The sequence below is a fragment of the Protopterus annectens genome, chromosome 15.part0, assembly GCF_019279795.1.
Source record: "Protopterus annectens isolate FY-2018-M chromosome 15.part0, PAN1.0, whole genome shotgun sequence".
Taxonomy (NCBI): domain Eukaryota; kingdom Metazoa; phylum Chordata; order Ceratodontiformes; family Protopteridae; genus Protopterus; species Protopterus annectens.
Window position 1 is genome coordinate 805634234 of NC_056749.1, and position 72089 is coordinate 805706322.

Below are 72089 nucleotides of genomic sequence, written 5' to 3' on the forward strand. Positions count from 1 at the left end.
AGAAGGCAGATTGAGTTAGAGACTTGAGTTCAGTTTGGTTGGAGGCATAGCAGATCGGAGTGGAGTCTGCATATTGGACAATTTTGGTGTTTGGAATGGCTTTGTGGAAACCATTAATGAAGATGTTAACTAGCAGAGGGCCAAGAATGGAACTTTGGGGAACTCCTGTGGGGGTTGGAAGGAAGGTGGAGGAGGATTGGCCCCATTTCACTGCTTGGGACCTGTCTGAAAGATAGCTGAAGAACCAGGAAAGAGTTTTTGGGGAGATGTTAAGGTTAGATAGATGGTTTAGTAGATGGGTGTGGGAGATTGTATCGAAAGCTTTTGATAAATCTAATAGAACAGATGAAAATAAGTTACCAGAATCTTGAGCTGAATTGATAAAGTGGAAAAAGGAGACAAGGGCTGTGTTGGTATTGTGTCCAGGGCGGAAGCCGTGTTGGGTAAGAGAGAGCAGTTGGTGTTTAGTTAGGAATGGCATGAGCTGCATGTGTATGCATTTTTTGAGAAGTTTAGAGATGGGAGAGAGGATGGCTACGGGGTGGAAGTTGGAAAAGTTACAGTTTTTGCCACCCTTGGGGAGTGGAAGAATAAAAGCAGAATGCCATAGTTTCGGTACGTATGCTTCGAGTAGTGATCTATTAATCAGGATGCTGATAGGGAGGGCAATACTGTCAGAGGCAATTTTTAAGGAGGAGGGAATGTTGTCAGGATCATTGGTGCAAGGTTTAGGTTTAGAGAAGTTTCTTTATGAGGTAGGTGGATACAGGTTTAAATTCAAAAATAGAGGGAGTGGGAGGAGAGGGGATGGAAGCTTGGGAATAGGGGGTAGGGGATGTTATTGGGGAAGATTTTGGTTAATTCAGCGATAGAAGAGGTGAAGAAGGTGTTAAAAAGTTTGGCAATTTCTTGGTCAGATTTGCTAGTGTCAGGACAAGAGTTATTTGTGGTACCAGGCTTGAGAAGGGAGTTAATAGAGTTCCAGAATTGTTTGGCGTTCTTTTTGTAATTTATTTGTAAGTGGGTGTAGTAGGATTTTTCGTCTATAATGACTTGTTTTTTGGCTAGGTTTCACAGCTGTTTATATTTTAGTAAGAGTTCAGGCTGTTTATGATGGAGATAGCTTTTCCAAGATTTGTCTCATTGTTGCATAATTTTCTTGGTTTCTTTTGTAAGCCAAGGGGCTGTTTTGGCTTTAACTCTTTTGGTTCATGTTGGAGCTAGGGAGTTAACGACAGAAAGGAATGAAGAGTTGAAGAAGTCAACGGCTTCGTCTAGAGGCAGTGTTTTTAGTGGGTTTCAGTAAGTGAGCTTAAGGGAGTCAGAGAAGGTAGAGGGGTTAAAGTTAGTTAGGTTACGAGTATGTAGGAGCTGGTGGGAGTATGGGGAATAGTTAATGGAAGGATGGATCATATAGGTTTCATGGTAGGACTGCACAGTTAGTTAATGGTAACATGGACAGGTAGAGGTTTCATGGTAGGACAGTTCAGTTAGGTAATGGTAGTATTGAACATATTGGTTTCATAGTAGGGCAGTGCTGTTAGTTAATGGTAGAGAGAATAGGTAGAGATTTCATGGTAGGACAGTGCAGTCAGCTAATGGTAGCATGGATAGGTAGAGGTTTCCTGGTAGGGCAGTACAGTTAGTTAATGGTAGTATGAATAGGTACAAGTTTCATGGTTGGACAGAACAGTTAGTTAATGGTAGTATGGATAGGTAGAGGTTTCATGGTAGGACAGCACAGTTAGTTAATGGTAGTATGAATTGGTAGAAGTTTCATGGTTGGACATTACAGTTAGTTAATGGTAGTATGGATAGGTAGAGGTTTCATGATAGGACAGTACAGTTAGTTAATGGCAGCAAGGATACGTAGAGGTTTTATGCTTGCACACTGCAGTTATTTAATGGTAGTATGATTCATAGAGTTTTCATGGTAGGACAGTACACTCAGTTAATGATAGCATGGATAGGTAGAGGCTTCATGGTAGGACAGTGCAGTTAATGGTAGTATGGATCATAGAGGTTTCATGGTAGGACAGTGCAGTTGGTTAATGGTAGCATTAATAGGTAGAGGATTCATTGTAGGACAGCACAGTTAGTTAATGGTAGCATGGATACATAGAGGTTTCATGGTAGGACAGTACTGTTAGTTAATGGTAGCATGGATAGGTAGAGCTTTCATGGTAGGACAGCACAGTTAGTTAACTTTAGTATGAATAGTTACAGGTTTCATGGTAGGACAGCACAATTAGCTAATGTTAGCATGGATAGGTAGAGGTTTCATGGTAGGACAGCACAGTCAGTTAATGGTAGCATGGATAGGTAGAGGTTTTATGGCAGAACAGTGCAGTTAGTTAATGGTAGTATGGAACATAGAGGTTTCATGCTAGGACAGCAGAGTTAGTTAATGGTAGTATGGATAGTTAGAGGTTTTATGGTAGGAGTGCAGTTAGTTAACGGCAGTATGGATAGGTAGATTTTTCAAGATAGGACAGTACAGTTAGTTAATGGCAGTATGGATAGGTAAATTTTTCAAGATAGGACAGTACAGTTAGTTAATGGCAGTATGAATAGGCAGAGGTTTCATGGTAGGACAGCACAGTTAGTTAATGGTAGCATGGATACGTAGAGTTTTTCTGGTAGGACACTACAGTTATTTAATGGTAGTATGATTTGTAGAGGTTTCATGGTAGGACAGTACACTCAGTTAATGATAGCATGGAAAGATAGAGGTTTCATGGTGGGACAGCACAGTCAGTTAATGGTAGTATGCACAGGTAGAGGTATGGTAGGACAGTGCAGTTAGTTAGTAGTATGGATCTCAAAGGTTTCATGGTAGGACAGTGCAGTTAGTTAATGGTAGTATGGATCGGTAGAGGTTTCATGATAGAACAGTACCCTCAGTTAATGGTAGCATGAATAGGTAGAGGTTTCATGATAGGACAGCACAGTTAGTTAATGGTAGCATGGATACGTAGAGTTTTTCTGGTAGGACACTACAGTTATTTAATGGTAGTATGATTCATAGAGGTTTCATGGTAGGACAGTACACTCAGTTAATGATAGCATGGAAAGATAGAGGTTTCATGGTGGGACAGCACAGTCAGTTAATGGTAGAGGTATGGTAGGACAGTGCAGTTAGTTAATAGTAGTATGGATCTCACAGGTTTCATGGTAGGACAGTATAGTTAGTTAATGGTAGTATGGTTCGTAGAGGTTTCTTGCTAGGACAACACAGTTAGTTAATGATTTATGGGTAGGTAGAGGTTTCATTTCAGGACAGCACAGTTAGTTCATTTTAGTATGAATAGTTAGACGTTTCATGGTAGGATAGCACTGTTAGTGAATGGTAGCATGGATAGGTAGAGGTTTCATGGTAGGACAGTGCAGTTAGTTAATGGTAGTATGGATAGGTAGAGCTTTTGTGATAGGATAGTACAGTTAGTTAATGGTAGCATGGATACGTAGAGGTTTTGTGATAGGACACTACAGTTAGTGGTAATATGAATAGGTAGAGGTTTTATGGAAGGAATTTTCAGTTATTTAATATTAGTATGGATAGGGAGAGGTTTCATGATAGGACAGTACAGTTAATAAATTGTAGTATGGATAGGTAGATGTTTTATGGTAGGAAATTGAAGTTTGTTAATGGTAGAATGAATAGGTAGAGGTTTCATGGTAGGACAGTACAGTCAACTAATGGTAGCATGGATAGATAGAGGTTTCATGGCAGGACAGTACAGTTAATTAATGGTAGTGTGGAAAGTTAGAAGTTTAATGGTAGGACAGCACAGTTAGTTAATGGTGGTATGAATAGGTAGAGGTTTCATGGTAGGACAGCACAGTTAGTTAATGCTATTATGAATAGGTAGAGGTTTCATGGTTGGACAGTGCAGTTAGGTAATGGTAGTATGGATAGGTAGAGGTTTCATGATAAGACAGTATAGTTAATGGTAGCTTGGATACATAGAGGTTTTATGGTTGGACACTACAGTTAGTTAATGGTAGTATGATTCATAGTGGTTTCATTGTAGTTAATGGTGACATGGATAGGTAGAGGTTTCATGTAGGACAGTACAGTTATTTAATGGTAGTATGGATTGTAGAGGTTTCATGGTAAGACAGCACATTTAGTTTATGGTAGCATGGATAGGTAGAGATTTCATGGTAGGACAGTACCCTCCATTAATGGTAGCATGTATAGGTAGAGGTTTTATGGTAGGGCAGTAAAGTCAGTTAATGATAGCATGGATAGATAGATGTTTCATGATAGTACAGTACAGTTAGTTAATGGCAGCATGGATCGGTATAGGTTTTATGGTAGGACAGTACCGTTAGTTAATGGATGATATGAATAGGTACTGGTTTCATGGTAGGACAGCACAGTTAGTTAAAGGAAGCATGGATAGTTAGAGGTTTTATGGTAAGAAAGTGCAGTTATTTAACAGTAGTATTGATAGGTAGAGGTTTTATGGTAGGACAGTGCAGTTAGCTAGTAGTATGGATAGGTAGACATTTCATGATAAGACAGTACAGTTAGTTAATGGCAGTATGGATAGGTAGAGGTTTTATGGTAGGGCAATGCAGTTAGATAATGGTAGTATGGATAGGTTGAGGTTTCATGATATGACAGTACAGTTAGTTAATGGTAGTATGGACTGTAGAGGTTTCATGGTAGGACAGCACAGTTAGTTATTGGTAGCATGGATAGGTAGAGGATTCATGGTTGGACTGTGCAGCTAGTTAATGGTAGTATGGATAGGTAGAGGTTTCATGGTAGAACAGCACAGTTAGTTAATATTACGGACAGTAGAGATTTCATCGTAGGACTCAGTTAATGGTAGCATGGATGCCTAGAGGTTTCATGCTCGGGCAGTGCAGTTAGTTAATGCTAGTATGGATAGGTAAAGGTTTCATGGTAGGACAGTACACTCAGTTAATAATAGCATGGATAGGTAGAGGTCTCATTTTTGGCAGTTAGTCAATGGTAGTATGGATCGTAGTAGTTTCAGGGTAGGACAGTGCAGTTAGTTAATGATAGTATGGATAGGTTTAGGATTTATGATAGGACAGTACAGTTAGTTAATGGTAGTATGGATAGGTAAAGGTTTTATGGTAGGGCAGTGTATTTAGTTAATGGCAGTATGGATAGGTAGACGTTTCATGATAGGACAGTACAGTTAGGTAATGGTAGTATGGATAGGTAGATGTTTTATGGTAGGACAGTGAAGTTTGTTAATGGTGGAATGATTAGGTAGAGATTTCATGGAAGGACAGTGCAGTCAACTAATGGAAGCATGGATATGTAGAGGTTTCATGGCAGGACAGTACAGTTAGTTAATGGTAGTGTGGATTGGTAGAAGTTTAATGGTAGGACAGCACAGTTAGTTAATGCTGATATGAATAGGTAGAGGTTTTGTGGTAGGACAACACAGTTAGTTAATGCTATTATGAATAGGTAGAGGTTTCATGGTAGGACAGTGCAGTTAGGTAATGGTAGTATGGATAGGTAGAGATTTCATGATAGGACAGTATAGTTAATGGTAGATTGGATATGTAGAGGTTTTATGGTAGGACACTACAGTTAGTTAATGGTAGTAAAATTTGTAGAGGTTTCATGGTAGGACAGTACACTCAGTTTATAATAGCATGGATAGGTAGAGGTCTCATTTGTTGGCAGTTAGTTAATGGTAGTATGGATCATAGTAGTTTCATGGTAGGACAGTGCAGTTAGTTAATGGTAGTATGGATAGGTTTAGGATTCATGATAGGATGGTACAGTTAGTTAATGGTAGTATGGATAGGTAGAGGTTTCATGGTAGGACAATACAGTCAGTTAATGTTAGCATGGATAGGTAGAGGTTTGATGGTAGGACAGAACAGTCAGTTAATGGTAATATGAATAGGTAGAGGTTTCATGGTAGGACAGAACAGTCATTTAATGGTAGCATGAATAGGTAGAGGTTTCATGGTAGTACAGAACAGTCAGTTAATGGTAGTATGAATAGGTAGAGGTTTCATGATTGGACAGTACAGTTAGTTGATGGTAGCATGGATAGGTAGAGGTTTCATAGTAGGACAGTACAGTTAGTTGATGGTAGCATGGCCAGGTAGAGGTTTCATGGTAGGACAGAACAGTTAGTTAATGGTAGTATGGAACATAGAGGTTTCATGGTAGGACATCACAGTTAGTTATTGGTAGCATGGATAGGTAGAGGTTTCATGGTTTGACAGTGCAGCTAGTTAATGGTAGTATGAATAGGTAGAGGTATCATTGTAAGACAGTGCAGTTAGATAATGGTAGTATGGATAGGTAGAGGTTTTATGGTAGGACAGCACAGTTAGTTAATATTACGGACAGTAGAGGTTTCATGGTAGGACAGTACACTCAGTTAATGGTAGCAATGATGCCTAGAGGTTTCATGCTCGGCCAGTGTAGTTAGTTAATGGTAGTATGGATCGGTAAAGGTTTCATGGTAGGACAGTACACTAAGTTAATAATAGCATGGATAGGTAGAGGTCTCATTTTTGGCAGTTAGTTAATGGTAGTATGGATCGTAGTAGTTTCAGGGTAGGACAGTGCAGTTAGTTAATGATAGTATGGATAGGTTTAGGATTCATGATAGGACAGTACAGTTAGTTAATGGTAGTATGGATAGGTAGAGGTTTTATGGTAGGGCAGTGTATTTAGTTAATGGTAGTATGGATAGGTTGACGTTTCATGATAGGACACTGGAGTTTGTTAAAGGTAGTATGGCCAGGTAGACATTTCATGATAGGACAGTACAGTTAGGTAATGGTAGTATGGATAGGTAGATGTTTGTCTTATGGTAGGACAATTAAGTTTGTTAATGGTAGAATGATTAGGTAGAGATTTAATGGAAGGACAGTGCAGTCAACTAATGGAAGCATGGATAGGTAGAGGTTTCATGGCAGGACAGTACAGTTAGTTAATGGTAGTGTGGATTGGTAGAAGTTTAATGGTAGGACAGCACAGTTTGTTAATGCTGATATGAATAGGTAGAGGTTTTGTGGTAGGACAACACAGTTAGTTAATGCTATTATGAATAGGTAGAGGTTTCATGGTAGGACAGTGCAGTTAGGTAATGGTAGTATGGATAGGTAGAGGTTTCATGATAGGACAGTATAGTTAATGGTAGCATGGATACGTAGAGGTTTTATAGTAGGACACTATAGTTAATTAATGCTAGTATAATTTGTAGAGGTTTCATGGTAGGAAAGTACACTCAGTTAATAATACTATGGATAGGTAGAGGTCTCATTTTAGGACAGTGCAGTTAGCTAATGGTAGTATAGATCATAGTGGTTTCATGGTAGGACAGTGCAGTTAATGGTAGTATGGATAGGTAGAGGTTTCATGGTAGGACAGTACAGTCAGTTAATGGTAGCATGGATAGGTAGAGGTTTCATGGTAGGACAGAACAGTCAGTTAATGGTAATATGAATAGGTAGAGGTTTCATGGTAGGACAGAACAGTCATTTAATGGTAGCATGAATAGGTAGAGGTTTCATGATAGTACAGATCAGTCAGTTAGTAGTATGAATAGGTAGAGGTTTTGTGACTGGATAGTACAGTTAGTTGATGGAAGCATGGATAGGTAGAGGTTTCTTAGTAGGACAGTACAGTTAGTTGATGGCAGCATGGCCAAGTAGAGGTTTCACGGTAGGACAGAACAGTTAGTTAATGGTAGCATTAATCGGTAGAGGTTTCATTGTAGGACAGCACAGTTAAATAATGGTAGAATGATAAGGTAGAGGTTTCATTGTAGGACAGTGCAGTTAGTTAATGGTAGTATGGATAAGTAGAGGTTTTAGGATAGGCAGCACAGTTAATTTTAGTATGGATAGGAAGAGGTTTCCATGTAGGACAGCACAGTTAGTTAATAGTAGCATGGCTAGGTAGATGTTTCCTGGTAGGACAGTTCAGTTATCTAATGGTAGCATGGATAGGTAGAGGTTTCATGGTAGGACAGCACAGTTAGTTAATGGTAGCATGGATAGGTAGAGGTTTCATGGTAGAACAGTGCAGTTAGTTAATGGTAGTATGGATAGGTAGAGGTTTCATGGTAGGACAGTACAGTTAGTTAATGGTAGTATGGATAGGTAGAGGTTTCATGGTAGGACAGCACAGTTAGTTAATGGTAGTTTGAATAGGTACAGGTTTCATGGTTGGACAGTACAGTTAGTTAATGGTAGTATGGGTAGGTAAAGGTTTTATGATAGGACAGTACAGTTAGTTAATTGCAACAAAGATACGTAGAGGTTTTATGCTTGCACACTGCAGTTATTTAATAGTAGTATGACTCACAGAGTTTTTATGGTAGGGCAGTACACTCAGTTAATGATAGCATGGATAGGTAGAGGCTTCATGGTAGGACAGTGCAGTTAATGGTAGTATGGATCATAGAGGTCTCATGGTAGGACAGTGCAGCTGGTTAATGGTAGCATTAATAGGTAGAGGTTTCATGGTAGGACAACACAGTTAGTTAATTTTAGTATGAATAGTTACAGGTTTCATGGCTGGACAGCACAATTAGATAATGGTAGCATGGATAGGTAGAGGTTTCATGATAGGACAGTACAGTTAGTTAATGGTAGCATGGATACGTAGAGTTTTTATGGTAGGACACTACAGTTAGTTAATGGTAGTATGATTCATAGAGGTTTCATGGTAGGACAGTACACTCAGTTAATGATAGCATGGAAAGGTAGAGGTTTCATGGTGGTACAGCACAGTCAAGTTAATGGTAGTATGCATAGGTAGAGGTATGGTAGGACAGTGCAGTTAGTTAATAGTAATATGGATTATAGAATTTTCATGGTAGGACAATGCAGTTGCTTAATGGTTGTATGGATAGGCAGAGGTTTCATGGTAGGACAGTGCACTCAGTTAATTGTAGCATGGATAGGTAGAGGTTTCATGATAGGACAGCACAGTCAGTTAATGGTAGCATGGATACGTAGAGGTTTGATGGTAGGACACTATAGTTAATTAATGGTAGTATGATTCGTAGAAATTTCATGGTAGGACAGTACACTCAGTTAATGATAGCATTGACAGGTAGAGGTTTCATGATAGGACAGCAGAGTCAGTTAATGGTAGAGGTATGGTAGGACAGTGCAGTTAGTTAATAGTAGTATGGATCATACAGGTTTCATGGTAGGGCAGTACTGTTAGTTTATGGTAGTATGGATCAAAGAGGTTTCTTGCTAGGACAGCACAGTTAGTTAATGGTTGTATGGGCAGGTAGAGGTTTCATGGTAGGACAGCACAGTTAGTTTATTTTAATATGAATAGTTAGAGGTTTCATGGTAGGACAGCACAGTTAGTTAATGGTAGCATGGATAGGTAGAGGTTTCATGGTAGGACAGTGCAGTTAGTTAATGGTAGTATGGATAGGTAGAGCTTTCATGATAGGACAGTACAGTTAGTTAATGGTAGCATGGATACATAGAGGTCTTATGAAAGGACACTACAGTTAATGGTAATATGGATAGGTAGAGGTTTTATGGTAGGACTTTGCAGTTAGTTAATATTAGTATGGATAGGTAGAGGTTTCATGATAGGACAGTACAGTTAGTTAATGGTAGTATGGATAGGTAGATGTTTTATGGTAGGACAGTGAAGTTTGTTAATGGTAGAATGAATAGGTAGAGGTTTCATGGTAGGACAGTACAGTCAACTAATGGTAGCATGGATAGATAGAGGTTTCATGGCAGGACAGTACAGTTTGTTAATGGTAGAGTGGATAGGTAAAGGGTTTAATGGTAGGACAGCACAGTTAGTTAATGGTGGTATGAATAGGTAGAGGTTTCATGGTAGGACAGTGCAGTTAGTTAATGGTAGTATGGATAGGTAGAGGTTTCATGGTAGGACAGTACAGTTAGTTAATGGTAGTATGGATAGGTAGAGGTTTCATGGTAGGACAGTACAGTTAGTTAATGGTAGTATGGATAGGTAGAGGTTTCATGGTAGGACAGCACAGTTAATGGTAGTATGGATAGGTAGAGGTTTCATGGTAGGACAGTACAGTTAGTTAATGGTAGTATGGATAGGTAGAGGTTTCATGGTAGGACAGCACAGTTAGTTAATGGTAGCATGGATAGGTAGAGGTTTCATGGTAGGACAGTACAGTTAGTTAATGGTAGTATGGATAGGTAGAGGTTTCATGGTAGGACAGTACAGTCAGTTAATGGTAGCATGGATAGATAGAGGTTTCATGGTAGGACAGTACAGTTAATGGCAGCATGGATAGGTAGAGGTTTCATGGTAGGACAGTACAGTTAGTTAATGGTAGTATGGATAGGTAGAGGTTTCATGGTAGGACAGCACAGTTAGTTAATGGTAGCATGGATAGGTAGAGGTTTCATGGTAGGACAGTGCAGTTAGTTAATGGTAGTATGGATAGGTAGAGGTTTCATGGTAGGACAGTGCAGTTAGTTAATGGTAGTATGGATAGGTAGAGGTTTCATGGTAGGACAGTACAGTTAGTTAATGGTAGCATGGATAGGTAGAGGTTTTATGGTAGGACAGTGCAGTTAGTTAATGGTAGTATGGATAGGTAGAGGTTTCATGATAGGACAGTACAGTTAGTTAATGGTAGTATGGATAGGTAGAGGTTTCATGGTAGGACAGCACAGTTAGTTAATGGTAGCATGGATAGGTAGAGGTTTCATGGTAGGACAGTGCAGTTAGTTAATGGTAGTATGGATAGGTAGAGGTTTCATGGTAGGACAGCACAGTTAGTTAATGGTAGTATGGATAGGTAGAGGTTTCATGGTAGGACAGCACAGTTAATGGTAGCATGGATAGGTAGAGGTTTCATGGTAGGACAGTGCAGTTAGTTAATGGTAGTATGGATAGGTAGAGGTTTCATGGTAGGACAGTACAGTTAGTTAATGGTAGCATGGATAGGTAGAGGTTTCATGGTAGGACAGCACAGTTAGTTAATGGTAGTATGGAACATAGAGGTTTCATGGTAGGACAGTACAGTTAGTTAATGGCTGTATGGATAGGTACAGGTTTCATCATAGGACAGGACAGCACAGTTAGTTAATGGAAGGATGGATTGTATAGGTTTCATGGTAGGACAGTGCAGTTAGTTAATGGTAGTATGGATAGGTAGAGGTTTCATGGTAGGACAGTACAGTTAGTTAATGGTAGTATGGATAGGTAGAGGTTTCATGGTAGGACAGTACAGTTAGTTAATGGTAGTATGGATAGGTAGAGGTTTCATGGTAGGACAGTGCAGTTAGTTAATGGTAGCATGGATAGGTAGAGGTTTCATGGTAGGACAATGCAGTCAGTTAATGGTAGCATGGATAGGTAGAGGTTTCATGGTAGGACAGTACAGTTAGTTAATGGTAGTATGGATAGGTAGAGGTTTCATGGTAGGACAGCACAGTTAGTTAATGGTAGTATGGATAGGTAGAGGTTTCATGGTAGGACAGCACAGTTAGTTAATGGTAGCATGGATAGGTAGAGGTTTCATGGTAGGACAGTGCAGTTAGTTAATGGTAGTATGGATAGGTAGAGGTTTCATGGTAGGACAGTGCAGTTAGTTAATGGTAGTATGGATAGGTAGAGGTTTCATGGTAGGACAGTACAGTTAGTTAATGGTAGTATGGATAGGTAGAGGTTTCATGGTAGGACAGTACAGTTAGTTAATAATAGCATGGATAGGTAGAGGTTTTGTTGGCAGTTAGTTAATGGTAGTATAGGTAGAGGTTTCATGGTAGGACAGTGCAGTTAGTTAATGGTAGTATGGATAGGTAGAGGTTTCATGATAGGACAGTACAGTTAGTTAATGGTAGTATGGATAGGTAGAGGTTTCATGGTAGGACAGAACAGTCAGTTAATGGTAGCATGAATAGGTAGAGGTTTCATGGTAGTACAGAACAGTCAGTTAATGGTAGTATGAATAGGTAGAGGTTTCATGATAGGACAGTACAGTTAGTTAATGGTAGCATGGATAGGTAGAGGTTTCATGGTAGGACAGTGCAGTTAATGGTAGTATGAATAGGTAGAGGTTTCATGGTAGGACAGTACAGTCAGTTAATGGTAGCATGGATAGGTAGAGGTTTCATGGTAGGACAGTACAGTTAGTTAATGGTAGCATGGATAGGTAGAGGTTTCATGGTAGGACAGTGCAGTTAGTTAATGGTAGTATGGAACATAGAGGTTTCATGGTAGGACAGTACAGTTAGTTAATGGTAGCATGGATAGGTAGAGGTTTCATGGTAGGACAGTGCAGTTAGTTAATGGTAGTATGAATAGGTAGAGGTTTCATGGTAGGACAGTGCAGTTAGTTAATGGTAGTATGGATAGGTAGAGGTTTCATGGTAGGACAGTGCAGTTAGTTAATGGTATGGATAGGTAGAGGTTTCATGGTAGGACAGTACAGTTAGTTAATGGTAGCATGGATAGGTAGAGGTTTCATGGTAGGACAGTGCAGTTAGTTAATGGTAGTATGGATAGGTAGAGGTTTCATGGTAGGACAGTACAGTCAGTTAATGGTAGCATGGATAGGTAGAGGTTTCATGGTAGGACAGTACAGTTAGTTAATGGTAGTATGGATAGGTAGAGGTTTCATGGTAGGACAGTGCAGTTAGTTAATGGTAGTATGGATAGGTAGAGGTTTCATGGTAGGACAGCACAGTTAGTTAATGGTAGTATGGATAGGTAGAGGTTTCATGGTAGGACAGTGCAGTTAGTTAATGGTAGTATGGATAGGTAGAGGTTTCATGGTAGGACAGTGCAGTTAGTTAATGGTAGTATGGATAGGTAGAGGTTTCATGATAGGACAGTACAATTAGTTAATGGTAGTATGGATAGGTAGAGGTTTTATGGTAGGACAGTGCAGTTAGTTAATGGTAGAATGAATCGGTAGAGATTTTATGGTAGGACAGTGCAGTCAGCTGATGGTAGCATGGATAGGTAGAGGTTTCATGGCAGGACAGTACAGTTAGTTAATGGTAGTGTGGATAGGTAGACGTTTCATAGTAGGACAGCACAGTTAGTTAATGGTAGTATGAATAGGTAGAGGTTTCATGGTAGGACAGCACAGTTAGTTAATGGTAGTATGGATAGGTAGAGGTTTCATGGTAGGACAGTGCAGTTAGTTAATGGTAGTATGGATAGGTAGAGGTTTCATGATAGGACAGTACAGTTAGTTAATGGTAGCATGGATAGGTAGAGGTTTCATGGTAGGACAGCAGTTAGTTAATGGTAGTATGGATAGGTAGAGGTTTCATGGTAGGACAGTACAGTTAGTTAATGGTAGCATGGATAGGTAGAGGTTTCATGGTAGGACAGCTTAGTTAATGGTAGTATGGATAGGTAGAGGTTTCATGGTAGGACAGTACAGTTAGTTAATGGTAGTATGGATAGGTAGAGGTTTCATGGTAGGACAGTACAGTCAGTTAATGGTAGCATGGATAGGTAGAGGTTTCATGATAGGACAGTACAGTTAGTTAATGGTAGCATGGATAGGTAGAGGTTTCATGGTAGGACAGTACAGTTAGTTAATGGTAGCATGGATAGGTAGAGGTTTTATGGTAGGACAGTGCAGTTAATGGTAGTATGGATAGGTAGAGGTTTCATGGTAGGACAGTACAGTCAGTTAATGGTAGCATGGATAGGTAGAGGTTTCATGGTAGGACAGTGCAGTTAGTTAATGGTAGTATGGATAGGTAGAGGTTTCATGGTAGGACAGTACAGTTAGTTAATGGTAGCATGGATAGGTAGAGGTTTCATGGTAGGACAGTGCAGTTAGTTAATGGTAGTATGGATAGGTAGAGGTTTCATGGTAGGACAGTACAGTTAGTTAATGGTAGCATGGATAGGTAGAGGTTTCATGGTAGGACAGTACAGTTAGTTAATGGTAGCATGGATAGGTAGAGGTTTCATGGTAGGACAGTGCAGTTAGTTAATGGTAGTATGGATAGGTAGAGGTTTCATGGTAGGACAGCACAGTTAGTTAATGGTAGTATGGATAGGTAGAGGTTTCATGGTAGGACAGTGCAGTTAGTTAATGGTAGTATGGATAGGTAGAGGTTTCATGGTAGGACAGTACAGTTAGTTAATGGTAGCATGGATAGGTAGAGGTTTCATGGTAGGACAGTGCAGTTAGTTAATGGTAGTATGGATAGGTAGAGGTTTCATGGTAGGACAGTACAGTTAGTTAATGGTAGCATGGATAGGTAGAGGTTTCATGGTAGGACAGTGCAGTTAGTTAATGGTAGTATGGATAGGTAGAGGTTTCATGGTAGGACAGTGCAGTTAGTTAATGGTAGCATGGATAGGTAGAGGTTTCATGGTAGGACAGCACAGTTAGTTAATGGTAGTATGGATAGGTAGAGGTTTCATGATAGGACAGTATAGTTAATGGTAGCATGGATAGGTAGAGGTTTCATGGTAGGACAGTACAGTTAGTTAATGGTAGTATGGATAGGTAGAGGTTTCATGGTAGGACAGTGCAGTTAGTTAATGGTAGTATGGATAGGTAGAGGTTTCATGGTAGGACAGCACAGTTAGTTAATGGTAGTATGGATATATAGAGGTTTCATGGTAGGACAGCACAGTTAGTTAATGGTAGCATGGATAGGTAGAGGTTTCATGGTAGGACAGCACAGTTAGTTAATGGTAGCATGGATAGGTAGAGGTTTCATGGTAGGACAGCAGTTAGTTAATGGTAGTATGGATAGGTAGAGGTTTCATGATAGGACAGTACAGTTAGTTAATGGTAGTATGGATAGGTAGAGGTTTCATGGTAGGACAGTGCAGTTAGTTAATGGTAGTATGGATAGGTAGAGGTTTCATGGTAGGACAGTACAGTTAGTTAATGGTAGCATGGATAGGTAGAGGTTTCATGGTAGGACAGTACAGTTAGTTAATGGTAGTATGGATAGGTAGAGGTTTCATGGTAGGACAGCACAGTTAGTTAATGGTAGTATGGATAGGTAGAGGTTTCATGGTAGGACAGTGCAGTTAGTTAATGGTAGTATGGATAGGTAGAGGTTTCATGGTAGGACAGTACAGTTAGTTAATGGTAGCATGGATAGGTAGAGGTTTCATGGTAGGACAGTGCAGTTAGTTAATGGTAGTATGGATAGGTAGAGGTTTCATGGTAGGACAGTACCATTAGTTAATGGTAGCATGGATAGGTAGAGGTTTCATGGTAGGACAGCACAGTTAGTTAATGGTAGTATGGATAGGTAGAGGTTTCATGGTAGGACAGTGCAGTTAGTTAATGGTAGTATGGATAGGTAGAGGTTTCATGGTAGGACAGTGCAGTTAGTTAATGGTAGTATGGATAGGTAGAGGTTTCATGGTAGGACAGCACAGTTAGTTAATGGTAGTATGGATAGGTAGAGGTTTCATGGTAGGACAGCACAGTTAGTTAATGGTAGTATGGATAGGTAGAGGTTTCATGGTAGGACAGTGCAGTTAGTTAATGGTAGTATGGATAGGTAGAGGTTTCATGGTAGGACAGTACAGTTAGTTAATGGTAGCATGGATAGGTAGAGGTTTCATGGTAGGACAGTACAGTTAGTTAATGGTAGTATGGATAGGTAGAGGTTTCATGGTAGGACAGTACCGTTAGTTAATGGTAGCATGGATAGGTAGAGGTTTCATGATAGGACAGCACAGTCAGTTAATTGTATGCAAAGGTAGAGGTTTCATGGTAGGACAGTGCAGTTAGTTAATGGTATCATGGATAGGTAGAGGTTTCATGATAGGACAGCACAGTTAGTTAATGGTAGTATGCATAGGTAGAGGTTTCATTGTAGGACAGTGCAGTTAGTTAATGGTAGTATGGATAGGTAGAGGTTTCATGGTAGGACAGCACAGTTAGTTAATGGTAGCATGGATAGGTAGAGGTTTCATGGTAGGACAGCACAGTTAGTTAATGGTAGTATGAATAGGTAGAGGTTTCATGGTAGGACAGTGCAGTTAGTTAATGGTAGTATGGATAGGTAGAGGTTTCATGGTAGGACAGTACAGTTAGTTAATGGTAGTATGGATAGGTAGAGGTTTCATGGTAGGACAGTGCAGTTAGTTAATGGTAGTATGGATAGGTAGAGGTTTCATGGTAGGACAGTGCAGTTAGTTAATGGTAGTATGGATAGGTAGAGGTTTCATGGTAGGACAGTGCAGTTAGTTAATGGTAGTATGGATAGGTAGAGGTTTCATGGTAGGACAGTACAGTTAGTTAATGGTAGTATGGATAGGTAGAGGTTTCATGGTAGGACAGTGCAGTTAGTTAATGGTAGTATGGATAGGTAGAGGTTTCATGGTAGGACAGTTAGTTAATGGTAGTATGGATAGGTAGAGGTTTCATGGTAGGACAGCACAGTTAGTTAATGGTAGTATGGATAGGTAGAGGTTTCATGGTAGGACAGTGCAGTTAGTTAATGGTAGTATGGATAGGTAGAGGTTTCATGATAGGACAGCAGAGTCAGTTAATGGTATGTATAGGAAGAGGTTTCATGGTAGGACTGCAGTTAATAGCATGGATAGGTAGAGGTTTCATGGTAGGACAGTACAGTTAGTTAATGGTAGTATGGATAGGTAGAGGTTTCATGGTAGGACACCACAGTTAGTTAATGGTAGCATGGATAGGTAGAGGTTTCATGGTAGGACAGTGCAGTTAGTTAATGGTAGTATGGATAGGTAGAGGTTTCATGGTAGGACAGCACAGTTAGTTAATGGTAGTATGAATAGGTAGAGGTTTCATGGTAGGACAGTGCAGTTTGTTAATGGTAGTATGGATAGGTAGAGGTTTCATGGTAGGACAGTACAGTTAGTTAATGGTAGCATGGATAGGTAGAGGTTTCATGGTAGGACAGTACAGTTAGTTAATGGTAGCATGGATAGGTAGAGGTTTTATGGTAGGACATTTCAGTTAGTTAATGGTAGAATGAATAGGTAGAGGTTTCATGGCAGGACAGTACAGTTAGTTAATGGTAGTATGGATAGGTAGAGGTTTCATGGTAGGACAGCACAGTTAGTTAATGGTAGTATGGATAGGTAGAGGTTTCATGGTAGGACAGTGCAGTTAGTTAATGGTAGTATGGATAGGTAGAGGTTTCATGGTAGGACAGCACAGTTAGTTAATGGTAGTATGGATAGGTAGAGGTTTCATGGTAGGACAGTACAGTCAGTTAATGGTAGCATGGATAGGTAGAGGTTTCATGGTAGGACAGCACAGTCAGTTAATGGTAGCATGGATAGGTAGAGGTTTCATGGTAGGACAGCACAGTTAGTTAATGGTAGTATGAATAGGTAGAGGTTTCATGGTAGAACAGTGCAGTTAGTTAATGGTAGTATGGATAGGTAGAGGTTTCATGATAGGACAGTACAGTTAGTTAATGGTAGCATGGATACATAGAGGTTTCATGGTAGGACAGTACACTCAGTTAATGATAGCATGGATAGGTAGAGGTTTCATGGTAGGACAGTGCAGTTAGTTAATGGTAGTATGGATCATAGAGGTTTCATGGTAGGACAGTGCAGTTAGTTAATGGTAGTATGGATAGGTAGAGGTTTCATGGTAGGACAGCACAGTTAGTTAATGGTAGTATGGATAGGTAGAGGTTTTATGGAAGGACACTGCAGTTAATGGTAGCATTGATAGGTATAGGTTTCATGGTAGGACAGCACAGTTAGTTAATGGTAGTATGGATAGGTAGAGGTTTCATGGTAGGACAGTACAGTCAGTTAATGGTAGCATGGATAGGTAGAGGTTTCATGGTAGGACAGCACAGTCAGTTAATGGTAGCATGGATAGGTAGAGGTTTCATGGTAGGACAGTGCAGTTAGTTAATGGTAGTATGAATAGGTAGAGGTTTCATGGTAGGACAGTGCAGTTAGTTAATGGTAGTATGGATAGGTAGAGGTTTCATGGTAGGACAGTACAGTTAGTTAATGGTAGTATGGATAGGTAGAGGTTTCATGGTAGGACAGCACAGTTAGTTAATGGTAGTATGAATAGGTAGAGGTTTCATGGTAGGACAGTACAGTTAGTTAATGGTAGCATGGATATGTAGAGGTTTCATGGTAGGACAGCACAGTTAGTTAATGGTAGTATGGATAGGTAGAGGTTTCATGGTAGGACAGTACAGTTAGTTAATGGTAGTATGGATAGGTAGAGGTTTCATGGTGGGACAGTGCAGTTAGTTAATGGTAGTATGGATAGGTAGAGGTTTCATGGTAGGACAGTGCAGTTAGTTAATGGTAGTATGGATAGGTAGAGGTTTCATGGTAGGACAGCACAGTTAGTTAATGGTAGCATGGATAGTTAGAGGTTTCATGGTAGGACAGTACAGTTAGTTAATGGTAGCATGGATAGGTAGAGGTTTCATGGTAGGACAGCACAGTCAGTTAATGGTAGCATGGATAGGTAGAGGTTTCATGGTAGGACAGTGCAGTTAGTTAATGGTAGTATGGAACATAGAGGTTTCATGGTAGGACAGCACAGTTAGTTAATGGTAGTATGGATAGGTAGAGGTTTTATGGTAGGACAGTGCAGTTAGTTAATGGTAGTATGGATAGGTAGAGGTTTCATGATAGGACAGTACAGTTAGTTAATGGTAGTATGAATAGGTAGAGGTTTCATGGTAGGACAGCACAGTTAGTTAATGGTAGTATGAATAGGTAGAGGTTTCATGGTAGGACAGTGCAGTTAGTTAATGGTAGTATGGATAGGTAGAGGTTTCATGATAGGACAGTACAGTTAGTTAATGGTAGTATGGATAGGTAGAGGTTTCATGGTAGGACAGCACAGTTAATTTTAGTATGAATAGTTAGAGGTTTCATGGTAGGACAGCACAGTTAGTTAATGGTAGCATGGATAGGTAGAGGTTTCATGGTAGAACAGTGCAGTTAGTTAATGTTAGTATGGACATAGAGGTTTCATGGTAGGACATCACAGTTAGTTAATGGTAGTATGGATAGGTAGAGGTTTTATGGTAGGACAGTGCAGTTAGTTAATGGTAGTATGGATAGGTTGAGATTTCATGGCAGGACAGCACAGTTAGTTAAAGGTAATATGAATAGGTAGAGGTTTTATGGTAGGACAGTGCAGTTAGTTAATGTTAGTATGGCTAGGTAGAGGTTTCATGATAGGAGAGTACATTTAGTTAATGGTAGCATGGATACATAAAGGTATCATGGTAGGACAGTGCAGTTAGTTAATGGTAGTATGGATAGGTAGGTGGTTCCTGATAGGACAGTACACTCAGTTAATGATAGCATGGACAGGTAGAGGTTTCATGGTAATACAGTGCAGTTATTTATTAGTAGTATGGATCGTAGAGGTTTCATGGTAGGACAGTGCAGTTAGTTAATGGTGGTATGGAGCACAGAGGGTTCATGGTAGGACAGCACAGCTATTTAATGGTAGTATGAATAGGTAGAGATTTCATGGTAGGAGAGTGCAGTTATTTAATGGTAGTATGGATAGGTAGAGGTTTTATTATAGGATAGTACAGTTAGTTAATGGTATCATGGATACGTAGAGGTTTTATGGTGGGTCAATACAGTTAGTTAATAGCATGGATATGTAGAGGTTTCATGGTAGGACAGTTCAGTCAGTTAATGGAAGCATGGATAGTTAGAGATTTCATGGTAGGACAGCACAGTCAGTTAATGGCATGGATAGGTACAGGTTTCTTGGTTGAACAGTGCAGTTAGTTAATGGTAGTATGAATAGGTAATAGTTTCATGCTAGGACTGTGCATTTAATGGTAGTATGGATAGGTAGAGGTTTCATGGTAGGACAGCACAGTTAGTTAATGGTAGTATGAATAGGTAGAGGTTTCCTGGTAGGCAGCACAGTTAGTTAATGCTAGTATGAATAGGTGGAGGTTTCATTGTAGGACAGTGCAGTTAGTTAATGGTAGTATGGATGGTGGGTAGATGTTTCATGATAAGACAGTACAGTTAGTTACTGGTAGCATGGATACATATAGGTTTTATGGTAGGACACTACAGTTAGTTAATGGTAGTATGATACATAGAGGTTTCATGGTAGGACAGTGCACTCAGTTAATGATAGTATGGGTAGGTAGAGGTTTCATGGTTGGACAGTGCAGTTAGTTAATGGTAGTATGGATCATAGAAGTTTCATGGTAGGACAGTGCAGTTAGTTAATGGTAGTATGGATAGGGAGAGGTTTCTTGGTAGGACAGAACAGTTAGTTAATGATAGCATGGATGGGTAGAGGTTTCCTGGTAGAACAGTACAGTTAGTTAATGGTAGTATGGATAGTTAGAGGTTTAATGGTAGGACAGAACAGTTAATGTTAGCATGGATAGGTTGAGGGTTTGTGGTAGGACAGCACAGTTAGTTAATGTTAGCATGGATAAGTAGAGGTTTCCTGGTAGGACAGCACTGGTAGCTAATGGTAGCATGGATAGGTTGAGGGTTTGTGGTAGGACAGCACAGTTAGTTAATGGTAGCATGGATAAGTAGAGGTTTCCTGGTAGGACAGCACAGTTAGTTAGTGGTAGTATGGATAGGTAGAGGTTTCATGGTAGGACAGCACTGGTAGCTAATGGTAGCATGGATAGGTAGAGGTTTCCTGGTATGACAGCACAGTTAGTTAATGGTAGTGTGGATAGGTAGAGGTTTCATGTTAGGACAGAACATTTAGAAGTATAAAGGGAGGTGGTCATTGCAGGAGGGTTAGTTAAGTTGCAGTTTTGCGGAGTTCTTTTTTTTCTATTTAAAATAGTTTGTGTTTTTGTGGGCCTAGGTTAGAATAGGTGTCACCATGCTGACTGATTTTTGAGAGGTAAAGCCAAAAAGACAAACATCAAGTGTGTCAATTTACTGGGGGAATTGTATGTGTTTTAGTTTTTGAGTAGAGGGGCGGTATAAGTGTTTTGCGTTTAAAATGAAGGCATGGTTTGAGCTTAAAAAGGCAAGTAGATATATTGGCATCATTACTGATGCGTTCATAGTATGCTGAGTAAATTGCAGTAGGAGATTTGTATAGATGCAAACATATACATGCAAAAGTATAAGTGTCTCTACAGGACATTAGCAGCAGAAAGATTCAGCTGTTAGGAAAAACATGTTTGAAATTTCAGTGGTTAGGAATAAGAGAAGGTACCATGAAGTGAAGGGAATCAGAAGTGAAGTTAATGCAAGGAAATAAGTGGAAAAGATCAGAGTTATATTTTCTAACTGAGTAGTTCTAATTATATCTGATAGGAAATGGAAGACTATCTATGATCTTTGAAGTCAGCAATATGCGGTATAATTTTCCATCAGCTATTAATTAGAGATGTAGTAAATTTTGAGATTTCTTTGCATACCAAACCCTTTGCTTAAGGCCGTGCATATACAGACTTATGTTCTACCAGTCATTTCATTTCAGTTTCTTCTCACAGAGCTCACTCAAGGATAGTGTCTTATTCAAGGTCCTTTGTCAGAAGTTGAGACTCTACAGTGTGAGTCTCAAAACTCTAAAACACTGAGATGGGGGTTCTACATATGTGCCAATGTGCCAATGAAGTACAAACTCATTGTTGCACAGTAAAAGCATTTTTGCAAGATCATGCAACTTCTCATCTGTGTATATGTGTGTGGGGGGGCTGCATCCCCTTCACCCACACAATTTATATAGGTTAACCCCAAGATCATTATACCTGGGACAATGGGGAATACTCTCATATACAGCACTTTTAGACTTCATATATATTTATATGGATCCCTATCAGATTCTCAAAGTTTTAAAATTTCAAAATTCATATGGTCGGGACCACATGATCAAAGTTTTGAAACTTTGAATGTTTTGAATGGAGATCATGGTACAGTGCAGAACTGGCAGTTGGCGTGTGGGGGTGAAGCCACCAATGTGAGGTGTGCAGGGGGGCTTGCCCCCTTTAGAAATGTTAAAAATAGAATTTATTGTTTATATATATATATATATATATATATATATATATATATATTTATATTATACACACACACACACACACACACACATATATATATGTATATATATATATATATATATATATATATGTAGAGATATGTAAAAATACATAAATATATGTATACATATGTATGTATGGGTCTACTTCATATGATCTAAAGCTCATATGATCGACAAACTTTTCAGAGAGACCAAAACACCTAAAGCTCAAAACACTGAAAACTCATTTGATCGAAACTCATAACATCGACACATGAAATTCAAAACATTATGCCCTTTCCCCACTGTAGCGCAATCCTGGAGTTAGAATAGATAGGGAGGTCCACATATATAATACATTTTAAACATACATGTGAATAGTTATAACAGAAATGACAATATTTATCTAAATAATGTGGTGGGCTCCGCCCCACACCCCCCCCAATGTGGGGGGTTGTGGCGGGCACAACTCCCCTATCTATTTATTCTAACTGCAGGGTCATGCTACAGTGGGGAAAGGGCATAATGCATATGACATAGACCCATATGTATATATGTGTTTCCCCAGTCAGACTTAATGTCTTATAGTTTTGGGGTTTGCAGAATTGAATCTTGAAGATATAGTGGGAACACTTGTTTAGTGCAGAAATGTCCAGGTTAGTCTAACTCTATCTCCTTTTTGATCACTCAGGGTAAACACTCCTCCCTTATTGTCAGGCAGTTGACCTCTCTTTATTTTGCAAGTCTCATTCCTCATAGCTCTCTTCCTCTCTACAGTTATTCCTTCTTTTAAGTATAGATAGCTGGTTTACACTTTATATTATCATTATGCTATATCATACTGAATATTATTTCATCCTACTGTTAGTTGATGCACAGTTTAAAGTATTATTATCCTATTTTTTTCAATGTTAAATGTATAGTGTTATGCTTCTGTAACTGTGAATTTATACTTTATTAATCTGTGTTATATGAGAAGCTTTTCTCCCCAGGCCTCCGCTGAAAAAGGATTTGTGTCCAGTCAGACTTTTCCAGAAACCAAATAAATAAATGTAACCCAGTCAGCTGAGGCCTTATGTGAAGTGAAGCAGACAATAAGAAAGGTAAAAAAAGGCTGTTTCCTTTGCAAATTGTCATAAAGGCAAAAGGGTGCTAAGAAAGATCTTTCAAAATGCATGATCTTTTGTTATGGCAAATACACGAAACTCCTTCAGGATGTTCTAAGGCACATTTCACTAGAGCCATGTATTTCCATAGCATGTTGCTTTTTCTTGCAGTGCATTTTGCATAAAACTTCCTGGGTGACCTATCATCTTTGACCACCGTTGCCAAGGCAGACATGGAAATCCAGATCTTACTTTGGAATCACATTCATCAAAAGTATGTTCCCATAGGACAGCATGTAAAAAAAATGACTTTGAGGCTCTGTCTTATTTTTTTTCTGTATTTAGAGCTTTATGGTATCTGATGTGGAATTTGTGGGTATACACCATAACAATGGATCAGAGAAAAGCTCTCTTATCTGCAGGAAGAATTCACCCCCCATACCTTTTACTTCCTACATAAGGGAGGACCTTCCACATACCCATAAGTCTCATCAGCCTCATATGCAAAGCCATGGAAAGACTAGTGCCAATATCATGGACTGAAACTAAATGCCAAAAAAATCCATTACTGTATCCTTTGGGAAGTATTTTTTCCCCAGGGAATTACCACATTAACAATACACTCCATGAGGGTTGACCTAGTTGTTTATGATTTGGGAACATATGTAGACAGTGACAAAACTTTGACCAACATGCATCCATTATTGTAAGAAAGTCATATATTGCACAGCTTACAAGCAAAGAGATTGTGTTTAGATTTAAGGATGTCATTGTCCCCCTTTACTCAGCCCTTATTAGGCCACTCATTTAATATAATGACCCCATTGGCTTCTATCTGTCTAGACATATGCAGCAACTGGAATGCCCACAGAGACACCTTACTAAATGGATAAAAAGCTTAAACAACATTTCCTACATGCACTGACTCAAAGCCCTGTTACTATACTTGATATCCTACAGACTGCTAACAGGTGACCTGTGTCTGGCATCCTCCATCTCAGTACTGATGGCTTTACTTCACATCAGAAAGTCAAATGTTAGAAATATACAGTCTAGGGTTATAAATCTCTACTGCAACATCAACATGGTTTTGGAGGGACAGGTATTTCTCGCAGATGGAACAGCAGCCTCTGGAACAGACTCCCATCTACATAAAACAAGTTAATCCCTGTCCATATTCAAGTACAACTTGCATCAATGGATGGGAAACAGAAAATTTACCCCAGGACTGCCCCTGTACTACTGATGGATAGAGGCAGCTCCTAAATGCTTTATGCCATGCATGTGCCTCATCAAATTATATATGTCATGATCTCAGTTATTCTCATTAGGGGTAATATATAATTATCGACCATAAGACGTGTAAGACCAATCTCTAACCAAATGGGATAGGAAAACTGGCTAGGCTTAAAATGGCCCTCAAGGGCAGCTAGCCTTCTGCATAACTTTAAACCTATGGACCTATGAGCTTTTCATAACCATTTTTCTTTAAAAACTGTATACTTACCTAATGGCATCCTACACTAATGTTTTAGAATTACCTTTCCATTTTGTTCTGTATTTCTCTACTTGAAATTTGTGAAATCATATCAGAAGTGATTTATGTGAAAACAGATGCCTACCTATCATAAAAAAAAAAGATTCTTTAGGAATGTAGGATATGAATGTACTTCTCAACAGTAAAATTACTGCTGACTCTGCAAAAGTACTTTTATCAGAATGAATGCCACCCACTTCATGTAAGATTTGGCAGTGTAACAATATCAAGAGATTAGAGACACTCTCAATAACATATAACAAAGTGACATTATTGATAAATTGCAACAATGTTTAGTGTCTATCTGCTGTAGGTCTGGAGCAAAGTAGTGAGTACTAACCAGGAAACTGCCATTTGGGACACCTTTGCCTTAATTATAGTGACTAAAGTATAAGATACTTTGCATTCTCACAGTTCATCACAACACAATTTTATGAGCCTGACCTGACCTGACCTGATCAAACACGCAAGTCATTCATCAAAAGGCATTTTAATAGGGTCATATTCCTCACAGAGCCTGCTCTAACCCCGGGTCTGATAGTCCTAACTCAAAGGTCACCAAATTGCAGGCTGACATATAGAATCTTCTGGTGAATTGCCAGTTTTGTATTGCAAGCTTTACTAAATAAGTTCAGATTAAATGACTGTTGGCAGAGTAACACAGATATTACTCACAGTCCTTGTTACATCTATAAATTCAGATTCGGGATATTATACTTTTAATACAAAAAGTATATGGCCAGCTGAAATCAATTTTTATACATAACAGTTTGTGGTTTGAGATAATATTTTGTATGTTCTTATAAGATGGGCGATTCTCTTCCTATCCTGTTAAGAAATATCCTCATATGCAGTTAGCTACTGTTCGCAGGTAAAAAAAAAATGTGCAATGATGGTCTGACAATAGTTATGCACTAAACTAGAGGCATTCCTTGTTATGCAAAAATGCTTATTTTCAAGTAGAATCATTACGTTCATCTGCCATTTGAAAATAACTTGTTTCCTAGAAGGATATTTTAGCGTTCATTATTACTGCCTGGTATACATAGTCATGAGAAAGATTGTGCATGTGATTAATTCATTTTCTGTTGTTGCTCCATAACATATTGTATCACTGGTCACTTTTCTGACTTCTTTTCTAATTGCATCATGTCTAGATTTAAGTTAGTTGTGCATTAAATCAAATTATAATTTTCTCTGGGATATGTTAGTCTGTTTATAGCTAGCTTTTCTTTTCTTTTTTCTCTTTTTTCAAAGTACCAAATTGTGATTATGACTTGCACATATGGAAAATTAGAGGCCAGGACAGATTAGATGATGACTTAGTCATTTGTGCTTTCTAGTTTCTGTATAAATAACCAGAGTGTGAGGGTCTTTCCAGAGAGCAATACTGGACTATAAAATCAATTTAAGATGAAGATTTTATTACATAAAGGCTTTGTGCGCACTTGCAAAAATGCCTAGGGATAGATTTCTCTATAGTTCTTTGATTAAATTCTTTTTATATGGTAATTTCTCATAAGAATGCAGTTTGTAGATCTTGGAAGAAAGACTGAAGGCTCAGTAAACATGTCACAAAAATATAATGAATGTTCACTTGTCATGATGAAAACAGAACTGCTCCTCACAACAGAGTAACAAAGAGATAATGTTTATTCCCAAACCCTGGTATGTAAACATTTATTGTTTGTATAGAAAGCACTTTGTAAGCACAGGCTTTGCTTTTGACAGACTAATTCTTGTCTATACGTTTTTATTTTTGTAATTCCATTTAATTAACTTATTCAGGAAACAACAATGAATTATGACAGGTTTGATAAGTCAACAAACTCGGCTACAGCAACCAAAATATTTAAAGCTGTAACACACTGTCATGTGCCCTTCTACAAATGATGGAAAATCTATGTTAAATATAAAACATATAGTTACAGACATAAGGTATGGGCCTCTCATCACACTGCAAAGACAATTGTTTAATATGAGGGGGTCTGTATAAATGGATTTCATGGATTTCATTGCATTTATGAGACCTGTAAGTCCAGTCCTTGGAACAACAAGAATAAGTTTAATTGCAGAGAAGTATGCACTTACTCTGAAACTGCTGTATCTCAGAGTATTCCATCTTCTCTGAGATATAGCAAATTTAGACTTGCTGTGTATAAGAAACAGGACTGTGGATGGTGTAGCCTCACACATCTGGGGGGTTGTGAGGGGCAGACCATCTGCAAGTATTATTATAAGGTGTAGTAGCAAGTTTTGCACTTTGCTGTTATATTCTAAAGTTGGCACTCACTTTTTCAGAGTCTCAGCAGATGTATCGAATAGTTTTAAAATTCTGATTGTGAGCCCTGCATAAAGAAACTTCAAAATGCAAACTTTATAGCATAAAAGCGTTGAATTCACTTGCAAGTTCTTATCTTTCTTTTAACATTTTATGACAAGTTACAAAATTATTAGAGAGATGAGCAGGGCAGGGAAATCATGCTACTAATATGAAAAGAAAACATAGTTTGATACATTAATGCATTGCGTGGCCTAATAAACTTAAAAAAAGAAACAACAAATAATTCAGGATTACAGTAATAAAACAGTGTGGCATGGCTGCTTCACAGATATAAATGATCTTTTTAGTTTCTTTACTGGACAGCTTCTCCGAAGAGTTGCATGCTATTCCTGTGTCTGTGGTAATCCTAAGCCATTACAGGAAAAATTACCAGCACTACAGTTAACCAAGTCTGTGGAAAAACAAAACAAAGCATAAGAGTAAAAAACAACCACAGGCTGGGATATGCCAAAATCACTTTAACACGTAAAACTTAAAACACTTTACTTTAAAAAAACACATAAAACACTTTACTTAAAAACACAAAGCTTTCAGGTCAGAATAACCCTTCCTCAGTGCTTCATTCATAAAATTAATCCTCCCTATTATAAAACTTCTTAATACCATGTGACACAGCCATAACAGGGTCTTAAAGTGATAACACCTGGACAATCACAAAAAATCTAAACCAAATCAAAGCAATATAGAAGTGAGAAACTATATACATAATAAAATGCATTTACAATATTTAATGCAAACACATGTTTTTTTTTTTTTTTTTAATGGGCATAACACTAACGTGAGAATTTAAACCTGGATCCATGTTAGCTTGCAGGCATGCAATCCAATTATATTCACAAAGTTCTAATTTGTTATTCATATCTCCCCCTCACCAATTCCTATATATAGTTTGAATTATCCTAAAATAAAATTCATGTCCCTCACCCCTCTCAATAATATATTTCATTAGGGCATTAGTAGTAATTTGTCTATGTATTTCAGAGTAAATGAGATTTGGTAACAAACTAATTTGTCCAGGGAGCTCTTCAGGTGGGGGTTTAGATAGAATTAGCAATGGGTTTTATGAGGGTAAGGGAAGAAGCTTGTTGTGGGGGGAGGGTTAAATGGGAAAGTAGGATGATTAGGAGTAAATGAGGTACAGGTAGGGAGGGGCTTAATGAGCTTTGGGAGAGTGTAACTGGGTAAGGAATCACATTTTGGCGTGAACTTGCTATCTCCCCCCCCTGTTTGGAGCATTGGGGATTGTGTGTGCTAAGGCAAGGGTTACATCCATAATGACCTGCAGGGATTCATGGAGAACAGGTAGGCCTCAGGTTATTATTTGGGGCTGGTTATAGGAGTCAGGTGGTTGGTATTTTGTATAATATATATCAATACCTATATATCTATATGTGTGTATATATATATATATATATATATATATATATATATATATATATATATATATATATATATATGTGTGTGTGTGTGTGTGTGTAAATAATTTTTTTTCTTCTCTCTGCATTTTGGAAATGTGTTATGGTTGTATGGTTTTTGGGGGGTGATGGGTTAGCAATGCTAGTTAGGCCATGTGTAGATGATGGGCCAATGTTGTTTCAGGAAAAAAAAAATGGGAGAGGAGAAATGGTACTACAATTTTGGAGGCTGTAGAGTGGGCATTGTAGTCAGTGGGTGGTTTTGGTCATTTTGTTGGTAATCAGTCCTGTTTTCATTGTTTTCTTGCTCCAGTTTTGGGTGTTGTATTGTTGTTTCTATGTTGTATTGTTGTTTCTATGTTGTATTGTTGTTTTATGGCAGATTTTCTGTAGTGAGCTGTTTGTCTGTAATAATATAATGCTTTCTACATATGACACTTTCGAGTGTCTATACTTCACGGATACTATTTGGTCAGTGGAGGCATACCTTCAGGGTAGGAGGTTGGGTGCAGAGTGGGAGAGTTCTGTGGAGTTGCGAGCAGTAGGGTTATGGTCATTTTGGTAGCCTTGCATACTTTAGATTTGACTGTGGTATACCTTTGCCAGTGGGGGGGGGTAATCGGATGACCTTGTCTGTGGATGCTTACAGCCCTGTATCAGATCCGACTGGGTTTGGGAGTCATCTATGGTGGTGGTACATTATGGCAGCCATTTTCTGATGCAATTTCCTCAGTTGATACAGCCTTTGACACTGAGAAGTAAGCATTTTGATAGTACAGTGAGTAGTCAACAGTAACTGTTAGAGGAGGGCAAGAAACCATCCACCTGGGCTACAGACACTATGCTATTAATTTGCTGCAGATAGTTTTGCAGGCTCTAACAGGGATGGAATAATGACTCCACTCATGCACTGTGTATCGCTAATGGTCACTGAAGAATGGCTGCAGTTTCAGCTGTGCAGAGGGCGGTTTCATGGCGAATCATTGAGAAATCCATTGAAAGTTATTTGAGTTCTAGCCTTGTGTCCTTTAGAAATTTCAGGCTAATGCAAAACCTGTTGTTCTACCTACTTTCTAAGTTTGTAAGAGCAATATTTAAAGAAGTGTCCCTAATTTTGGGCATCGGTCACCCCATTGGTTATGGCTTTGTCCAGATTGTCTGCTCAAACAGGTTGTGGGAACGTTGGAGGTTTGGATTTCTTGCACTGACCACCGCTAAGAAACCAAGTCATACATTTCAGTTTCAGTTTTGTATTCTGTTAATATGCATGTATCGGCTCCAGTTGTTCTAGCAGCTTTCTAAGTTACATGAGCAATGTTTGTGATGGGTCCCTGGTTTTGATTTTTGTTCCTCTATTGCTTGCACAGAACAGGTTGAGAGGCTTAGCCTGGTTCTTGTAAAATTGTGGTTCCTGGATAATCAGTGATAAATCGTTTGAGAGCTGCCAGACATTTGAGTTTCAGCCTTCATTCCCTGTGAAAATTTATGCTAATCTGTCTACGTTTATAAGATCAGTATTGTCCCGATTTTCGGGTTAGATTGAACAACTGCAGTGGGAGGGAGAATAAATGTTACAAGTGGTGCTTATGAAGTGCTTTTCTGTTTGGTTTTAGTTACTATATTGTAAAGAAACATGCCTCGCAGCTGTCGAGATTTTGGGGCATGTCCAGATTTTGCTTTGTGATTTGGTCCATTTCTCATGAAAATCACGGTTGCTGGTAGAAAATCAGAGTTGTGAGTGGGTCACTGAGGATTGGGGTCACTTGGTAATGGTGAACATTGTGGTTTTTTGCTTGTGTTTTGTGGAGGATGCATGGTGGTAGGGAGCTTGTAGTTCTGTCAACTTTCTGGGTTTTAGAAACAATATTTGGAATCCTTTCTTGTTTTTAGCATTGTCCCACCTCATAATGGACTTTGTTCAGATTTCTTGCACTAACAGATGGAAAGGTATGTGGTGAACCTTGCAGGAGGTATGGCTGATTCAGGTGACTGGATGGAATTACAAGAGAGTCTGAGAGATGGGGTGACAAACGGAGACCTGGAGGAGGTTGGAATTTGGTGAAGGGTGCTGTTGTGAGCTCCAAATTTAATTAAGGGATGGTGAGCTCATATTTTGAAGTGATTGGTTCAACCTAACTTCCATTTGACAGTTTGTTGTATGTCATTTGAAGTGTTTACACTTGTAAGCAATAGGGTTTTCACTGATTCTTTTGGGCCATGAATGGTAGTGCTTGATGTCTGCAGTCTGGGGTGTTGTGGGTTTGTGGTCTGTCAGTTAAGGAGTGTAGAGCAGGGTCTCTGTAGTTAAGGACCGTGTTATCTGTTGCTGTAGTTCGAGAGAATGCACTATGCTAAGTGTGTTTGCGGGCTGGGAGATGCCTGTGTAATAACAGCTGTTGGCTGCTCATGTGGGTTTAGCAGTTGGGTGGTATGTTGCTCTTCCTTTCTAGGGGAGGAGAAGCTTCAGTGCCAGTAAGTACAGTTTTACATTTGATTGTGCTGATTTGGTGTGTAAGTGGATGATAGGCATAAGAACAGCATTTGTACCAGCAGTTATTACTTCTCAGCTACTGAATATTACAAAGGTGGTAAACAGAGAGTGGTTGTTTAAGGGTACAGGATACATAGAAACTGTCCCTGAGTTTCAGGGACATTGAGATTGGATCAAATGTTCATTTTGTACCTCTTAATCTTACCTTAAATTTGTGGCTGGGATAAAGGGTGTGAAATACATCTGTAATAGGTCCATAGGTTCATAGGTAGGTACTAGGCTATCGGCCCAAGGGCCTATGTAAGCCTAGCCAACAAGGTTCCCTGGCTTTTGCCACCCAAGAAAGTTATTTTCTTGTGACCCTGTCAAGCAGAGCCACATAAGTGATCTCTGGTGTGAATTTTCTATTTCCCATCCAATCATCAAGATTTTTCTTGAAGAGTGCTAATGAGGTACTCTGCTTGACATAGCTGGGTAACTCGTTCTAATGTATGGGAAGTCTCTAGGACAGGAATCTATCCCTCCAGCATGTTCTTTTTATTGTGGTGACAAGGTTTAGGTCCCTAGATCATGTAGCTCAGAGGGATTGGGAATTTCTTTAGGTGTAGTATGTCCAACAGCTCTGGGTTTGACATAGCTTTGTATGTTAGGCAGAGATCACCTTGGAGTAGACGACATCCTATGGAGTAAAGTTGGAGTTTTTTGAGATGGTCAGCATAGGGCATCTGTTTGAATCCAGTAATCCTCCTTGTGAGGTACTTCTGTAGCCTTTCCAGCTGTTGCAGATGTCTTGTGAGGTACATTCCAAAAGAGGCATTGTACTCTATAATGGGTCAAATGAGAGCTGAGTAGAGGGGAACAATGACCTCTTTTTTTCTGGTTGAGAACCCTTTCATGATGAGGTGTGCCACATAAAAGGATTTCCTGACTACTGTGGTGATGTGGTTATCAAAGGTGAGACTACTGTCCACCTGAATCCCAAGGTCTCTTATCACACGATCAGTGTTAAGTAGACTGCTGCCTATGTGGTAGCTCATGGGTACAGAGTTTTTACCAAAGAGGATGACAATGCACTTTTTGACATTGAGCTTGAGGACATGGCTCTGACACCAGGCATCTGTCTCAGTGAGACCCTTCTGTAGGATACCCACATTGTTTGGGGACTCAAAAATGGCACCTAATTTGCAGCCATCTGCAAATTTCGTTAGCCAGAGACCTTTTGTATTAGCCTGTACTTCAGAGAAGTAGATATCAAACAGGATATGACCAAGGACTGAACCCTGTGGTACTCCACTTGTCACTGGTTTGAAGTCAGATTTGGAGTCTGCAACTTTTACAATGTGGTTTCTGTCAGTGAGCATGTTGGCAACCCATCTTATGATGTATAGATTTATACCCAGTTTAGTGAGTTTATCTATAATTCCAGAATGGGGGATGGTGTTGAAGCCTTGGAGAGGTCAAGATAGGCTGTGTGAACCACCTTAACCTCGTCAACGGCTTTGGTGACTGTTTCAAAGAAGTCGATCAGGTTCAGGGGGCATGCTCTGCCTTTCACAAACCTGAACTGGGTGGGGTCCAGAGTTTGGAAGTTACCACTATCTTTGTTTATGAGTTCCATGATGATACATTCCATGGTCTTGCAGACCAGGCTCTTCAGGCTAATAGGGCGATAGTTCCAGGGGTCTGTGGTGGCTCCCCCTTTGTGGAGTGGGATAACTGTTGCTGTGCACCATTCAGTGGGCACAAAGCCTGAAGTAAGGCTATGACTGAACATGGTTCTTAGGTAGGGAGCCAGTTTGTTCTGAAGTTCATGTAAAATGCATCCTGGGATGTTGTCCGGTCCCATGGATGCTGTGTTCCTGGTTTTAAAGACTGCAGTTTTTACCTGTGTAGTCATGATTACAGGGACTTTGCATTCTTCTGTTATAGATGTGGGCCCTATAGGGGGTGAGAAGAGGGTAAGGTTAGCACTGAACCTATCAGCCAGGATGCTGGCAATATCAGTTGGTTCTGTAATTTTTGTGTCATTGTACTGTAAATGAGAGAAGATCTGAGTGTTGCCATTGAGATTCTTGACATAGCTATAGAATGCTTTGTGGTTGTCCTTAGAATTAGTGGCAACCTTGTTTTCATAGCTAGCTTTGGAGGATTTTATGAGGGATCTCAGCTTCTTACTGAGGCTGAGCAGGGAGCCCCTTCACTCATAGGATTTTACTGTCTTTTGAAACAGTTTCTTCCTTCTGTTGTAGAGTTTGTTTATAGCAGGAAATCACCAGATTGACTTCCTTTTTTTGGAGGATAGCATCTTGGTTCTGTTAGAGATAGCACAATCCATGCACTCATGTAAGTGCTTATCGAGTGCATTTTTGTAGGATTCAGCAGTCATAACTGTATTGTACATCTGTATGGGTGTCATGAAGTTCACCATTTCTGTCTTGAGAAGCAAGAAATTGGCTTTGGAGAAATTTTTTACAGTGGTTTAATTAATGGGGGGTGGAGGGCGGGATGTGGATATCTATGGTGATCACCTTATGGTCGGATCTGACCAATGAGGAGTTGACTTCGCGTGTGGATCACCGGTCACTCATGTTGGTAATGACTAGGTCTAGGATATTGTTGCCCCTGGTGGGGTGTGGATAAGTTGATCCAGGGCATTGGCATTTATGAATTCTAGAAAGCATTGAGTGAAGGATTTGGTACATGTGTAGTTTTCATAGGTTCATAGGTAGGTACTAGGCTGTTGGCCCAAGGGCCTAAGTAAGCCTAGCCAACAAGGTTCCCTGGCTTATGGCACCCAAGAAAGTTAATTTACTGTGCCCCTGTTGAGCAGAGCCACAGGAGTGATCCTGGGATGTATTTCCTATTTTCCATCCACTCATCAAGATTTTTCTTGAAGAGTGCTAATGAGGAACTTTGCTTGACATAGATGGGTAGCTTGTTCCAGAGTATAGGAAGTCTCTGGGACAGAAATCTATCTCTCCAGCATGTCCTGTTTATTGTGGACAATGTTGAGGTCCCTAGAGCATGTAGCTCGGAGGGATTGGGATTTCTTTAGGTATAACATGTCCAACAGCTCTTGGTTTAATATAGCTTTATATGTTAGGCAGAGATCTCCTTGGAGTAGGCAATATGCTACAGAGTAAAGCTGGAGATTTTTGAGATGGTCAGTGTAGGGCATCTGTTTGAGGCCAGTAATCCTCTTTGTGAGGTACTTCTGTGGCCTTTCCAGCTGCTGCAGATGTCTTGTGAGGTACATTCCAAAAGGGGCATTGTACTCTATAATGGGTATAATGCGTGTCGAGTAGAGGGGAACAGTGACCTCTTTTTTCCTGGACGAGAACCCTTTTGTGATGAGGTGTGCCACATAGAAGGATTTCCTGACTACTGTGGCGATGTGATTATCAAAGGAGAGACTACTGTCCACCTGGATCCCAAGGTCTTTTATCACACATTCAGCGTTAAGTACACTGCCGTTTATGTGATAGTTCATGGGTACAGAGTTTTTAACAAAGGGGGTGACAATGCACTTTTTGGCATTGAGCTTGAGGCCATGTCTCTGGCACTAGGCATCTGTCTCAGTGAGGTCTTTCTGTAGGATGTCCACATCATTTGGGGATTCAACTATGGCTCCTAGTTTGCAGTCATCTGTGATCTTCATTAGCCAGAGGCCTTCTGTGTTAGCCTGTACTTCAGAGAAGTAGATACCAACAGGAGAGGTCCCTGGACTGAACCCTGTGGTACTCCACTTGTCACTGGTTTGAAGTCAGATTTGGAGTCTGCAACTTTTACAGTGTGGATTCTGTCAGTGAGCCAGTTGGCAACCCATCTTGTGATGTAATGATTTATACCTAGCTTAGTGAGTTTAGCTATAATTCCAGAATGGGGGATGGTGTTGAAAGCCTTGGCGAGGTCAAGATAGGCTGTGGGAACCACCTTACCCTCATCTACAGCTTTGGTGACTGCTTCAAAGATGTCAATCAGGTTCAGAAGGCATGATCTGCCTTTCACAGACCCGAACTGGGTGGGGTCCAGAGTTTGGAGGTTACCAATGTCTTTGTTTATGAGTTCCATGATGATATGTTTCATGGCCTTGCAGACCAGGCTCATCAGGCTAATAGGGTGATAGTTCCCAGGATCAGTGGTGGCTCCCCCTTTGTGGAGTGGGATAACTGTTGCTTTGCACCATTCAGTGGGCACAAAGCCTGACATGAGACTATGACTGAACATGGTGCTTAGGTGGGGATCCATTCATTCCGAAGTTCATGTAAAACGCAGCCTGGGATGTTGTCCAGTCCCATGGATACTGTGTTTTTGGTTTTAGAGAGTGCAGCTTTTACCTGCATAGATGTGATTACAGGGAGTCTGTATTCTTCCTGTATAGTTATGGGCCCTTTCAGGGGTGAGAGGGGGGTAAAGTTAGCACTGAACCTATCTGCCAGGATGTTGACAATAGCAGTTGGTTCTGTAATTTTTGTGCTGTTGAGCTGTAACTCAGAGCAGATCTGGGTGTTGCCATTGAGATTCTTGACATAGCTGTAGAATGCTTTGTGGTTGCCCTTAGAATCAGTGGTGATTTTGTTTTCATAGCTAGCTTTGGAGAATCTTATAAGGGATCTCAGCTTCTTAGTGAGGCTGACCATGGAGCTCCTCCACTCATAGGATTTTACTCTCTTTTGCAACAGTTTCTTCCTTCTGTTGTAGAGTTTGTTTATGGCAGGGGACTACCAGATTGTTTTCCTTTTTTTTTTGAGGATAGCGTCTTGGTAATGTTTGGGATAACACAAGCCATGCACTCGTGTAAGTGCTTATGGAGTGCACTTGTATAGGATTTGGCAGTCATAACTGTATTGTCCATCTACGTGGGTGTCATGAAGTTCGCCACTTCTGCCTTAAGAAGCATAAAGTTGGCTTTGGAGAATTTTTTTACTGTAGTTTCCTTAATGGTGGGTGGGGTGGGATGCGAATATCTAGGATGATTAGCTTATGGTTGGATCTGACCAATGAGGAGTTGACTTCAGGTGTGGAACACCGGTCACTCATGTTGGCAATGCCTAGGTATAGGATATTGTTGCCCTGGTGGGGGTGTGGATAAGTTGATCCAGGGCATTGGAATTTATGAATTCCAGAAAGTGTTAAGTGAAGGAGTTGGTACAAGAGTAGTTTTCCCAGTTAATGGTGCTTTAGTTGAAATTGCCCATTATTAGGGTGTTTGGTTGAACCCTAATATTTTCCAGTATATCAAGAAAAGAGGAGTGGGAATCATGGGGCATGGTGGGGGATCTGTAGCAAGCTACAATTTAGATTGCAGTTTTGCCCAGAGTTAGTTGCACTTGGATAACCTCGGATGCATTATGCTGCGCAACTAGCCTGGAGGTGTGGATAGCCTTAATGAATATGGGCAAACCTCTGCTTTTGTTGTTCCGGTCAAGGTTGTATAGCCAAAAGATGTGGTATCCATTATAGCCTTGTAATGCAGGGCTGCTCTCTGGAAACCTGAACCAGGTCTCAGTCACTGCACAGATATTGATGTTCTCCATTTTAAGGAGTGCCACGAATGAGTGCATTTTGAGGTTTAGACTTCAAGCATTGAGTAGCATTACCCTCAGTTTTTGCTTGCCTGAACCTGTTATGGTGGTGAATTTGTCATTTGAACCTTGCCTAAAAAAGGCACTACAGGGGTGCAAAAGCCTTAGCCAGTATCCAGAATCCCAGGGGCAATAGTAGCAGACCATATCTGGCAAAGCATCGTGGCCTGTCGACCATGTCATCCCAGGCAGACAGATACTGGATCCCCATAGAATGACACCAGAAGCTTAGCCAATTGTTGAAGTCAATCATTTTGTCCTTGTACTGCTGTGTCATTCTGGGTGATGGCAGGATGCTACTCAGGGCTAGAGTCATACCTGCCTGGACTACAAGATTGGTTAGATAATGATAGTGATGAAGTAAAATACCTATTACTTCTGAACATGTATAAATTCCCATTTGCTTATTCTATCAAGGTCTCAAGTGAATGGTAGTAATATTTGGAATGTGCACTTGGTTTTTGTTGTGTCAGGGATTATCCCTGATTGGTTGGGAATGATGGACTTGTGTTTTTTTAGCAGCCTCCACCCCCTCTCTTCTGTACCTTAACACTCTCTCTCCCCCATCCTCTATAGCAACCCCTTTTGTCTAGCACCCACTTTTCCCTTGTTTTACTCCAACTAACTCCCTCTCATATCAGCCTGCAATATTAGACCTGTCCACTAGGTGGCACCCTTAACCCAGCCACATATCCTTCTTATCGTCTCTTATGCCTAGCTACTTACCTTAATTTCTCCTGTAGTACGAGAATTGCTATTTAGTCCTCCCAATTTACCCTTTACTACTACTGTCTACAACTTCCTTTTTAGGCTCACTTCTCACTGTACTTTACCCATGTCTGACTTTTCCAACTTACCTTCTGGAGTCAGTCCTGCTGATTTTTTCTTCTATAACTTCTTCAGTATCTGTCTCTACACGCTCCGTTCGCCCTGCGGGCACACTCCACTCCCCACCCTACCCTCAATTCCCACCCATCCGAGGGGTCCTACTCTTATGCTTACTAGCCACACCTCTTCCTCTTCGCATTACTCTCTAGACACTTTACCATTGGCCATCTTATCTCATATCTGCCTTGTCTTACCACTCCCCTTCAGTCTTACCACACCCTCCTCCTTTCCCACATCCTCACCCTATATACTTCCATACCTACATACAGACATCCAATAGTTAATCATTCCCAATGTATAAGCCACCCACCCCATTATATGTCCTACTTTTATTCACACTTTTACCACTACCTCATTTAACTTTTGCCTACTTACTCACCTCCTATGAACACCCACTATATCCACACCGTCACTACCCTAATAAGCAAACCAACTCTCCATCCCTACCAGTCCTTTATAACCATGGACATATAACATCTTCACCCAGCTACCTACTTGCGAAGTATCATAGAATACTACACATTAAATATAACATTCTAAATCTCAGGAAAGCTCTACTTCTATACAGCAGATTCCCTAACCCAAGCTATCTTGGACTACTCCTCTCATTAAAGGATGGTGACATTCACCCTAACCCAGGCCAACAACAACTCCTATCACTCTCCATAACCACAATCAATCAACTATTTATTCCCTTACTAAACCATCTAACTCCCTCCTAATTGGTCATCTTAATATACGTAGCATTAACAACAAAGTAACTCAACTCCAAGCTCTATTAGAAGTCTACTCCTTTGACATTCTCTGCTTAACAGAAACATAGCTAAAACCTGTAACCAAAGGCAATGAAATCATCCCACCTGGATAAAATATCCAGAGACTTGACCAAGTAGCCAAGAAGGCTGGTGGGGTTGCTATTATATTTAAATCTGGCTTACAATTAACCACATACAACTGTAAACTATCTGTAGATTCCAATGCAGAAATTCTCATCTCCAAACTTCAACTTAATGCCAAATCCATCTATATTATCTGTATGTATCTATCTCCTGGTAATAACATTTCCACCATGGAAAATATCCTTTGCTGGCTATCCCAACACCTGCCCCAAGAAACCATAATCCTAGGTGATATAAACATAGACTGGAACTGCTATTGTAGCAGCGTCCCTACCACCCACATTAACCTATATGTTTTTTCACAAACCATTACCTCCCCCACCAGGATAAATAAAGCTAACAAGAAAGCAAGCATATTAGACTGGATTCTCATAAACAGTCATCCTCACATTTATGATTCTGGAACCCTCCCTGATGATATAAGTACCCACTCACTTACCTACATCATCAGGCATAAAGCCAATGCTCCCATTCCAACCACTATCAGAAATATCAGATCCAAAAAGAACTTTAACCCTGAACTATTCCAAAAGGAACTAAGAGCATGCAATTGGTCTCCTTTAAAACACCTCCCTTTAGAAGAAGCCATTAAATACTTTAATTCTAACTTCCTAGCCAATCTTAACTACCATGCTCCAACCAGATTGATTAGAATTAAAAAAAAATTCTGCCCCATGGCTTTCAAAAGAAAGCAAACACAAAATCCATCTCAGAAATAAATATTGGGCCAAATGGAGAATGACTAAAAACCCTGTAGACCAACAAACCTTTAGACAGTTAAGAAATGACACTAAGAAAGCTACACTCTCTGATAAAAGAAACTACTACCTACAATTTCAACAAGCTAACCACAACAACCCACAAAAATTCTGGGCAAGCATTAACCAATTACTCCATCAAGGTCAATCCACTACACGAAACCCTCAAAATACAGACCAGGAAAATCCCATGCATACAGCCAATACCTTTAATACATTTTTTACTGATGGAATCCAAACACTAGCTGTTCAGCTATCACCTAATACCTTCACTTTACCTACCTATAACTTAACCCCACCCCCTCCTTTTCATTTCCAACCTGTCCCAACAACATATATTCTAACCCTTATACAAAAATGTAAACCATGCTCTCCTTCAGCAGACCAACTGTGACAACTGGGGAGAGATGGGTGAAGGCTGCCAGTGTAGTAAAATAGAATTTGATATATAATTCAATAGACTGTATAAATAAATGTAAAATACAGGCTTGTGTTTTTAAATGAAAGAAAAACATTGTAAAATGTGGGATCTCCTTTATTTGATCTACAGACCAGTTGATAGAAACTCATTTCGTCGAAGTCTCATTTGATCAAAAAACAGTATTCAAGGCATAATACTGGGATTTGTCCCCATCCCCAATATCGTGGAACCCTGGTGTTGATATATATAGTCAGGGGGTGTGGGGGGCAAAGCCCCCCCACATTGCAGGTTGTGGGGGTGAAGGCCCCACTTATTTTCATTTAAAATGTGTACTTTTTGTTTTCTTTTCTTCTTTTAAACAAAAATAGGGGGCTTCGCCTCACCATACCCCCCAATGCCCCCACCCCCCGACTATATATATATATCAACTCCAGGGTCGCACGATATTGGGGAGGGGGACAAATCCCAGTATTATGCCTTGAATACTGGTTTTAGATCAAATGAGACTTCAACTAAATGAGTTTCTATCAGATGGTCTGTCGATCAAATAAAGGAGATCCAAAATGTGAACTTCAAGATTGTTACAACATTGCATCCTTGCTGTAAGGGCTGGCTGAAGACATTCTGTCTATTGTGTTAACTAAGGACTAACTGCTAGAATGTATATATGAAATGCCTTTTAGTGTTGTATTCTCCTGAGCAGGTGTTAGCTTGCTAAATAATGTAAATGAAGTTTCTATTAGCATGGAAACTCAGAGAAGGTGTCAAGGTGATGCAGTATGAATACTGGGAAAAACTAAGTGTCAAAAATGATGTAATCTGGGGAGGACCCAAATAGATGTTTGTTAGTGATGTTTTATAAACTGTGTCTCAGAGAGATATATAGAGAACATTTTGATCTTGGATATCTAACTTATCAGCACTCTGTCTTATGCTCACATGTAAGATTTTAGCACTGTGATTTCTTGTAGGAATAGTTAATTCTAGTAAAGATTAATTACGTATTTTTCTTTGAAATCAGACCTGTCTGACTGTACTATTTTAAGTTTCTGTGTGATTTCTGAACTCTTAGATATCTCTATGGTGTAGTAGTTTTGTCTTGTGTTTTAATTATTTATTATTACATATTTTTAAAACCTTCTACCTGTGGCTGATTTGTGTAGAGATAAGCTCTAGAATAGATTGCATATTTATAGAGGTTATTGTAAAAGACCACTCTAAAGTGACTGTTAGTCATACTACCATTGGATAATAATATTGCACAGTAATAATTGGACACCTTTTTAAGGGCCTTTTAGTAGCTGATATTATTAACTGTGTGGTAGCAGTAATTACTACTGTATAGTCTGGGTAAAGGGGCACAGCTGGAGAATCTGTGTCAGCTTTTCCCAGGAGTGTCTGTGAAGTTGTATAAATACTTATCTCAAAGTGTGTGTGTGTTGTGTCAGCTACTTGGCAGGGGCATGAAGCACTGGTTGGACAGAGAGGGTACTGGAGGTTTTAGCTTGCCCAGTTATGGTGAGACCTGGACCCTATAGCTGTGCCAGTGGGGAGTCTTATTGGGGACCTGGTGAGCAAGGGAGCAACCAGCCCCAGACTGACTGTGATCTCTGTGCGCACTTAAGGGAAATTGTACTTTACTGTGTGTATTAGTTATCCTTTTCTCTTCTAGGAGATGACCTCCCTGGTGTTAGTGGTGTGGATTGAGGCTCCTTGATTGCTGGGCCAGGGCACAGTTGTCAGAAGTGGTTTGGCAGTGGTGGGATCTACTTCACATACTAATTGGCTTGTAGTGGTGTGGGGTAGAGCAAATTCATGTAGCTTATGTACAGTGATCTCTAAAAGTGTTTTGTACTCTAAAACAGCCACACAGTGTATACTCAAGAGTTCAGATCACAATTGTTTTATTTCTTTTGTTAGCTTAGTGTTAGTCAGAGTGAGCAGGCAGCATGTCAGCAGAAGAGTATGGAAAGGTGACAAGGAGCCAGCTGGCAGAGATGTGCCAGGCTAGGCGACTGGTGCATGGAAACCTGACTAAAGCAGACCTGATTGCAGCCTTGATTACAGCTGCATCAGAAAACAGCAGCCTGAAGGGCAGTCAGACTGACAGTGGAGATACAATATCCTGGGAGAATGGACAGCTCAACCTTTCTGCAGTGGACTTAAAAATCCAGCTGGAGCTAAAGAGACTTGTGTTGGAGGCCAGGTATATGGAACTAGAAGCAGTTGAGAAAATGAGGAGTCTACAAGTTGAGGAAAATGAATGGCAGAGGAGGCATGAGAGGGTAATGCTGACTCTTCACCAGAGTCATGGAGGTAATGTGGAAGGGAGTAACTGTACCCCAGGAGCACAAAAGGTCAGTAAAGTTCTTCCACAGTTTAAAGAGGGGGATAATTTTGATAGCTTCATTCATATGTTTGAGTGGGTATGTATACAGTATGAAGTTGACCAAAGGCTCTGGGTACGGTTCCTGACCCCCTTACTCCAAGGTAAAGCTGTAACTTCTTTAGCAAAAATGCATGCACTGACTGTTTTGATTATGCTTCTGTAAAAATACATTTATTTGAATGTTTTAAGCTAACACCTGAAATGTATAGGAAAGAGTTTCATGAGCATAGACGCAAGGCAGATGAAAATGTATGGGAATATGTTGCTGAACTAAGCACTTATTTTCATAGCTGGGTGAGTGGATGTCAGGTCACCACTTTTGAAGGGCTGGCAGACCTTTGGTAAGGGAACAAGCCCTTTGCACTTTGCCTGAGGACATGTGGATCTGGTTAGCTGATAAACAGTGTGCTACTTCAGAGGAGTTGGGGAAGAAGGGAAACCTATACCTAGGAATGGGACCCCCCAGTACTGCTCATGGGACTAAAGGAACCCATGGTGGGCAGCACAGACTGCCCCAACAGAATCCACCAGTAGCAGGGGAAACCACTAGTCCAGGTACATGTCCAGGAGCGAGGGTTAAATGTTTTGAATTCAACCAGTGGGGCCATGTGGCATAAAGATGTCCATGGAGGCAAGGTGGGGTACCAAAGGTGAGGGAGCCAGTAAGTGGTAAAGACAAAATGCCAAAAGTGTGTTGTCTTGAGACAACAGGGGTATGGAACTACCATCCTGCAGATGTCCTGAGAGGGAAGGATTTGGATGAGGCAGTACTATGTACTTATGCAGTTACATGCAGTGAGGCTAGGAGACAAGCATGTGGGTCTTTTAGCCTGGGGACACACATTCAGACTGCATACTTGCAGCCAGGACTGCTGAGGTGGTTACTTCAGGGAGTAAGCTATACTGTAGCAGTGAGACTGAATGCGAGCCACAGCTGCTTGTGGGTACTGATGTTCCCTTGGACAGGGTAACTGCAAAGGTAGAGGTGAGTAGTAGAACCCAGGCTGACAGGGAGGCACCACTGTCAGAGGATGCCAGACTTCCTGTGGAAGGGGAGCTGGGAAGGGTTACCAGGAGAGACTTGAGACAGGCTCAGCTCTCAAACCCTACATTGCAAGTCCTGAGGCAGGCATGTATGGAGGCACCTGATTCTCAAGGGAAGGGGGAATCTGTATACTGGAACAAAGGGTTACTGTACAGAGAGTTGACCCCTGAGAGAGAGCTAGAAGGTGAGAGAGTACAGCAGTTGGTAGTGCCTAGAGCTTACCATCTGGCGCTTCTAGCCATAGCCCATGATATTCCCTTTGCAGGTCATATGGGCATAAAATGTACAAAGAGGCATATTATGCAAAACTTCTATTGGCCTGGAATTTCCAGAGATGTAACAGGGTACTGCAGGACCTGTGAGCAGTGCCAAAAGGTAGGCAAGGCAGGAGACATGATGAGAGCTCCTTTGATGCCTTTGCCTGTGATACAGGAGCCATTTCAGTGGGTAGCTATGGATATTGTGGGTCCTCTGAGTACCCCAGGTTCCACAGGGAAAAAGTATATCCTAGTGATTGTAGATTATGCTACACAATATCCTGAGGCAGAGAAGGTGGCAAATGCTTTGCTAGACATTTTCAGCAGGGTAGGTTTCCCAAAGGAAATACTGTCTGACAGAGGTGCCAATTTTATGTCAGACCTGCTGGCTTGTCTGTGGAAGTCCTGTGGGTGATGCACATGAAGACCACCCCCTACCATCCCCAGACTAATAGTCTTGTTGAGAAGTTAAACTCTACAATCAAGTCCATGCTACGGGCATTTGCAGATCAATTTAAGTGGGAGTGGGACAACTATTTGCTCCATCTGTTATTTGCTTACAGTGAGGTTCCCCAGGAATCCACAGGTTTTTCACCCTTTGAGTTGCTGTATGGGTATAGGGTGAAGGGGCCTCTAGATTTAATTTGAGATGAGTGGGAAGGTGAGTGTGAGTCTCACAAGGAGTCTGTTGTGGCATATGTCCTGAACCTCAGGACAAGGATCAGGGAACTCATGGGCCTGGCCCAGGAGAACCTGGCAGAAGCCCAACAACAGAAAAAGGTGTGGTATGACAGGAATGCTCGAGCTTGAGAGTATGCTGTAGGGCAGCAGGTGATGGTTCTCATTCCTGTCAGACACAACAAGTTGCAAGCAGCTTGGGAGGGACCCTGCAAGGTGGTAAGAAAGGTAAGGATTTTAACTACATGGTGGAAAGAGCTAAGCAGATGGCAGGGGCACAAATTGTACCATGTTAACAGGATGAAACCTTACCATGATAGGGAGTCCCTTGTGCTGAGCATTTGCAGTGGATTGCAGGAGGAGTCTGAGAGAGATATTGTGACTGATCTCCTCAGTGAGACTTGGGCTGACACCTCAGGGGAAGGGGTAGCAATGTCCCAGCGGCTATCTCCTACCAAGGTTTGAGAAATCCGAGCAGTGTTGCAGGAGCTTGGGGGCATGTTCACCAAGAAACCAGGGAACACCCACCTGGTACAGCACCAGGTGGATGCAGGACCCCAAAGGCCTATCAGGCAGGCCCATTATAGGGTGCCTGAGAGAGTCAAATAGACTCTGAGGGAGGAGGTACAGGAGATGTTGAAACTAGTGGTGATTCAAGAGTCCAACAGTCCCTGGGCCTCACCAATGGTATTGGTGCCAAAGAAGGATGGCAGCACTAGGTTATGTGTGGATTACAGGAAATTAAATAGTCACACAGAGTCAGATGCTTACCCCATGCCTAGTACAGATAAGTTCCTAGAGCAGCTGGGTGGGGCTACGTATCTTACAACCATTGATCTTACCAAGGGTTACTGGCAGGTGCCCTTGACTCCCAGTGCTAGAGAGAAGTCAGCCTTTGTGACTTTTTTTGGCTTGTATGAGTTCACAAAGATGCCCTTTGTGATGACGAATGCCCCAGCTACTTTCCAGAGGCTGGTAGATCATATCTTAGCAGGAGCAGGAAGGTTTGTCCTTGCTTACATGGATGATATTGCTATCTACAGCCATTCCTGGCAAGAGCACCTTCAGCATGTCAGGGAAGTGCTAAGCAGACTACAGAGGGCAGGGATGACCATTAAGCAGAGCAAATGTCAGGTGGGTATGGCAGAATTCTCCTACCTAGGACATAGATTTGAGAGTGGTAAGATAAGGCCAGAACCTGCCAAAGTGAAAGCTATTCAGGCATGGCCTGCACCTGTTACCAAAAAGCAGGTGAGGGCATATCTTTGGGACTGCAGGGTACTACAGAAAGTTCATTTCCAATTATAGTACCATAGCTGCTCCCCTCACAGACCTAACAAGGAAGAACAGGCCAGATAAGGTACTGTGGACCCCAGCATGTGAGCAGGCATTTCAGAAGCTTAAGGAAGCTTTGGGAGGATCCCCTGTTTTAGCCAGTCCAGACTATAGCAAAAAAATTGTTGTGCAGGTGGATGCTTCAAACTATGGCAGGGGGGGCTGTTGCCAGATTTCTTCAGAGGGAGAAGAACACCCAGTGGTTTACCTCAGTAATAGGCTCCAGCCCAGGAAGGAATGCTATGCAGCTGTAGAAAAGGAATGTCTAGCCATAGTGTGGGCACTACAAAAATTTCAGCCTTATCTGTATGGAAGAAAATTCACTGTGATGACAGATCACAACCCTCTAACATGGTTAAACAGAGCCAGTCAGCAAAATACCAAGTTGCTAAGATGAAGTCTGGGGTTGCAAGCATATGATATGTCAGTGCAATACCGCAGTGGGAGTAGCAATGCCAATGCAGATGGGCTCTCAAGACAGGGAATGGGGTGAGGCACACCCAGATAGACATGACACTCTCAAGAGATGTTTCTTAAGGGGCACTTGAAAAACTTGCTTGAGTTCCCTGGGGGGGTGACGATTGGGGACAAATAGGCGAATAATTCTATCAACTGTATAAATAAATGTAAAATACAGGCTTGTGTTTTTAAATGAAAGAAAAACACTGTAAAATGTGAACTTCAAGGTTGTTACAACATTGCCACCTTGCTGTAAAGAAAAAATAAGTCAAGCCTTTCAAATTTGTCTTTTGAAACTGAAGTGATTTTATGACATTCTTTGATCTTTAAAGGTGATTCCGGTCAGGCTGGCTGAAGACATTCTGTCTATTGTGTTAACGAAGATCTAATTGCTAGAGTGTATATGTGAAATGCTTTTAGTGTTGTATTCTCTTGTGCAGGTGTTAGCTTGCTAAATAATGTAAATGGAGTTTCTATTAGTCTGGGAACTCAGAGCAGGTGTCAAGATGATGCAATATGAATACTGGGAAAACCTAAGTGTCAAAAATGATGTAATCTGTGGAGGACCCAGAGACATGTTTGTTAGTGATGTTTTATAAACTTTGTCTCAGAGAGAGATATAGAGAGCATTTTGATCTTGGATATCCAACATATCAGCAATCTGCCTTATGTTCACATGTACGTTTTTAGCACTGTGATTTCTTGTAGGAATAGTTAAAGCTAGTAAAGATTAATTAGGTATTTTTCTTTTAAATCAAACCTGTCCTACTGTATCATTTTAAGTTTTTGTGTGATCTCTGAACTCTTAGATATCTCTGTGGTGCAGTAGTTTTGTCTTGTGTTTTAATTATTTATTATTAAATATTTTAAAAACCTTCTACCTGTGGCTGATTTGTATAGAGATAAGCTCTAGAATACATTGCATATTTATAGAGATTATTGTAATAGGCCACTCTAAAGTAAGCCTTGACTGTTAGTCATACTATCATTGGATAATAATATTGCACAATAATAATTGGACACCCTTTTAAGGGCCTTTTAGTAGCTGATATTATTAACTGGGCTGTGGCAGTAATTACTACCATATAGTCTGGGTAAAGAGGCACAGATGGAGAATCTGTGTCAGCCTTTCCCAGGAGTGTCTGTGAAGTTGTATAAATACTTATCTCAAAGTGTGTGTGTGTTTGTGTGTTGTGTCAGCTACTTGGCAGGGGCACAAAGCACTGGTTGGACAGAGAGGGTAATGGAGGTTTTAGCTTGAGACCTGGACCCTATAGCTGTGCCAGTGGGGAGTTTTACTGGGAACCTGGTGAGCAAGGGAGCAACCAGCCCCAGACTGACTGTGATCTCTGTGTGCACTTAAGGGAAATTGTACTTTACTGTGTGTATTAGTTATCCTTTCCTCTTCTAGGAGACGACCTCCCTGGTGTTAGTGGTGAGGATTGAGGCTCCTTGTTTGCTGGGTCAGGGCACGGTTGTCACACCAACCACCTGCTGAATATCTACAGTTATCAGCCAAGGCTATTGCCTACCCCATTTCCATTCTGTAAAATAGAACTATTAGTGAAGGCCACATCCCTTCCTTATGGAAAGTCTCCCATATTATCCTCCTCCATAAAGGTGGACACTCCACTGAACTGTCAAACTACCGCCCCATTGCCCTTCTTTCTCCTTTGGCTAAGATCACGGAGAAATGCATCCATAGACAATTGCTTGACCACTTAATCCAAAATAACTTACTTTCCAGCTGTAAACATGGTTTCAGACCTTCACACAGCACTACCACTGACCTCCTTTCCTTTATCTATTGCATTAACAAAAGCCACAACCTTAATAATCTTTCCTCAGCACTATTTATTGACCTGTCAAAAGCATTTGACATGGTAAATCACTGGATTCTCATAAATATACTCAAATCCCTGTCACTAGATGCGGTCTCCATAAAATGGTTCCAGTCCTACCTAGATAAAAGACAACAGGCTGTATTATGGCATAACACTGTATCCACCCACCTGCCCGTTACCCTTGGTGTCCTTCAAGGGTCGATCCTAGGACCTCTCCTTTTCTCCATATTTATTAATGAACTTCATCTAGCCATTCCCCAAGCCACATGCATACAATATGCTGATGACTCCACACTGATATGCTCAGCCACATCCACTTCTGAACTTCACTCTCTTACCCAGAAGGTATTTAATACAGTTGAACAATGGTTCACACTGCGCTGCCTTCTCTTGAACCCCCCCCAAAAAAAAAACTAAACTCCTCCTCATCAATCCTACTCACAAGTCCTCTCTTTTTGATTCCTCTGTTACATCCACCAATGGTACCATTATATCACCAGACCCAACCACCAAACTACTTGGTATCACCATTGACAACAATCTGAACTTTGACATCCATATCAACAATACTATAAAAACTGTCAACAAAAAACTTGGCTCTCTCTATAGGATTAAACCCTTCCTTTCACCTACAGCCAAAACAACTATAGCTCACACTCATCTAATCTCTACACTATGATATATTGTACCTGCATTTTGCACTGTTATGATTTTTGCCCTCACTGAAAATTCTGTGTTAACCTGTAATATGCATTGTATATATGACTGTTGTTATTTGTTATTTGCTGTTTTTTTGTTTCTTCCTTGGAGCTTATCTCCCCGGACCTCTACTGAAAATGGACCTATATCCAGTTAGACTAGCCCAGTCAACAAATGAAAAAAAAAAAAATAAATAAATAAATAAATTCTATTGGAGGTCCAAAATTTTGCTGGGGGTAGGCATATTGTGGTATAATTTTCAAGGCAAATCACTACATGGATTTGATGAGCATAGCCTCTACATAATGAAATACAATTGAATTTCAGATTTCAAATCTGCATGCTAGCAACTTCTCAATTTCACTGAGCTATGTTTTAAATGTGGCATTTACATAGGGGTAGCTGCTCTTGTATATAAAAAAAAAAAAAAAAAAAAAAAAGAACATGAAGAGGGTGTTTCTCCCAGGTTGGTTCTCAGTGGGACAGCAAGTGTCGGGTAGAGAGCTTGGCAGGCTGGGAGACACCCACAAATAATGACTGCTCGACTTGCAGGTGCGGTGAAGCACTAATGCGTGTTTGCCATTTCAGTCATCTGTTTTGGTAAAATAATAGTAATAGTAAATAAATTGGAATAATATAACAGATGGCAAAGGGATAGCTGAATGAAGCAAGGAGGCAGCAAGGAGGTTGAAGTATGATCATAGGGTAGCACGTGAACTGTGGCCATTGCATTTTCTTAGAGGTAGGGAACACTATCAGCTCTACTGGCACAAGTATGGACTGATTTAATTTTCTTTACCCTGAATATTGGCTAAGAATCTTATCAAGGACGCTCATAGGATCCTTGGAATGTGACACTTCTATTTAAAGACTAGAATTTTTCATGGAATGATTCTGTTTTATTTACCATTAATATTGGTTATATCGTTAACATGGATGTGTGAAGAAATCTTATGTTGAACTTTGTTAAAGCATCTTAAGCTTCATTGTAGTGTCACATTCTAGAATTGTGAGTGCATTTTATGCAGTGAGTGAATGAGATAAGCCCTTGGCGATGCCTAATGTCATTAAGAAGTTTTGGTTTATGCGTGTGTAGAGGATTTACAGTATTCTTCTCTTTTGCAGATTGCAATGAGGTCACAGATGGAGAAGTGCACAGTGGTCATTAGTCAATGGCCTGAAGGAAGTGCATTTGAAAGGTGATGGATTCCACTGGGGTGAATGTTCCTGCTCCTTGAGTGGTGCACAATTTGGTCACAGGTAATTCTACTTTACTCATTAAGGCATGTCAGAGTGTGGAGTGGAAAGTTAAGTGGGGACAGGTGAGGATGAGTTGCATCAGGCGCATGTTGAAGCAAGTTAAGAGATTGTTTATGGTGAGTTAGGGATGTCCACAGGTAGGGTGGAGTAACCACAACATGTGCTTGGGTTGTGTTTTTTGGGCATGGTAGATGCTGTGGCAAGGCTAGGCAGATCGATTGTTCAGTGACCGTGCTACTTTTGAAGTTCAGCCCAGTTCTTCATTGGATTGGGTAACAGTGGGCGGGACTAAGTAAAGGGTCTGACAGAGCTTGCAAGGTATACATGTGTGTAGGCCTGGCTGAAGAACTAAACAAGGGGGTGACTAGTGGATGCAGGTCATGGTTGTTTGATATTAAAAAAAAAAAGAAAAGAAAATTTTGACGGGTGAGGTTTTGGGACAAAGGTGGATTAAGGATGTCCTGGAGCTTGTTGGGCTCCTTAATTTGGCATATTTGTGAGGGACTGGTTTTGGCTAGCTGGTTGGCAAGATGCAAGGTCATTTTGAGGATTGATGTATTGGATGGAGGGACATTTGGAGGAGAGATGTTACTGTTTGGCATTAGTTTCCTTTTGGTTGGCATTGTAGGTTTAGTAGAAGTTGTGTGAAACACTGTCAATTTTCATTTGGACAATAGAGCTGTGGTAGGAGCCCTAGTTTTGACAGAAGAGGTGTATTATGTTGGCTTGGATTGATTAGATGTGATGCAGGATTCCAGTGCAGTGGGGATAGGGAGGTATATGGTGGGGATTTGTTAGGTTTTAATTTATGTTGAGGCTTGGCAAGAAGGTTAGGCAGCTCAGGTGGTCAAGCTGGATTTAGCTCCATTTAGTATAGTTGCACAGGTGGATAGGTTATGTGACTTTACTGAATCTGGGACAGTGGGTCATATGGTTGATGGGTTGAGTTAGGTGTTTTAGTGTGAAGACTGATAGACTATGGCTATTGTCAAAATAAGTTTTGTTGTAGGGGTTGATGCTGGTAAATGGAGGTTCACTGGGTTGCAATTTGGGGGGGATATTGACATTATAGATGATTGAATTAATTAAGAGGGTGGTGCATTGGTCAGCAAATGCTATGTGGTTATGAGATGTTTGCTTTATAGTAGTCGGTGGGTTTGGGGGTTGAATTCCTATTAAACTGATTTGTTGGAGAGATGATCTCATTTGGTCATTATTACATCTTTCGGGTGGTTAAAGTATGTTGCAGTTAGGCAGGATAACATGTAGTTGGGATTGCTTTGTTTTTGAAAGCATTGGGCTTTTTAGTGTTTTGGTGGTACATTTGGCAGGTAATGACCTGAGAATAATTATGAAGTTACTGGGTAGTTAGGATAAATGAGGATATGTTTGTTTTACAGGCGTTTTGCAATGGTATGAGTATTACTTTGGCCTTGGTGGGGGATCATTGGTTTAATTTCAGCCGATTAAGCATCTGATTCATTTATATGATTGGGTTTTGGTATATTGATGACAGGGATCCAGTTTGGTTCACAAAGAATGGAGTACACTAAATGATGTCTGGCTTTTACCTTTTTAACTTATAGTTTGTTTTGTTTTGGAAGGTTGTTGGGAGTTTTGCTATGAAGGAGGGAGAACAGCCTGGTTAGACGGGTGGGCATAGAAAAGGGGCAGGGTTGTCTCTCTTCTGTTCCCCCTCTGGTGTTGGAGGTTCATTTCAATGAGCTGGGAAATGCAAGCGAGCGGTTGGACTCTGCTTGACAAAAGTAACTAAGCTGAGGTGAAGACGCTGCTTAAATGCAAGTGAGCAGTTGTACGCTACCTGACAACTAAAAATAAGCAAGCACAGGTGAGGACACTGTTTATTTGATTGGGATGTTTATTTCAATGAGTTGGGAAATGCAAGTGAGTGGCTGGATGCTGCTTGATAAGTAAAAGTAAGCAAGTGGAAATAAGGATGTTGCTTACTTGGTTGGGGTGAGCGGAGTAACGCTGCCCTAGGTTAACAGTTATATGGATGTTTATGCTGTGATTAATAAATGAAAATATTAGTTGGTCAAAAAAGTTATATTTATGGAACTTTAATAAAGGTCATCAAATGTCATTTAGTGTAATGTTGTTTATTGAAGGGGATCGGGACAAATGAGGTTTGGTAACACACCAATTTGTCCAGGGACATCTTCCGGTGGGGGGATTAGATAGAAGTAGCTTGTTGGGGAGGAGGAGGAAAGGGTTAAATGGGAAAGAAGGATGATTGGGAGAAAATGAGGTAAGGGTAGGGAGGGGCTTAATGAGTTTTGGGAGATTGTAACTGGGTAAGGAATCACATTTTGGCATGAACTTGCTATCTGCCCTCCCTCTCTATTTGGAGTATTGGGGATTGTGTGGTTGTTATAATTTTTAGGAGGCGGAAAAGATGGGCAAACTTGTCCCTCTTCTGTTCCCCCTCTGGTGTTGGAGGTTCATTTCAATGAGTTGGGAAATGCAAGTGAGCAATTGCACGCTGCTTGACAAATGTAAGCAAGCGGAGTTGAGGATGCTGCTTAAATGCAAGTGAGCGGTTGGACAATGCTTGTCAAGTAAAAGTATACAAGTGGAGGTGAGGATGCTGCTTATTTGGTTGGGATGTTTATTTGAATGAGTTGGGAATTGCAAGTAAGTGGTTGGACACTGCTTGATAAGTAAATGTAAGCAAGTGGAGATAAGGACGCTGCTTACTTGGTTGGGGTGAGCGGAGTCACACTGCCCTAAGTCAACAGTTATATGAATGTTTATGCTGTGATTAATAAATAAAAATATTAGTTGGTCAATAATGTTATGTTTATGGAATTTTAATAAAGGTCATCACATGTCATTTGGTGTAATGTGTGTTTATTGAAGGGGACCGGGACAATGCTCAGTAATTCGACCCTTTATTCTTCAGCTACACTTGCTGACATAAAAGGAAGTACATTTTCTACAAGTAACAAGATAAACTGCATTAACTGTATTACAAGTTACTTAACAAGAAAACTCATACTTTTTCTTCATAATTGGGTGCACAAAAAAAATAATAATTAATTATATATATTACAGTTGACACAGTTAAAACATGAAAACATTCCCAGTCTATCAGATATGTGACTCTTAACATAGGACGATGCGTCTTTATAAGACAACCTTCTTTTTAAATTAGAACAGTTCCTGTAGCTGAAACAAGGTTTTGAACATGCAATTTCTTTGAGCTGTGATATGTTATCAAATAAACTCCAATTTTTAATAATAATCTCTTTTAAACGTTCTTCACATAACACAGAGGTTGTTCAGTATTGTGTCTAATATTATTCTGAGATTGTGTACAACGTGTTTTGAAGTAGGATCTAGCATAGACCTTTAAGATCCTGTTATGGCTGTGTCACATGATATTAAGAAGTTTTATAAGAGGAAAGCTTAATTTTATGAATGGAAGCACTGAGGAAGGGTTATTCTGACCTGAAAGCTTAGCATTTTTAAGTAAAGTGTTTTATGTTTCTTTTAAAGTAAAGTTATGTGTTAAAATGAAGTCATTTTGCTGTATCCCAGTGTGCGGTTGTAATCCTAAACCATCCCATTAGGTGAAAAGGCAGTCCTCATCTAAGTATAGGTGGGTCTGTCTGCAGTCTACAAGTGAGCGTGTGAATAAACCCAATGATGGACCTGTTTGAAATGTTGTGCACATTGCTTGTCAGGGTTGGTTCCAGCTTCCCTACATGCCTTCATAGTGTGAAGTCAGTGTCAGAAATGAAAGAATGAATAATATCTGAACCTTTATAAATCAGGTCAGTTCTCAGTAGTCATTGACAATCATTGTGTGATATTTTTTATATATTTCACACCATTGCTCTTAGTTTCTGTTTATACAAACATTCTTCCTTTATAGTTTGAATTTAACAGGAGGATCCCATTGACTTTTAGATGCCCACAGCTTACCTTCTGGATCCTTTGAGTATTATATGGAAACCGGGTCTTGGATTATAAAATGCAACATCATCTCTGCTAGAACTTGTAAGGCTGGTTGAAACTAAACAGCTAGGTATTATTAGTCATACCTCAAAACACCTGCCTAGTTCTGGAACCTGACTTTGTAATCAAGGTGTGTCTTATGAGATGTCCCAGGCAGGTAAGGATATATTAACTAGCCATACTGATATGCTGAAAAGTGGTATTTTGTGTCACTAAATGAGAGGTTCACCACAGCCAGACCATGAGTTTCAGATATGAAAACTCTGAATGCCATGTTGTGCTTGTGCGCCTAACAAGCAATGAAGACATTCATGTATCTTGGACACTGTATGCTTCATAAACTATCACCTACTAACTCTGAATTTCTTCTGAAAATTTTAGTGATTAGGCAGGGAAAGATAGAAGTCATTAATCTGAGGAAGACTGCTAATTCTTTACTGACTTTTGTAATCATCCATGGATTGCCCATAATGATGGCCATGCTAGAACACAAAGCTTCTCATAAGTGTTCAAAGAATACTCAATGTTGTAGTCATGTGATTAGGCCTGAGGCCATTTGCTCTGGACCTTCAGGTTAGCAGCAATACTGAGCTGTCTACTTTTCTCCTGTCACTGCTCAGTTGTGTCAGATGGCTGGAGCAGTGTCTAGACAGACCCAGGAAACCCAAACACAATATAATTCCAAAATTGCACTAGCACTAAACTGTGTTCTGTATGAGAGAGAATTATAGTCCCTGTGATGCCCCTGCACTGGCCCAGTAATCAAGGAGCCTCAATCCTCACCACTACACCAATGAGGGATGTGCACATTGGGAAGTTGACAAGTACTCCCACAGGAAAGTACAATTTTGCTTAAGAGCACATAGAGATAACAGTCAGTCTGGGGCTGGTTTCTCCCTCTCTCTCCAGATTCCTAATAAGGCTCCCCACTGGCACAGCTATAGGGTTAAGATCTCAGCTTAGTGGTCAAGCCAAAACCTCTAGCACCCTCTCTGTCCAATCAGTGCTTTGTGTCCCTGCCCAAGTAGCTCACACACACACACACACACACACACACACACACACACACACACACACACACACACACACACACACACACACACACACACACACACACACACTTTGAGATTTGATTTATATACAAACACACAGACACTTCTGGGAAGGCTGGCACAGGCTCTCTAGCTGTGCCCCCGTCTGCACAGACTATAAGGTAGTAAACACTGCCACCTACCAACTGTACATATCAGCTACTTTAAGGCCCTTCCCAAAAGGTGACCAATTTTACTGTGTAATGTTACTGTTATCCAAATGGTAAGTGTGACCAAACTAAGGCTATTCAAGAGTGGCCTGTACAGTGTCCCTAAATACATATGCAAGTGCTCTAAGAGCTTAAATATCTCTAAACAAACCAGCCACAATGAAAAGGTTTAAATATATTTAATAATAAATAATAAAAGCACAAGACAATGCTCAATAGCTCAACACAGTGACAATAGAGTTCAGAATCACAGGAAATATTTTAAAACAACATTGCAGGACAGTCTCACATAAATACAGAAAACATCTAAACTAATCTTACTAAGTTCCTATCTATATCTAAGAAAGATACTATGATGTAAGTCTTACTTACAGAGCCAGGCAAATGTTAGTGCAGAATGGAAGTTTACAGATCCAGAGACAAATACAAAATGCCCAGACTTTCTCTCTGAAATAGTTCTTAAATTACTATTAAACATTTCTGATGGGTTATCTCAGATTACATCATTCTTATCACCTCTGCCTTTAGTTTCCAGGCTAACAGGAACTTAAAATATAACACCTCTGTGTTAAAAATATTTATCACTCTGAAGTGTTGCCTAGAACTGGAAGTCGTAAAACTGTTAAACACTTTTACTTTGAAAACTTGTAATTATTTCTGTTTCCAGAAAATAGAAAGAATTTCTAGCTGCAGACATTTTATCTCCAAACTGAGATAACCATCATCCTAAACAATTCAACTTATTTTTCTTAGAGTTTTGCTCTTTTCCAGTAGGGTGCACTGTGGTTACGTTTCTGAAGCTCAGCACATAACATACAGTTTACTTACATTTGTAAGACAAGCCTATGGATCATATTAATATTTCCAAATGCCATAGGATTATTTACAAAATTCTAACTAACTGGGCTGGCAGCCTTCACAGTCCCCTTGGTAGATATTTGCTAATTTGTGCGTGAATCATATTTTCTAAGACCTTAGCAGGCTAAGCATATTTATGCATATAACGTTATCAATTTTCAGGATAGTTGCTTACCTTATGTAAAGGTATCACTTAGCTATGATTTCATATTTAAGGGATGACATAGGATGTAAGCAAGCTCCTGATTAGGTAGTTAGTTTCTGGGAAAGCTTAAATGATATAATCTTTGTAATGAAAGTAGGTGGGAGATTATGAGCCGAGGCACTACCAAGAGTTTTAGTTTATTGATAGAGTAGTTTCACTACAAAGCCTTATTTTAAAATGTATTGGGGTATGCATGAGGATGCACTTGTGCACCATAAGAACGTTATTCACTTATTCTGTGGTGGCTACATTAAGAAGATACAGAAGCTCATCCTAGTCTATGGATGCAAAAGATTTGTTGCTATTTAGTTCCCATTTGGTAAGTCATAAAATATATTTTTTTCCAAATCAAATTGGCCTTACTCCTAGGATTAAACAGGACTGTATTGTGGCCATAGTTGATCTGGAAGGGATAACACAAGGGGTTTAAGTGAGTGAATGCTATCCAGGACTCCATTGAAAATGGGTACTTTTTGGCCCAATGGACTATCCTGGTAAACCAACTGCAAATAAATAAATAAATAAATAAAATAAATATAGGATATCCTGATGTCTTGTTGGGGTTTTAAGTAGACATTTCATTTTTTTCTTATTAACATAGCAGAGGAAGAAATGGTCAAGCGCATGGCTTGAGCTGACTTTTTTCATTCTATAATTAGATAATTGATATCTTTAGCTATAAATGTATTATTCCTGAGGCCCATATTTTACAGTTTAATAAGGAATACTTTCTGATGCATGCCAGATATATATGCAGTGTAGTACCACCCAGTAATGGTGTATTGAATGTAACTGTTTATTACCATGACACTTGTAATTCCTGCCCACATTTGGACATAGTATTACAAAGTTTTAAGTGTGACACACTGACTGATTGATACTGGACATCTGATTGCTTGGTTTCAAGTGTGCCTCTTTACTTTGACTGATATGCCTTCATTCAAGCTACATAGTCAAAAACTATTAAATGCCTTAAAACCTGGCATTTTAGTGATACATAACATTCCTTTGAGCCATAGTTCATTGAACACACAGATCTCCAGTTGTTAAAATCCTTATTGCTACATAATTATCATTCCTTATTGTAATACTGAGACTCATAAGAGAACTCCAGACATATGACAAAAACATGTTTTGAAAACATAGGAGAACAGTGAATGTTGGATATCATTGTTGTCTTTTACACTTTTTGCAAGAAGCCAAGTCCCCTGCAAAACACATGATGGAAGATGAGCCTTCACACACCTGGACTTAATCACACTAAATCCAAGATCAGATAAAAGGGAATATTCTGAAAAATTCAACTCCAAGAATATATATCTACTTAAACTGATCAAATATCATTTATGCTGATGTGCATAATGTCAAAACAATATGCATGTCAACACACTACTACACGTGTTGAGAATTAATCTCAGCACATGTAAAACTTTAAAAAAAAATACAAAGAAAACATTCCCCGGGATTCAGGAAGCTCCGTGCAAGAATAGTGTTGTTCTTGCACAGAGCGTTCCATGCCTGTGTAGAGCATCAGTGCACCTTGCATATTAATGAAGGCATGCTGCTGTATTCTCTACATGATCTATGTACAAGTGCAGGGGGCAACTAAACATGCTCCCTACACTCAGAAAGTGCTGTATGGCACTTTCTAAGCTGTACTGGCATAAGATTAGAGTGTAGTGGACACTGAAATGAAACCTGCAAAGTGGAAAGCAATACAGGGGGTGTTTCACAGCTTCTGTGACACACACCCTGTATTGCTAAAGCACTGTATGGCACTACTGCATCATGCAGAAGCAGGAAATGTGTGAAAATGCACACACACATTCAACCATACAGATTCTCGCAGAATGCCAGATTTTAGCTTCATGTATTTGGTCCACTCTCCATAAAAAAATGTTTTTCTGGCAAATTAGTGTAAAATCATTAAAGTCTGGAGTTGGAAAATAATGAGAGACATTTGAGTCTCAGGCATTATACCCCTCAGAAAAGTCATGCCAGTGCAAAGCCTGTTATTCTATCAACTTTCTAAGTTGGCAAGAGCAATATCTAAAATCTGTCCCTATTTGTCCCCCCATCATGTCACACTTTGTCCAGATGTTCTGCCCTAAGAGGCAGAAAGCAATGTGCATACCCAAAGGAAAATAAAAATAGAACACCATTTCATCTTTTTTTATCTGTTCACAATAAAGTTTAAGCATAGCTGGGATGGTGTACACACTGCGCAGCTATGCATACCAGAGTGTAAATATCTAAAGGAGCTAAATAAAAATTTGCAGCTAAAGTAGTCAAAACGGAATAGTATAGTGGTTAGAGCTGTCAGTTAATATGCAGGTATTCATGGTTCAAGTCCCCATGCAGTATGTTCATTTTCATATGTGAAACAGGAATAAAATATATCTTTTTATAAATAGATAGTAAATAATATATATTTGTTGACCAGGGTAGTGTAGCAGGTCCAAATGTGAGGTGTCAGTGTTGTACAGATGTGAAACCCACATATAAACACAAGTGTCCCATACATAGCCACAGAAGAATATAATGTAATGAAAGCACATAGGGGGGGTGTCATGGAAGGCAAACATACATATCATAAGATGACATTAAGAAGGAATTGATCCCACAATCCTGATAGTCCATAAAATGAAAGCTGAACATCACTTAATTATGTTCAGCTATGCTTACCTGGAGTAAACAACACTTAAACTGTTATGTTTACCAATAGTTAGCATAGCTAAGTGGATTTGTGCACTGGCAAACAGTGCTTAGTATCTACCACTCTAAGCAATGCTTATCTCAGCTAAGTGGATTTGCCAGTCACTTAGCTCAGCTCAGCATATTCAAAATAGGCCAGTCATGGCAAAGAGCAGGAATCCAACCATACTTAAACCCCACAGGCAGGAATACAACCATAACCAGTTGTAGCTGATCACTGCAGGTATTACGGCTGGTGTTGGAGAAGGTGTACACTTTTGGGTGCAGAGTTGTGGTATGCAGGAGTCCAGGGTCATTGTTGGACTCCTTGTAAAAAAAACATGAAGGCCGACTGCTAAAGGACCAGTCCCAGGGCTCCCAATACAAAGTAGAGGCCTGGGACAGTCTTGCTCATGACCTCACCAGTGCAACTGGCATCCCTTGAACTGGTGAGCAGGTCCGGCATCACTATGCTGAATTGAAGCGAAGAAAGAGGGACCTCCTGGAGCGTGTCCAAGATGCTTGGGTGCAGAATATCTAAACAGTGTGTAAGTACCATTACCACTTCTCATGTATAAATTTCAAGCCTACGTATGACATGGAAACATATGCATAAATGTTTCTCTATCTCCTGTACAGCTGCAGAAGAGAGGGCTGCCAAACTGGAAGCCCATGCCAGCAGGCTGCTAAGGCTGCATCGCGAGGCTGGTGGGTACTAATCTAGCTAGCAGTAGTCAGAGCAAATAAATATAATGCAGTAGAATGTCACCTGCCAGTAGTTAGTAATGTGTACTGTTGGTATTGAATAAACAAGACATTATCAGAGTAATACTGATGTACAGGATATATATCAGTAAAAGTGTAGCAGTACCTGCCAATAAAACTCTAAACACCAGACTGTTTTGCGTACTTTGGTATGTGGCAGTTTGAATGTATATGAAATGTTGATGTTAACAGATTAGCTATAAGAAATGTTCCATGCACCAGGATCTGGTCCCTGAATTGTAATGCTGTGTTAACCATTGTTTTCCATACTCCAATATGCCAAGGTCTGACTACAGATTATAACAAGCATCTGCCATGCATGAATATCACAAGTAAAAGGGAGATTGTCTAAACAACACACTATTATACTGAAAACAGTTAAGCAAAACAGTAGCAGTTTCTCAGTAGCTAATTGTGATGAAACACAACCTTGTGTTCTGTTTTTGCACAAATCAGCATGGTTCAAGTCCAGGGAGTGCTATTAAGCTGTATGCATAATCTCATCCAAGAATATGTCAATATGTATAGAAACAGTCAGCTAGTGTTAACAGATATTTCCTCTGCAGGTTTGCCAGGTAAGAAAAGGTATAAATGAGCTGTAAGAAGCCTGTAATTATACACTGTTTACAATGCTCACTCTCCATCCCCAAGGCTGCAAATGACAGCAAGAGAAGTAGGTACACTATGTAGTCCCCTCCAAGAAATATCCCTCAAGGGTCATGCTATCACATCTAGTGGTCACTGCAGCCAACACACAGGCTGACATATAGAAATCAAGGTGGATTATGGCACTAGCACACACACACACACACACACACACACACACACACACACACACACACACACACACACACACACACACACACACACACACACACACAGTTATGACTGCACATATGTAACCTTGACAATGTGAATATGTGTAGAAATAGTCAGGTAGTTTTAACAGATATTTCCTCCACAGGTCTGCCAGGTAAGAAAAGGTATAAATGAGCTTTATGAAGCCTGTAATTATACACTGTGTACAAACATACCATTGCCCAACCTAAGGCCATAGGTTGATGTAAAGTGAGGTAATACCTGTAGAGTAATGATTAGAGCAATGATCATTAAAGTCTGAGCACTTCAAGCATATACTGTGTTAATTGACATCTCTCTCTCTCTCCCCCCTTTATCTGCACCAATAATCTAAACACATAAGTCAATGGGTATGTTTTTCACCAAACCTATTGTTGGGACATGTGTCCTATTGTTCTACAAATATTGAAATGTTTTTCTATTAATGTTCCCTGTTTAAATATGATTATTGGTGGCCTGTTGCTATCAATGTAACCTGCATGCCACTATAATGCCCACTGTGGTTTCATATATGCATGTGTTCTGTTTGCTATGCAACTGTTCCAAATCTGCTGCTTTGGATTAATGGGAATACTCATGCATGCTGTTATATCTAATCCTGGAATGTGTTTTTCATGATTAGCCAACATATGTTCTAAAACTACGACACCATAGCACATCTGAGAAGGGCGATCCCAGTGGATCCACCTCTCCTGCCTCATCTGGAAGTTGCACCAGGCCCCAGCACATCTGGGACACACCCCAGGACCTCCTCATCTGCTGGTCCTGCTCCACCTTCAGGTGGAACCACCTCAGGGGAAGAGGCTTATTCCCCTTGGGCATGGGTGCAGACAGAATCCTGTCACCCAAAGCCAGGTCCAGGGTCTGGTGTGTAGCGAGCTCCATAAGGAATTTGGAGATCTGCTACACCAACTTGATGGCCACGTGGCGCATCTAGAGGGTCAGCTTGTCCCTCCTGCTCATCCCCCAGTGCAACCACCTTTGGGGCAGTCAAGGTGCAGTGGTGACTGCCCATGGGTGGGGACCTCAGTCCCACTGTATCCATTTGGGGGCTCGTGGGCATCCAATTACCAACCACCCCTCCCCGTCCAAGGTGTTTTCCCGCACATGTGTCATATACCACCCCTGTCTGCTGTCTTGTCTGTCTACCTACCTCCCCAAATATACCTACTGTCCTCCCACAACATCCCACTCTCACCTTAAAAAAAGTGCAATCTTTTCCCACAAAAAAAAATTGCCCGATACATAGCTGTCCATTTCACACATGTATCCACTGGACACGTAATCTGGATTAATTGGTTTCACAACACATTATTGTTGTCCTCACCCCTCTCTCAGTATTTTGAGTGTCCAAATTTACCTCCAAATTCTGTATACATGCACAGCTATTGTTGTAGAAGAAATGGACAGCTATGGACCTTCCCTTCACCCGTCCTGCACATCCCTAGCCATCATTCATATTGTTTTTCCCTCTTTATGCCCCCTTTTTCACCACTTTTCTATCACCCCTTTTTTCTTTTCTTTTAAAGAAATTAGCATGGTGATAAGTGGGAGTAATCATGTTTGCACTGTGCTAAGTGAAGCTAATTCAGATTAAGACTTTTAGGGCTAACTATGTGTAAGCATAGTTAACCGTAAGTTAGCATTGCTTACCACAGTGCAAACCCACTAATAACTGCTTAAAAGTGCCTTGATCACTCTGTATACAACAGCCCTTGTTCTGCCCAGCAACAGAATAAGCACCCCTTGCAAGTCTTGAACCCAGATCCCTGCACACCATATCCACAGCAATTTACACTAGGTCATCTGAGCTGCAGACATGTGTGACGTCTTTTCAAACATATCATTCAGTAAAGTCATTCAACAGTAGGGAAAATATTTTGTAGAATTAGTCAAGTTTGTATATATACCCCACTTGGGCATCATAAACAAGCTCACCAGCTTAAATATCAACCTCTATGTCACAAGATGGGTTGCAAACTGGCTCAGGGATAGAACCCACATGGTCAGAATAGCAGGTGCCATGTCCGAATCTAAACCAGTTACAAGTGGCGTCCCACAAGGCCCAGTCCTGGGACCACTCTTGTTCGGTATATATTTCTCCGAGGTACAGGCTAACATGGGTGGACTATGGCTGACCAAGTTTGCAGATGACTGCAAACTGGGTGCTGTAATAGACTCTCCAGCTGACACAAGCATCCTCCAAAAGGGTCTCACAGAGACGGATAACTGGTGCCAGAGCCATGGCCTAAACCTAAATGCCAAAAAGTGCATAGTCATCCCCTTTGGGAAAAACAAAATGCCCACAAATTACCACATAGGTGGTAATCCATTAAGTACAGAAGAAGTAATTAGGGACTTGGGGACTCAAGTAGATAGCAATCTCTCCTTTGACAATCATGTTGCCAAAGTGGTTAGAAAGACCTTCTATATAGCCCACCTTATCACGAAAGGGTTCATATCTAGATCAAGAGAGGTCATTGTGCCCCTCTACTCATCACTTATCAGGCCCATAATTGAATACAATGCCCCATTTGGGATGTACCTTACCCAACACCTGCAGCAACTGGAAAGACCCCAAAAGTATCTCACCAAGAGGATCAAGGGACTCAAACAGATGCCCTATGCATTTCGGCTAAAGAAACTCCAGCTGTACTCAGTTGGGTACAGCCTACTCAGAGACGATCTGTGTCTGACGTATAAGGCCATGTCCAACCCAGAATTAATGGACATGCTTCAACTCAGGAAATCCAAATCCCTTAGAGCTACACGCTCCAGGGACTTGAAACTTAGCACAGAAATAAATAGGACATGCTGGAGGGACAGATTCATATACCAGAGACTCCCCTCACTCTGGAACAAAATCTCAATCCATGTTAGGCAGATCCCCTCACTGACCCTCTTCAAGAAAAATCTTGACGAATGGATGGGAGATCATAAGTTTACCCCTGGCATATCTTCTGTGTCCCTGCTTGACAGAGGTACAGTAAACTAACCTTAAAAGGGTTACCTTCTGTGACCTACTATACAGAGGCACAGTCAACTAATCAAAATGGGTGGTGAAAGCCAAACACACTCTAGCTAGGCTTATAAATGCCCTAGGGCAGATAGCTTAGTATCAACCTATGAACCTATATATATATATATATATATATATATATATATATATATATATATATATAAATGTATATGCGTATGGAGATGCATAGACATATGGACAAATAAATACATAATATATGTAGAGATATACATATAAAATCTATACATTTAGAAATACATCTATAGATAGAAAAGTAAGTCAATACATAAATATATATATATATATATATATATATATATATATATATATATAAATGTATATGCATGGAGATGCATAGACATATGGACAAATAAATACATAATATATGTAGATATACATATAAAATCTATACATTTAGAAATACATCTATAGATAGAAAAGTAAGTCACATACATAAATATATATATATATATATATATATATATATATATATAATGTACATAAAATACATATATATATATATATATATATATATATATATGTATATATATATATATATATATATACATATATGTATGTATATATATATATATATATATATATATATATATATATATATATATATATATATATATATATATACACACACAAACACACACACACATATGTTTATATATATATATATATATATATATATATATATATATATATATATATATATATATATATATGTATTGGAGTTGTACATCAGATCCATACACCAAACCTCTTACTGTAACAAATCTGTCCAAAGGATATCAGAATGGGGGTCAACGGGCCCAAAATAAGGACCTCTTTGAAATATTGCCCTTATTTCTCAGTCCCCAGCAGCAACGATTCTGCCAATTCTTCAACACAGGGCCCTGTACACCATAGGCATCACAATGTATCACATGAACTCTATAAATCAATGATGCTTTTTCCAAACAAATCAGTCAATAGAGTCATTCATCAGTAGGGAAAAGATTCTGTAGAATCAGTCAAGTTATATATAGATATATATATATATATATATATATATATATATATATATATATATATATATATATGTATTTATGTATGGTGATGCATATATGTGGACAAATCTAGACACAAAATATATCTATAGAGATATACATGTAATATATATATATATATATATATATATATATATATATATATATATATATATATATATATATATATATATATATATATATACACACATACATACATAGACATATATATCAAAAAGTATATGAACACATACACATATATATATATATATATATATATATATATATATATATATATATATATATACATACATAAATACACCTAAATATATAACAGCTACAAACAATGCAATCTGAAGGTGATGCTGCTCAACACTAGAAATATAAATCTCAAAAGGCATTCACTCAAAGCACTCCTTATTCACAAAGGATGCGCACACATCCAGACTGGTAGCATAATATAATGCATCACAGATACTGCAGGTGTAGCTAACATAGGGTAAGACAGCAATTCAAGTCATAGCCTGCTATAGTTCCCCAACCATGTCCCAAGAGTCAAACTCCATGTTTCTAAGCACCCTGGAGAATATTACTGTCCAACCTAACACTCTCATACTGGTTGACCTCAATTACCCCTCCATTAACTGTGAAAGCTACTCATGTATCAATGCACTTGCCTGATGTTTCCTGGAATGCATTCATGGCCTGGACTAGCTCATTTCTACACCCACTACAGGTAGCAATATCATTGACCTAGTCAGTACTAACATGGGTGACTTTTGGTGTACACCAATAGTCAACTCTGCCATGGTTAGATCTGACCACAATGTCATCACCTTAGAAATCCACATCCCACCCACCCCCCTGCAAAGGTAACCACTATGAAAAACCTTTCCAAAGGTAACTTTGGCCTCCAAAAGCCTGAGGTGGCTATCTTCAAGGCAACCATGCAAATGGAGACTAGTTGCATGACCTCTAAATCACACACTAATGCATTATGAACACATACACAAATGCATGGATTCTGCCATACCCAACACAAACAAGACTCTCCCCTCAAGAAAAAGGAAGCCAATCTGATGGTCCCCTGCCCATAGAATCTCTACAACAGAAGGTGGAAACTGATATGGGATAAGGTGAAGTCCCAAGACTGGAAAAAAAAACACTTATCAGCCTCAACAAAAAGATGAGATTCCTCATCAAATACTCTAAAGTTACCTCTGAAAACAGAATTGCACCACACAATAAAGACACGCACAATGTCTCCTATAGTTATCTAAAGAATTTCCACAGCAGTACCAACATGTGCTATGACCTACTGCACAATGATACCTCCTATACTGAACCAACAGTTATTGCCAATATACTGGCACACAGATTCAGTGGCATCTTTATCCCTCTCCCCACCCCCAAAGGACCAGTTATAATACCAGTACACTGCCAGGCACCCAGTAGTACAAGGCCAAGAATAGAGCTTCTATTGGACCTTGCAATATCCCTGGCTATCTTCTGCATGAACTACAGAATGAACTGGCACCTCACCTGTGTGCCCTGTTCAATCACAGCCTCACCTCAGGCTTTGTTCCTACTGACTGGTACACTGCTACAGTCATCCCTCTCAACAAAGAAGAAGTGGCTGCAGACCCTGGGAAGTATCACCCCATTAGCCTGACAAGGCTGTCATGCACAGTTATAGAATACATCATCTTGACCTAAGAAACAGGGATATGGGAATCTCCAGACTCAGGACACCAAACAATTTGCTTTTGTGAAGGGTAGATTATGCCTGTTCAAAAAACCTGGTTGACTTCTTTCTTTGAGTCAGTCACCAGAGCTGTTGATGAAGGCAGGGTGGTTAATACAGCCGACCTCAATCTGGCCGATCCCTTTTATAACATTGCCCACTCAGGAATCATGAATAAATTCACTAAGCTATGCATCAACCCCCTATAACAGTAGATGGGTTGTAAACTGTCTCACAGATGGAACCCACAGTGTGAAAGTAGCTGACCCCAAGTCAGACTTCTGACCAGTCACAAGTGGAGTTCCACAGGGTTCGGTCCTGGGTCCTCTCCTATTTGATATGAACTTCTCTGTAGTCCATGCCAAATGAAGACACTCTGGCTGACAATGTTTGCAGATGATTGCAAGTTGGGAGGTATTAACTACCCAAGTGATGTTGACATCCTACAGAAAGGCCTCATTGAGACCATTGACTGGTGTCAGAGCCATGGCCTTAGGCTCAGTGTTAAAGAATGTGTTGTCATCCCCCTTTGGGATGTCAGACAGTACAGGGATGTTACAGCACCAAAAATCAGACACTAGCATGAAAGTGCATCATCATCTTCTTTCGGTTGTTCCCATTAGGGGTCGCCACAGCGGATCATCTGTTTCCATTTCTTCCTGCCCTCTGCATCTTGCTCTGTCACACCAAACACCTTCATGTCCTCTCTCACTATATCCATAAACCTTATCTTAGGCCTTCCGCTTTTCCTCTTACCTGGCAGCTCCATCCTTAGCATCCTTTTACCAATATACCCAGCATCCCTCCTCAGCACATGTCCAAACCAACGCAATCTCGCCTCTCTTGCTTTGTCTCCAAACTGTCCAACCTGAGCTGACCATCTAATATACTGATTCCTAATCCTATCCATCCTAGTCACACCGAGTGCAAATCTTAACATCTTTAACTCTGCCACATCCAGCTCTGACTCCTGCCTTTTCGTCAGTGCCACTGTTTCCAACCCGTATAACATAGCTGGTCTCACTACCCTCTTGTAGACCTCCCCTTTCACTCTTACTGGTACTCGTCTGTCACAAATCACTCCTGACACTCTTCTCCACCCACTCCATCCTGCCTACACTCTCTTCTTCACCTCTCTTCCACACTCACCATTACTCTGAACTGTTGATCCCAAGTACTTAAACTCATTCACCTTTACCAACTCTACTCCATATATCCTCACCATTCCTCTACCCTCCCTCTCATTTACACACGTATATTCTATTTTAGCCCTGCTGACCTTCATTCCTCTCCTCTCTAAAGCATATCTCCGCCTCTCCAGAGTCTCCTCAACCTGGTCCCTACTCTCACTACATATCACAATGTCATCTGCAAACATCATAGTCCATGGGGCCTCCTGTCTGATCTCATCTGTCAACCTGTCCATCACCACTGCAAATAAGAAAGGGCTCAGAGTTGATCTTTGATGTAATCCCACCTCCACCTTAAACATATCTGTCACTCCCACTGCAGTCCTCACCAATGTCACACTACCCTTGTACATATCCTGTACAACTCTTACATACTTCTCTGCCACTCCCGACTTCCTCATACAATACCACAACTCCTCTCTAGTCACCCTGTCATATGCTTTCTCTAAGTCCACAAAGACACAATGCAACTCCTTCTGACCTTCTCTGTATTTCTCCAACAACACTAGCATGAAAGTGCATACCCAGAACCAATTCCACCACAGTCACAGTCACATACCAGTAGATCAGGTGAACAGTAGAGTATACGGATTGTGTGAAGAAATATATAATAGTTTTCCAGTCACACATTACCCCTACATATAAAGGCCCAATTCTCAGTGTAGTCTGAATTCTGACCATGGTACAGGACACATCTCAGTCTGCCCCTACAAAGGCATACAGCCAATAGACAAGCAGACACCGGAGCAGCATGCACAGTCAGATAAAAAAGGACCCATAACACTTACATGTACCCCCCTCCATACACAGCCCAAATAACATGTACACATGACATATCTACACAATCCTGACAGTCTGTCAATAATGGCCAAACATACACAGACCTCTCAGATATACAGTTCACCTCAGGATGTACAGGCTCAAGACTGATATCTATGGCCTCTTCCCTGTAACATGCCTGTGGGTCTACTACATCACTGGGATGGTAGGACAAATGAAGGCAAGAAATAATGATACTAAATATATCTGAGCCTCATAGTGCATAACATCTGGGCAAAGCCTGACATCATTTGGGGACAGAGGCACAAACACAGGGGTAGATTGGACATATTGCTGTCAGAAATTTAGACATTTGCTGATGCAAGTGTTTTTTTTATAACATATCATTTATGAGGAATATGAAGTCAGTAATACCAATGGATTTTAGTATTTACTGACTGCAGTCCCCAGAGTGCCTGACTGATTTTCTAAGGACAACAACTGTCTGGGGAACAGACAAAACATAACAGGCAAACGTGGCCAGTCTGTGGACAGCATGCCACTGGAGAGGTATGTCAGAGACATATCACTGTCAGACATGTAGTCACTCACTAAATGCATGTCCACACAAACCCTGTCACTCAATCAACCTACCATGTGTATAACAGCACTGATGATGACATAGAATCTGTTCACAATTCTGGAGATATGTCCCCCATGTTGTTGTGCTGTCTCCAAATGTCCTGTCCTGTGAAGTATTCCCACTTACTATCTGTGAATCTGTAGCCCACCACCTCTGTAATGTCCCTCACACAGGCAAGGAAAAGGGCCAAGGCCCATCTGAAGGATGTCCCATTTGTTGGAGCTAGCAGCAGTGTTCAGGCCAACAGCCAAAACTATGTGGGCACCTATATAGTTGTATGGCCTTAGCAATACCTGACATATGCTCATCTGCAGAGAGGACAGACAGAAAGTGGACAGCAAACGTTATGCATTAGGATGAATGTCCTGAAGGATAGAAGTTTGAAATGAAATGTATGCCATTACTACATGATAGCAGTCCTCAATGACATGGCCAAAAAACATAGCACTCTACAGTTAACATAATAATATCATATTAATTTCCAAAAGGAGATACATAAAAAACATACAGCTAAAAAAACAAGAACAAGATAATGTAGTACTCAGAGTCCCAGCTATGCATGCAGAGGTGCATGCTTTGAGTACCACAATAGGCAATCTAACTTTACATGGAAAAGTAGTGTAAAAAGTACTAATTTCAAAATACAATATGTGTGGAATCATATTTGTCAACCAGTGTACTATAGCTGGTGTAACATGCAAGTGTGAGTACATATAACATGTGCTACTACCCATGTATAAAAAAAAATGTGATACCACCCATGTATACCTAAGTGTTCTGTACAGTATAGTCACACCCCTTGCTACTGCACATAAAAGCATGTTATATACAGGAAATTAAATAAACTTATTACATGATGTTATTACTCTGCTATTTTATGAGACTGAAATGTGAGCAATGGTTACCAGGGCTGAGCTATGCTTAGTAAGTTTACACATTGCTTAAATGTGAATGATAGCCAGTAGATAGCTCTGCTATGCATATCTGCGCACTGGTAAGCGTCGGTAAGTGAAGCCTACACAGTTTAAGTGCCTATCGGTTTAACCATGTTTTAGGGCTACTTAGCTCTGTGCAAACCCGCACAAACCCACTTACAACTGCTTAAAAGTGCCTTAATCACTTTGTATCCAGCAGCCCTTCTACTGGGCAGCAACAAAATAATCAGCTGTGCTCAGTCTTGAACATAGGATGCTATATACCATAGTCAAAACAATTTACCACTAGCCCATCTTAAGTGTGAGATATTAAGATGTTGTTTATAACATATCATGCAGTATAGTCAGTTTATAATAGGAAAAATGTACTGTGCAATCAGGAATGATTGTTCATAGGTTCATAGGTAGGTACTATCAGCCCTAGGGCCTAGACAAGCCTAGCCAAAAACTTACCTTGGCTTTCGCCACCCAAGAAAATTATTTTCCTGTACCCTTGTCAAGCAGAGCAGCAGAGGTGATCCCCAGGATGAATTTCCTATTTCCCATCCAATCATCAAGATTTTTCTTGAATAGTGCTAATGAGGAGCATTGTTTGATATAGATAAGTACTTTGTTTCAGAGTATGGGAAGTCTCTGGGACAGGAATCTATCCCTCCAGCGTGTTCTGTTTATTGTGGTGACAAGGTTTAGGTCCCTAGAGTGAGTATCTCAGAGAGATTGGGATTTCTTTAAGTGGAGCATGTCCAACAGCTCTGGGTTTGACATAGCTTTGTATGTTAGGCAGAGTTCACCTCTGACTAGGCGATATGCGACGGAGTAAAGCTGGAGTTTTTGAGATGGCCTGCGTAGGGCATCTGTTTGAGGTCAGTAATCGTCTTTGTGAGGTATTTCTGCGGCCTTTCCAGTTGTTGCAGATGTCTTGTGAAGTGCACACCAAAAGGGGAGTTGTACTCTATAATGGGTCTAATGAGTGATGAGTAGAGGGGAACAATGACCTCTTTTTTCCTGGATGAGAAACCTTTTGTGATGAGGTGTGCCACATAGAAGGATTTCCTGACTACTGTGGTGATGTGATTATCAAGGGAGAGACTACTGTCCACCTGTGTCCCAAGGACTTTTATCACACTTTTGGTGTTAAGTAGACTACCACCTATGTGGTAGCTCATGGGTACAGAGTTTTTACCAAAGGGGATGACAATGTACTTTTTGGCATTGAGCTTGAGGCCATGGCTTTGACACCAGGCATCTGTCTCAGTGAGGCCCTTTTGTAGGATGTCCACATCATTGGGAGTTTCAATTATGACTACTAGTTTGCAGTCATCTGCGAAGTTCATTAGACAAAGACCTTCTGTGTTAGCCTGTACTTCAGAAAAGTAGATCCCAAACAGGAGAGGACCCAGGACTGAACCTTGTGGTACTCCACTTGTCACTGGTCTGAAGTCAGATTTAGAGTCTGCTACTTTCACAGTATGGGTTCTGTCAGTGAGCCAGTTGGCAACTCATCTTGTGACATAGGGATTTATACCTAGTTTAGTGAGTTTACCTATAATTCCAGAGTGGGGGGGTGGTGTCAAAAGCCTTGGCGAGATCTAGATAGGCTGTGTGAACCATCTTACCCTCGTCTATGGCTTTGGTGACTGCTAAGTGATTACGTGATACATGTATGGCTACTGCACGGCTCAAAGAGTAGCAAATGCAAATGTCAATAAAGCCAGCAGAAAAGGTGGAAATCCCCAATTTTATTTAAACAATTAAATATAACATGACAAAGGTAGAGGGAAATAAACCCAACTACCTGCCCCAAACCGGTTTCGGCTGTAATAGCCTTCTTCAGTGAGTAAACATGAGCAACAAAAAATACACTCATTTATATAATCACGTAAAACTGTTCATTGGTGCAATATAACTGATCATTAAGCCCAGGTGCAAATAGAGCTCCTAGCTTAATAATCCATTTACGTTCCTTAAAATTAAGTAAATCATGCCATCCTGATTTGTCCCTACATCTACCCACAATACAATCTATAACAGTAAAGAAAAAAGATGCAGTATTGTGTTTGCACACATGTTTATACAAAGCATTGGTAGAACATTTATTCCTAATGTCACTGAGATGCTCCCCAGTTCTAAGATGGAAAGGTCTAGATGTTTGTCCCACATAGAATGAGGAGCATGAACAAGTGACCAAATAAACTACCCATTCTGTGCTGCAATTAACCCAAAAATTAATAATAAAAAACACCAATTTATTGCGGCTACTAAATTCCCTTGTTTTCTGAACCCTAGAGAAGTGAATGCAGTGTCCACATGGTGTACAACCTATCAATCGGCCACCTGTATGTGTACGTTGAGTGGGAACTGTGGAACTAGGTCCCACCCTCTTATAGTGACTAAAAAGGGAACCTAATGTATGTCCTTTCCTAAATGAGGAAGAACATCTGTCACCCAAAAATAAGTAAGTTCCAGTGTCTATTGATAATATTCATGAACCCCCATGTATTGCATCTATATGTGCTCACCAGAAGAACCAAAGGGTTAGAAAAACATTTTGGTTTATCCTTATATTGCTAAATTTTAGTTCTGTCTTGAGTGGAAGCCCAGTGGTGAGCTGTGCTAATTGTCCCAGGTTGGTAACCCCTCTCACAAAAACATTGAATTAGATCATTCCTGGTATCCTCAAATGATTCCTGTCTGGAACAAATCCTTTTTACCCAGAGAAATTGTGATTTGGGGATATTCTGGATGATATGTTGGGGTGGAAGCTGGTGGCATGCAAAAATTAATTA